At 47.9% G+C, this 72089-nt stretch overlaps 1 long non-coding RNA gene across 1 annotated transcript; it reads left to right on the top strand.

Annotated features, from left to right (window-relative positions):
- The first annotated feature begins 19017 nt into the window (after positions 1-19017).
- Positions 19018-57741, top strand: LOC135900214 (uncharacterized). Its single transcript, XR_010563831.2, has 3 exons — positions 19018-19118; positions 22323-22417; positions 57635-57741. It is a non-coding gene; the product is annotated as an uncharacterized lncRNA (long non-coding RNA).
- The last annotated feature ends 14348 nt before the right edge of the window (positions 57742-72089 follow it).

Here is a 72089-nt window from a genome sequence, read left to right as displayed (position 1 = left end):
GGAATATGAAAATTCCTGTAGCCTCAAAGCCCATCGACCAAGCCGGCCTGTAGGATCTTTTAGCGATGAGAGCCAGCAAAGAGCATGATGGTCAGTGACTACGGAAAAAGGGCGACCGTAAAGGTAAGGACGGAACTTTGCAACCGGCCAGACAACAGCAAGGCATTCGCGTTCCGTAATGGAATAGTTGCGCTCCGATGGTGCTAGGAGGCGGCTCGCATAAGCAATAACGCGATTCTTGCCACGCTGACGCTGGACTAAGACGGCACCTACGCCCTGACCACTGGCATCTGTACGTAATTCTGTAGGGGCATCAGGGTCGAAGTGGGCGAGAATGGGTGGTGAGGTTAGAACAGTGACAAGACGAGAGAAGGCGGCGGCTTCTGCAGTACTCCACGAGAATTGTACGCCTTTCTTCAAAAGACTAGTTAGGGGCCTAGCAATTGTCGCAAAATCTGGAACAAAACGACGAAAGTACGAGCACAGCCCTACAAAACTTCGAACCTCTGCGGCTGTCTTCGGAACCGGAAACTCTCGGACAGCGCGAGTTTTGTCAGGATCAGGCTGTACTCCGGAAGCGTCAACGAGGTGGCCCAGAACAGTAATTTGGCGGTGGCCGAAACGACATTTGGACGAGTTAAGTTGCAGCTTCGCCTTTCGAAATACATCAAGTATAGCTGTGAGACGCTCAAGGTGAGTGTCGAACATGGGTGAGAATACGATGACGTCGTCGAGGTAGCAGAGACCTGTGAACCATTTGAAACCTCGGAGCAAGGAGTCCATCATACGCTCAAAGGTGGCAGGGGCGTTGCATAATCCAAACAATATTACTTTAAATTGGTATAGGCCATCAGGTGTGATGAACGCGGTTTTTTCTTTGTCCATATCGTCAACAGCAATCTGCCATTATCCCGAACGAAGATCAATAGACGAGAAATATCTGGAACCGTGCAGGCAGTCAAGGGCGTCGTCTATATGTGGGAGCGGGTAGACGTCCTTTTTTGTAATGCGGTTCAGGTGACGGTAATCTACAAAGTAGCGCCACGTGCCGTCCTTCTTCTTCACCAACACCACAGGTGACACCCAGGGACTCGATGAAGGCTCAATGATGTTTGTATCGAGCATTTTGTTCACTTCGTCTTGAATTACTCGGCGTTCCGACACAGAAACTCGGTACGGTCGTCGGTGAATAGGCACAGCATCGCCAATAAGAATGCGATGCTTGACCGCGAGCGTCTGGCCTAAAGGGCGATCATCGAAGTCGAAAATATCGCGGTAGGACGATAATACTTCGCAAAGGTCTTCAGCCTGCGTAGAGGACAGGTCCGTCGCAACCATTTTCTTTATGTTGGGATCGACGCCCGAGGCTGGCGCGATGGGCATGCTAAGGTCGCGAGAACCATCGGTCGATAACGCTGCCACGTATTGGTCGCTGAGACAATCAGTGGTGGCAAGGCAAATACCTTGCGGTAGAAGTTGCTTTGGCAATCCAAAGTTACTGACAGGCATGCGAGTGTGGTTCGCAGTAATAGTAACTATACTGTGAGGCACGGTGACGTCATACTGTATTGGGATGTCGGGCAGAGGAGTGATGAGGTACTTGCCATCAGGAACTGGTGGGAAAGACAACAGTTCAATGTAGGCTATGGACTTTGGCGGCAGGCGAAGAAAGCCGGTGGAGCGTAAGCGGCAGTGGGGTGCGTCAGAAGGTTCTGCGAGCATCGGCAACTCGAGGCGAAGGGTACTGGAAGAGCAGTCAATAAGGGCAGAATGGGCGGAGAGAAAATCGAGGCCGATAATAAGGTCGTGGGGGCAATAAGCAATTACGGTGAAGAGGACAGGAGTGTGGTGGCCGGCGATGCTGACACGTGCCGTACACATGCCAATGATAGGCACAGTACCGCCATCCGCAACGCGGACGACGCGTGCTGACGCTGGGGTGAGGAGCTTGTTCAGTCGTCGTTGGAAGGCAGCACTCATAATAGAAAGATGTGCTCCTGAATCGATGAGTGCCGTGACAGGATAGCCATCAACGTCAACGTCAAGAAGGTTCCGGTTAGTAGGTAACGTGAGCAGAGGATTTGAGGGCAGGGTCGACAACGCAGCTTCACCTCGAGAAGCTGCAGTGCCTAGTTTTCCGGCTGGGTGCGGGAGGCGATAGGCGGCGAAGAAAAGCGGCGGGGTTGGGGCGAACGAGACTGGTGGTGCCGAGGTGAGGGCGAGCGGCTGTAGCGAAGGTTCGGAGCTGGGACATCAGCGGTAGTAGGTTCACGGCGGGTGGCATAGGGTACAGAAGGCCCAAAGGTGCGGGAATAAGTGGGGGCGTAAGTCCGAGGAGGTGGTGGCCATCGGTTGCGGCAGTGACGGGCAACGTGGCCGACGCGACAGCAGTAGGCCTGTCATCAGGTGTACGCCATTCGGACGGATTGCGGCGAGATTTGGCAGAAAAGGACTGCCGGGGACGAGGAGGGCCGCTAGATAACTGGGGAACGTTGGGTCGAGACGTGGCACACACGGTGTTCAGACCCATGTTTTCAAATTCCTGTCTGACGACAGCCTAAATCATCGCAATGGTGGTTGCTGGCGGATCCGGAGGCGGCGTGGAGAAGGCTGGCAAACAGGCGGCCTCTAGTTCGCGGCGAACAACACGGGTTACGTCGTCACAGGTGGTGGTTTGACGTGGTCGACCCTCACAAGTCGATGTAGCAGCAGTGTTGGGTAGGCGCGCAATGTGGTGTGAGATACGGCGGCTCTTGGCCTGTTCAAGGGGACGGCATTCTTTTATAATTGCGTCAATAGTCGACACGTTGCCGAAAACGAGCAAATTGAAAGCGTCGTCGGCGATGACTTTTAGCACATGTGCGACTTTATCTGCTTCGGACATATGATCGTCAGTTTTACGGCATAGAGCCAAAAGATCGAGGATGTAGGAAACGTATGGCTCTGTAGGTGACTGAACACAAGACGCAAGAGCCTTTCTCGCGGCAGCCTTGCGCCCAATGGGGTTGCCGAACAGTTCCCGTAGTTTTTCTTTGAAACTGTCCCGACTGGTTATTTCGTCATCATGTGTTTGGTGCCACACGGGTGGGGTGCCGCCGAGGTAAAAGATGACATTGGCGAGCATAATCGTAGGGTCCCACCTGTTATTAGCGCTGGCATGTTCATAGAGCTTGATCCAGTCGTCTACATCCTGTCCCTCCAGACCAGAGAACACACCTGGGTCACGATGTGGGGCAACCGTGACGATTGGAGCAGTCGGACAAGCCGAAGCCGTAGCGGAGGCGGGCTCGTCACCAGGAGGCATGGTGACAAGCTCGGTGTGCCTACCACTTCGGAGTTCCGTGGTGAGGACGCGGATCGCTGACCTCCACCAGAAATGTTACGTGGGGAAAGACACAGACGAGAGATGCTATTTACACGCTATTTACACTGGAGCCAGGCAGCCAGGCTGGCACTCGCTCGTGCCAAGGGCACCAACCAACTTCTTTGTCGTTCTCGCGGCGGCTCTTGAGCATCGCTCAATCATATCGTAATAATATCGAAAGTCACAACCTCCTATCGGTGTACATGTATGGTTTCCACAAACATCTGTCACCACAGCATGTTTTCCTTAGGCTAACAGACGAAGTAATAAACAACGTGGCGACTGGTGAAGAAAACATAGGGGTGGCGTTGGACCTAAAGAGCGCATTCGACACTGTGTCCCATAAGCTCATCATGGAGGGACTAGAAGAAATGGGATGCGGAAAGAGAATTTTTGACTATGTCAAATCCTTCTTAACTGGTAGGACTGCCAGGATAGGTTTAGAAGATATGCGATCACCCAAGCTCAATCTCCCCAACAAAGGAACTCCACAGGGAGCTATACTCTCATCATTATTGTTTAACATTGGCATGAACAATTTGGCAAGAAGGTTGCATCAAATCCATGATCTCAAATTCGCGCACTATGCGGATGGTATCATCTTATGGATGCACAAAGGATCGTTAGGCTACAAAGAAAGCACCCTACAAGAAGCCATCAACACCGTTCAACACTTCGTGGCAAAACACGGCATGGCCTGTGCACCAGAAAAGTCGGAATGGGTCAGAGTCCATGGACGAAACTACCATAACAGGCCAAACCTACACCTCCAACTAGAGAACCGTATGCTTCCAGAAAAGACCAAGGTTTGTGTCTTGGACCTTTGGATCCAAAGCAACAGGCGAGGGGATCACACTATCGCGACCCTGAAAGCGACAACGAAGCAAGTAGCAAGACTAATAGGAAGAATCACAAAGAAAGGGAGAGGCCTATACGAAAACGAAACGATACAACTCGTTCAAGCTTTTGTCATCAGCCGGATAACACATGCTCTTCCCTATCAAAACTTAAATCGCACAGAAATCAAGATGGTGTACTAGATCATTCGGTGCGCGTACAAGGTGGCGCTAGGATTACCGGTGAACTCCGGAAATGAAAGACTACACGACACAGGAGTTTACAACACCTTTGAAGAGCTCAAGGAAGCGGTTATGATAGATCACACAGTGTGCCTGCGTCTCACACAAGCCGGACAACAACTAGTGACTGAACTAAGATATTCGGTGAAACCGCAATATTGCAGTGACAAAATCCACCAGATACCAGGCCACATCAGGAAGCAAATACAAGCCACACTGATAGCAAAGAACATGACTCCCGAATACCACAAAGGCTGAAGACAAGCCCGAGCCAAGCAACTTATCAAAAGCTTTGGGAATAATCAAGAAGTGCAATACATGGACGCCGCTCGGACTGCTAGAGGACACGTCATTGTAGCAGTTCACAACACGCAGCGGAAAAGAGCAGAAATAACGGCTTCAATAAACACAACATGCACAGCCACTGCTGAAGCTTCACCAATCGCGATGGCAATCAAACACAGCGACAGACCATGGGCACTAGGCATTGGTTATTTCCGACTCTCAAGCAGCATGCAGAATGTATGTGCAAGGCAGATTGCCATGAATCGCACTGAGAATCTTAGGCGACGCGCTCCAAGAAGAACATGCAATCATATGGTGTCCAGGACACGAGGGCATCCCAGGCAATGAGAGGGCACACTCCCTAGCTCGAGAACTCACAAACCGAGCGGGGAACCACCGCCCTTTCCAAGATAGTCCACGTACAGCCCGAGACATCCTCGAACACCAACGTCGCACGAGAGAGTGCCTTGCCCCCCCGCATCGGTAACTGGGGGTACAAGAAGCCCACGCATACAGAAGAATACAGACACACACCTGTCCCCACTTGGGAAGAGTACACCACATGAATCCCACACTACATGCCAGCGCTTGTCCATGGTGCGGTGCGTGGCCGTCGCTGCCACATGTACACAAAGACCACGAGAAGTGAACTCGCCTGAGATGCTTGCCTACAATAGGGAACCGTGGGAGATGCTCCTCGCGCGGCCGGGGCTGGGGGCCCAAAGGGGCCTCTTGAACCAGGCGGAGAGAGTAGCCAGGATCACTAGTGTCCTGGACTAGGGACCCACCCAACCACTTCCCTCCCACCCTACCCTTTTCCTTACTCCCCTCTTCCCTCTCAATAATTAATAAAGTTTTTCCACCACCACCACCATATGCGCAGCCGGCCTCGCTTGCTTTGGTGGCATGCCTGGCGAATGACGCATGCGTATTGCGCGTCTAGCGTGCCACTAGCTTGTTGCTAGGTGACGCAAGAAAAATAAGTCGCGAAGTATAAGTTCATTTATACGCAAAAATTTTTACTTTTAGCGGGAAAGAAGTAAAAAAACTAAGACATTGTCTGCAAGTTCATTTCACATTCTTTTTTTCCCATGCTCGCGTCAACTAACGCATAGAGTTGACACTAGCAGGGACGTGTTACCTGTTGCCAGTTTTTGCCGAGTGTCCCCTCTTGTTGAATTTCTTTCTCTTCCGCGTGCATTTTTAAGCGCGCGACTTTGCGTGCGCTTATTTCCGCAAGTGCGGCCATACTTTTATTGTCCGGGTAGGGGCCCAGTGACCCAAGTTGTCTATCAGGCCAGATGAGTGCTGGGCAGTATCGAAGATACATGTAGCTTAGTTACCACCTCCGATACTCTTTGTTTATCTTGCATGTGTGTCTTGATACGTCTGGCAAGACATGTATCAGTATCTGGATTTCCGATATATCAAAAATTTATCATGTACTTTAGGATACAAGATACTGCTATCGCAACATCAGCGCACGAAACTTTAAACTTTGGCTGAACACCGCTTCTCAAGTTGATACTGCTGCCACCAAGCCACCTGATTTAAACTAGAAGCAGCGACATTTTTTCATCGTTCCGCCAGTGCCCTCCGGCGAGGGGAAGCGATGAGGCCTGCGCCTCCTTATTGGTGGAGCAGAGTGACCCGGTGGCGGTCATCTCGACAAAAACAAGCGCGCGAACGTCTGTGTGCAGCCGTCCTTTTGTTTTATTGTTTTCTTGGTTACAGTTCCATCGGTGCCAGGAAACTTGCGCATAGCCGCCGTACTGTGCTGCGTACGCCGGCGCGTTCGGCGTCCATTGCGAAAATTCTGATGCTGCTATAGTGTCGTTACCAAAGTTTCTCCTGTGTGGTGCTTTATCACAAAGTCTGAAAAATGCAATAATGGGGTAGCATTCCGTCCAGTGGCTTTCACACATCGTTATAGAATGAAAATATTGTTACGCTGAAGCTAGAACAAGGACGGAGGAAGGGGAGAACGAAGTGCGCTTGTCCTTGCAGCGCCTTGGTGTCGGGGCGGGCCTTTTTCATCAATTCATCATTAAGGACAAAACTGCTTTTGTGACCCCAGTGGGCTTGTTTCAATTCAACGTCATGCCGTTTGGTTTGTGCAACGCGCTTGCAACATTTGAAAGGTTTATGGACATGGTACAGCGCGACCTAAAATTGGAGGTTTGTTTTTGTTATCTATACGACGTCGTTATTTCTGGCCGCACTTTTGCAGAGCACAGATTGACTGGGCGTTGTTCTGACGTGCCTGGAACAAGCTTTCCTTTACCTCAACTCCAAGAAAGGTCACTGGTCAACAAGAGGCGCTAGCACTTCAACATCTCGTGGACAAGCAGGGGATGTGGCCAGACGCACAGAAGGTCGCTGCAGTTAGTGGCATTAAACAAACGCTGTCACAGCGCTAGCTGAGGAGCTTCTTGCGTCTTTGCTCGTACTTCCGACTTCTTGTGCTCAACTTTGCCGATAATGCCTACCCTTTGACTTCATTGCTGCGCAAGGACAACCCTTTGACCTGGACAGCAGATTGTGATTCCTCATTTCGTCAAGTGAAGTCCCTGCTCCCTTTCGGACCCATACTTCGCCATTTAGACCCCTATGCCACAACAGAATTGCACACCGACGCGAGTGGAATCTGCCTCGGCGTGATCCTGGTCCAGCGTTTTGGCGACGCCGAGCATGCCATTGCCTACGCCAGCCGTTCGTTGAGCAAGGCCGAACAGAATTACACTGTCACTGAGCAAAAGTGCCTCGCTGTCGTCTTTGCAGTCCAGAAGTTCCGCCTATATCTCTACGGATGCCGCTTCACGATCGTTACTGATCACCATTCACTATGTTGGTTGGTTGATTGATCTCCGCGACTCGTCTGGCCGCCTTGCTCAATGGGCGCTACGTTTGCAGGGATCTGACTTTGTAGTCCGTTACAAGAGTGGCCGACATTATGCGGACGCTGTCTGTCTTTCGAGGCTCCCTCTGCAAACAAGTGAATGTAACGCCGACAATTTTGATGAGTTTCTAGCCGCCATCGACGACTTTTTTTGTCCCGACCTGGCCACTTTCAGGGAAGAGCAGCGTGACGACCGCAGCCTGGATTCCCTCTTCACCTCAGCTGCTCAACCAACAGGTAACAATGGCTTTGTCATGATGGCCTGCTCTACAAGAAGAATTATGCGGCTGATGGTGCCCGCCTCCTCTTAGTGGTCCCTGATAATTTGAGAACCGACGTGCTCCGTGCTATGCACGACAACTCGACCACTGGGCACCTGGGTTTCACCAGCACATACCACCGCATTCAAGGCCGATTTTACTTGAGTAGTATGCGACGGGATATAGAAAAGTATGTGGCCAGTTGTAACAAGTGCCAGCAATTCAAGCGCCCTATAATACAGCTCCCGTCGGAGTCCTTCACCCTATGGTGCGACCATCATCTCTTTTTGAAATGGTTGGAGTTTATCTTGGCCCATTCCCGCGCTCAACAAACGACAACCGTTGTTGGATTGTAGTCTGTGTCGACCATCTGTCGGCTTATGCTGAAACCGCAGCGATGCCAACGGCCACGGCTCTTGATGTTGGAGCTTCCTCCTGTGCTCCGTTATACTGCGTCATGGACTTCCTCGTGTTATTTTGAGCGATCGTGGTCGCCAGTTCGTGGCCGACGTAGTCAAACAGCTGTTTCGTCTCTGTGCTGGCCAGTTTTGCCATGTGACCCCGTACCACCCGCAGACAAGTGGTCTCGTCGAGCGCACTAACAGAGATTCGACCAACATGTTTTCAATGTACGTCGATTCCATAGCAAAGCATGAAGCTAACAGCTACAGTTCTTTCTGTCGTCTTTATGTCAGACCACCCCGCAGCTTCCTTGACGACATTCTACCTTTTACTCCTCACGCGGACTCTTCTATTGCCCAGACGCTCTGCCGCGCAGCGGAAGCACGCCGCATAGCTCATCTCCGTACATTGGCATCCCAAGGCTGCTCCAAGATCAGCTATGATTCTCGACATAAGAATGTGTCGTACGACAAAGGGGACATAGTATGGCTTTGGACACTACTTCGCAAGGGCGGCCCATGCCAGAAGTTTCTGGCTCGTTACACAGGGCCTTTCGTCATTACAAATCGCCTAAATGATAAGACCTATTCGATTGATCGTCTCATTTCTAATGGCTACCAGTCTAAGAAGACGCAGCTTGTTCACGTCGCCCGCCTGAAGTGCTGCAATCCCCGTGACTCCGAGTGGACGTAACAGTTACTCGCCCAGCGGGCTTCGTCTTTGAATGGAGGAGTGTTACGCTAAAGGTACAGCAAGGACGAATGAAGAGGAGAACGAAGTGTGCTTGTCTTCGCTGCGGCCCCATTTTATCAATTGATCTTTAAATAAACGCACCCCATCGTAACAATATTGTACCTTGAACAAGAAAGACATATTTTGAAAGGAAGAGACGTTACATTCACATGAAACTAGGTCGGTCGGAGTTAAGAAATTTCCAAGCAGACATTTTTGCGCATACGCGTTTGTTGCTACATCATCATCATCGTCATCATCATCATCATTACAAGCCATGCTACCCCCACTGCAGGGCAAAGGCCTCTCCCATACTTCTCCATCTACCTCGGTCATGTGCTAAATCTGGCCATGTTGTCATTGCAAACTTCTTAATCTCACCTGCCCGCCTAACTTTCTGCCGCACCCTGCTATGCTTCCCTTCTCTTGGAATCTAGTCCGTAACTATTAATTAGCATCGGTTATCTTCCGTCCTAAAAACATGCCCTGCCCATGCCAAATTCTTTTTTTTTATTTTAACCAAGATATCATTAACTCGCGTTTGTTGCCTCACGCAATCTACTCTCTTCTTATCCGCCACCCTTAACGTTACACCCATCCTCCCTCTTTCCATATCTCGTTGCGCCGTCCTCAATTTAGGTAGAACCCTTTTCGTAAGCCTCCAGGTTTCTGCCTGTAGGTGAGTACTGGTAAGACACAGCAGTTATACAATTTGCTCTTGAGCGATAATGGCAACCAGCTGTTCATGATCTGAGAAAGCCTGCCAAACGCACCCCAGCCCATTCTTATTCTTCTGATTATTTCAGCCTCATGATCCGGATCGGCGGTCACTATCTGCCCTAAGGAGATGTATTCCGTTACCACTTCCAGTGCCTCGCTACCTATCGTAGACTGCGGTTCTCTTCCGAGACTGTTAAACATTACTTTGGTTTTCTGCAGAACAATTTTTACATCCACGCTTCTACGTTGCCTGTCCAGGTCAGTGAACATGAATTGCAGTTGGTCCCCTGAATTACTAAGCAAGGCAATATGATAAGTGAATCGCAAGTTACTAAGGTATTCTTCATTAACTCTTATCCCCAATTCTTCCCAATTCAAGTGTATGAATACCTCCTGTAAATACGCTGTGAATAGCATTGAACTGATCGTATCTCCCTGCCTGACGCTCTTCTTTATTGAGCTTTTGTTGCTTTCTTTGTGGAGGACTACGATGGCTCTGTAGCTGCTATAGACAGCTTTTAGTATTTTTACAAACGGCTCGTGTACACCCTGATTCCGTAATTCCTGCATGACTGCTGAGCTTTCGACTGAATCAAATGCTACATTATATATATACATAGTAAGAAATTCATGAATGTATCGTAGTATCTTAAGATACAAATGGCCAGTATCGTATCGCATACAATAATTGCAGAAGTATCTTGTATCGTATCAAGATGCTATTGCAAGGTATCTTTGCTGCTTAGCCCAGGGTCAGGCAGCAGCAACCAAATCTCCAGTGGCTCAAGTTATATATGTTTATATATCTGTGGGGACTGAGGAATGCGCCGGTGGTTTCGCGCGGAAATTCACCTGCTCTGCCGTACCTACGCCTCTGCCCGTTCCACACGCAATCAATTTCAGCGGTGGCGCTCCACTCGCGACGGTTTGTTGTGGGGGCGGGGAGCTTACGTCGCGGCGCTCTTACTGTCGGCTGCTCGTGGCAGGAGCGTGGGACTCTTGCCTCCGGGACAGCACCGCCTACGTACATGCTTCCTCTCTTCCGCCGACACCTCTGTGCCTAGGACTTGAGCTCGCACACTCTGCCCTTGCCCGTGTAGTGAGCGCGTATTTTGGGTTGATCCTTTCCGGGCGCTAAGCCGAAAAACGTGTGCCTAGTGCACGCGCGAGGTCTTACCCCGCCGAGCCTCACTTACCGGAGGCCCAAGCCGAAGGAGATCGCCTGAGCTCTCGCGAGTTGGCCCATTGGTTATCGCGAGGGCAAGTGGCATATCCATCGGGCAATTTCTTAGCGCCGTGTCCCAGCTTGAGCCGGTGCTCCCGCAGCGACGTGCTGCGGGAGCGACGTGCTGTATTTTGCCCTTGGTTCGCCTCCCCTTTGGTTTCAGCGCCGCCCCGGGAACGAGAGTTTGTGCACTGTGCGCGAAGCGATGTGCTAGAGGCGACGACTGACGCGGCCCTGTGACTCGCTAAGCTCGAGCCTGCGGCGCCGGTCGGTACTCCTGTGAGACCCAAAAACTCCTCTCTCTCTCTCTCTCTCTCTCTCTCTCTCTCTCTCTCTCTATATATATATATATATATATATATATATATATATATATATATATATATATATATATATATATATATATATATATATATATACACATATATATATATATATATATATATATATATACATATATATATATATATATATATATATATATATATATATATATATATATATATATATATATATATATATATATATATATATATATATATATATATATATATATATATATATATATATATATATATATGTGATAAGAAAACGACGCCGATCGCCAAAGCTCGAGGCGCTGGCAAAGAAAGTTTCACTGCACTTTCTGAGTATGAGGCACGCCGTAGTGGGGGACTCGGGAAATTAGGCCACCTGGGGATCTTTAACGTGCACCTAAATCTAAGTACACTGGTGTTTTCGCATAGCGCCCCCATCGAACTGCGGCCGACATGGTCAGGATTTTATTCCGCGACCTCGTGCTTAGCAGCCCAGCACCATAACCACTAAGCAACCACGGCGGTTGCTTTGTGGCTATACTAAGCGATACTAAGCCCGTAAACCAGTATACATCTTCCAGCATGTCTGATCTGATAAAAGGGAAATTAAAGTCGATTAGAAAATAAAGGTCACATACCTGCCGCGATCGCAGGCTCAAGCCTCAAACTGCAGAGAACAAGTCTAGACACAAGCCCCGATTTTCCATCCCAACAGAGCTTTCGGGTTAAAGAGGCCAACTTCACAGTAAACTAAGCATCAAAGTGACACGCGCAACAGAAAAGCCGTAAGCTGTCGCTCATGTTTTTGGCCGCAGCAGATGCGGTGGCGAATACATAAAGCTTGTCGTAAGTGACCAGCCGCCTTAGTTAAAATATCCAGCTTTAGGGTTGGCTGCAATTTGCCGTGATGAACAATTTTAGCGTCTTTCTATATTGTCATTAGAGGTGCAGATGCTTAAGCTTAGTTCTATCGCTCTAAATGCAAAAACAAAAGAACGCAGACTTGTGCAGCTTTGTGGAATTCCAACCAAATCTTGAAGCGAAATTATTGCTTTCGGGCTGTTTTAATCACAAATTCCGTTGCCTCCAATTAACAGAAATCAGGAACTGAGATCGGGAGATCGTATCTGAGTACATGGCAATATAGAAATAATTTCTCGCGGCAACTATTGCATCAAACATGATGAGGTTTGTGGCATTTGAAAGAGTGTAGGCTAAAATGTAGGGAAATTCTTATTTAGACAACGGAACTTTGTTCTTCGAAAGCTGTTGAAAATTGCAAAATTTTAAACAGCGATACTGTCAACTTTACGTCTTTGTTGCTCAGCAACAAAAAAATCACATAGCACCTCTCTGAACTGCACCTGATATAACATCTGAAGCGGAAGAAATGGATAGCTTAAACATTCCGTTCATTTCTGAGTAGTACTTTAGCACAGCCCTTGTTTATATTGTAACAAATTCGCATAAGTAGTAAACCAGTTATCAAATGAGTCCGTTATAGAAGCTCTAACCAGTGCAGTGTATTGGACTAGATATCTGATTTTGATACAGAGTTCAAGACTTGTAACCTTCGGGCTTCTATTCCTTGAAACTTGCAAATTTGCGAAATTCTAAAATAGAAGAATGCAAGTATGAAAACTGAATTTGCCTTCTAAAAGTCACTAAATTATCACTTTCTCTCTCGAATTAACGAATTTCATTCAATTCAGTCCAGTGGTTGCTTCAAAAGATTTGTGCGTTTTGCATGTATTTGAACAGGGAAATTGGTTGGTTTCACATGTTTTAAAGCTTTGCCTGAATGTGACTAATTCCATATTGTCATCGCAGAAACAATCAATCACTGTCATTTTTAATATGTATATACTCGTATTTTACGCACTTTAGAGCGAATAAATTTTAGGCCCTTTTACAGCCACATTGCACTACATGTATATTTTGAACTCTTTAGCGAATATTTTTAGGCCACTACACAGCCGTGTTTCATATACTCCCCGCAATTAACACTCATATATCATAGAGGAGCACGGATCATCGACTTGGCGCTCTTTGGCCCCATCTGGCCCTTGCGCCAATAAACTCCACAAATCAATCAATCATCCTGGCCAGTATATAATGCTTTCAAAAACTTGTAAATTTTTTTCAGCAAAGCAAGTAGTTTATTGGCACACATTTCACACCGCGACTACATTGGTCATCATATGTTAGTCAACGCGACTACAATGGACTTCTATCGAGGCTATAGAATCTGTTCATAATCGCTCCGTTCAATTCATTATTTCGAATTACTCTCGCACAGATAGTGTTTCTTTAGTGAAATCAGAACTTGGTCTAACTAATCTTGCAGTTCGTATAAAAATTTCACGCCTTAGTCTTTTCCACAGGCATTTTCTTTCATAACCAGACACTAAAGCAATAATTTTTTTCTTTAATCACATCATATATATCATAACATGTTCATCCCCTGCACAACGTTGCCTTCCCTAGCTGCAAGACGAATGTGCTTTTTAATTATTTCTTACCTAATACTAGCGCAGAGTGGAACCACTTCCGCCTCCTATTTCCTGCATCGGAGACACGCCATCCTTCTAGAAAGCCATCACCAAGCATATCATTGAACAGGTATCTGCATCACGATTTTTGTTTTTTTGCTTGGACTTTTAGATCGAAGCTGTATACCTCTACCGTCCAAGGAAATTTTCGTGTCAATGTAAGGAAAAAACTCTGCATACGTGGACCAATCCCGGAGATAGTGCAATGCCGGGCCGACCCGCGGTGGAGGTGCAGTTCGCCATTAAGGGGCCCACATACACAGCTTCGCTGGTCATCCTTATTCAGAGAGTGGAACGGCACTGAGGTTTTTGTTTGTTTGTTTTGTTTTTCTACCCACCCCCTCTGTAACGCCCCTGTTGGCGCTGAGGGTATTGTAATAAGTAAATAAATAAATAAATAAATAAATAAATAAATAAATAAATAAATAAATATACAATATTCTGACAATGTTTACTAAATTTATTCTTGGTGGAAATTATAGTTCTCCTAGGGCAGCGGGCAAATAATTCCCCGTCCGCATGACACAGTTATGACACTCCGAAGCTCTTCGAAAACTTGACTCATTGCAGCAGCCGCAATAAACCCACATACTTTGAACTATTTGTGCACATAATCCGTAACCTGCCCCTTATTTTTACGAAGCATATACAAGGTACACATATACAAGTGCACCTCGCACACAGGAAACATCGACTACGATCCTCGTACAATGCATTAAAAGCAGGGAAAAAAAGGAAAGCACAGTATTTGCTTGCAAATCTGCCATTTAGGCCAGAACCATAGAAGTCTCTCTCTCACAGACACACAGACACACACACACACAGGCACACACACTTCTTTATTTATTTCCAATAGCTTACATGCCTTTTGAAGGACATTGAGAAATTGGGGCTACATTCTCATAGCAGAGCAAGAACATTTGCATCAAAGAAAACGGTGACAAATGAAATGACAAAAATTTGACGCTAAGTTTCAGTACAGTGAAACTTCATTATATAATATTAGCATAAAATCGTATTCAGGATACCGCGAAATGTTTCGTGGTTACATGTTGATGCTGTGGGTTGCGGGAGGCCATTGTCAATGTGCGATAGCGCGAAGCAAAGCTGATGAGTCAAATGCATCTATTCGACCAACCATGCGCATGAAACTGAGCGCAATGTGAAGACGCGTTGTGAAAGCAATAAATGTACCGTATAATCTCGAGTCAGGGCCATACCAGTTTATGGGCCGAGCCCCTTACTTGGCGATTCATGCATATATAATGTGTATTATTTTTTATTCAGAAATACGGTTAACCCTCTCTTGAGGTTGATTACAGCGAAGGAGAACATTCTGCATACAGAAGCGTACACATACGCAGACACTTATATACGTATATGTATAAAATAAGTAATACGACCAAACAGCAAGGCCATAGCATAAGCTCATGATCAGAATTAATGACATAAATACACATCAATTAAACGCATGACTTCAGAAACATCATTTGTATTGACCACATCTTTCGGAAGGCCGTTCCATGCCTCAATTGCATCAGGAAAAAAAGAAAACCGAAACACTTTCGTTCGAGCGAAATAAGGCTGGAGCACTCGCGTATGACTCGCCCTCTCACTTAGCTTCCCAGGCAATAGTAGGTAGTCGTTTTTGTTAATCCTAAAATCCCCTTCCATCAATTGAAAAAGAAACGTAATCCTACGTATGAACCTGCGCTTGTTTAGCTATTCTAAATCACACAATCTTAACATCCCTAAAACTGAGCCATCCTTAGTGTACTTTGAACATATAAAACGGGTCGCGCAAGACGTTATTTTCTTTCTAACGCATTTTCAATATTTTCTTATGAAGACACCAGACAACACTGGCATATTCAAGTGTCGGTCGTATAAACGTCTTAAAAGCAATAAGCTTCACAACCCCCTTTCGCCTGGCAATTTTTTTAGAAAGTACTGCATCCGTGATGCTTTGGAGGATACATTATTAATGTGTGTATGTCACTTTAATTTATGCACAAGTGTAACACCAGGCACTTGAAAGTATCTACTGTCAGCAAGGCGCGATTGCCGATGTGATCTTCAAATGAACTTATCTTTTTCTTTTGGAAATGTGAATAATTGCTGACTTTGAGTCGTTTATTTCGATTCCATAAGTTTGACACCGCAAGTGTAACTCCTGTAGACAGTGGTTAAGTTTTATCTTATCATCCCCACTAGCTATTTGTGCGTAAATTAAACAATCACCTGAAAACAGTTTGAGCTTTACAGAGGCTTTGCTATGTCTGCAATATCATTAATATATATGAAAATAATAACGGCCCGAGACCTGAGCCCTGCGGGACTACCGAAAATACTTCTAGTGAACCAGACACACACATTGTGTTTTCACGTATTGTTTCCTATGTTTCAGCTGAGCTTCCATCCAACACAGCACAGATCTCCTATCTTTCAGTTAAGCTTCCATCCAACACATCACAGATTGACTAAATCCGGCAAGACGGAGTTTAATCATCAATCTATCGTGTGTCACCTTATCGAACGCTTTAGCAAAATCTACACATATGACATCAAGTTGTCGTTGCATATCCAAAGCAGTCGCAAAGTCATGAATAGTTTCCATAAGCTGCGTTGTAGTTTAAGCACAGCTCCTGAAAACATGCTGATAAGAATAAAAATAATTCTTGCTTTCCGAAAACACGGTAATGTGCTAGGCTATGACGTGTTCTAATGTTTTCAAGCAAACGGATGTAAGTGAAGCCGGTCGGTAATTGTTTGCAGAGAATCGATCACCACTTTTAAACACAGGAATAATGAAAGCTTTTCTCCAGTCACATGGTACCGAGTTAGTACAAAGAGATTTGTGGAAAATAATTTTCAAATAGTGTGATAGCCACTCCGCATAACGCTTCGAAAAAAGGTATGTGTGTTTCACCGGGCCCACTCGCCTTTTTTGAATCAGGAGACATAAGTTGTTAAATATTCCTTCTTTGCTGATAATGTTGTCTCCAATCGGTTCAGACAAGTGGCATGCCGTACTCACGTCTCCCCGGTTGCTTTTGCGTTGCGTGTAAACTGACTGAAAAAACGCACTGCAGGCTGTCTGCAATATCGCCCTCTTGGGTCAAAATTTCATTACCACATTTTAGTTCTTTAATTTTGTATCGTCTATCAGCCATATGAAGCCAGAACTTTCTATGCGAATGTTTAGGAAATGTACAGAGCTTGTGATTAAAAAAAATAATACTTAGATTCTAACAGCGCATCCATCAGTTGTCATCGTGCACGTGCTATTTCCGTTGAGTGATGTTGTCTTTTACGCAGTCTGTTTAATTTCCACTTCTTATGAACACTATCTCGCATTATCCAGGGATTACGCTTCTTATTTTCTTCACTCTGCTAGGCATGAATTCGTGAAGACAATGTTTGATTATACCTTTAAAATTCTGCTATAATTATTCTACAGTTTCCTGCGAGTATATGTGTTGAAATTGGCTAAATAAATACTCTATAGTGTGTAGAGAATAAAAGTGTCACCTGCCACTCGCGTAATCCTTCACCGTACAGTCTTATAAGATCTAATTCGCGACACACTTAATGTAATTGAAACAGAAACCATGTTGTGATCAGCAACAGTATTATCAACACATATCTCATAATCACCTATTGTATTTGATAGGTACACCAAGCCCAATATCGACCTAGACGATGACGTTACTCTTGTATAGTCACTGACTATTTGCTTTAAGTTCAGAGCAAACGATACTTCCGACTTTTCTCCACTGGCAGTGTCACAGGACTAGGCAAGGAAGCATCCCAATTAATACATGGTTGTTAAAGTCTCCGGCGGCCACTATAAGCCTGGAATATATATATATATATATATATATATATATATATATATATATATATATATATATATATATATATATATATATATATATATATATATTGGTAAGCTGGTGAAGCGCGCGCGTAGCAGCGAATTTTCGCGCGCAGCATACTTTTAAGCGCCGCTACTAGATGGCGAGCTGCGCTTTGACCTCTGGCGGCCAGGACGCGCCCACGACCGGCTCCTCCGTGTCCCTCCGCGGCAGTGCGCAAGTCGCCGGCGTCATCTGTGGGCGGCCAGGTTTCGCAGGCAGCTCCTATGGCTAATTTTTCAACTGCCGGGAGTGCGCATGACGTCGTACGAGGCTGCATTTTTAAGCTCACGTTTGTCGGTCACGCCGAGGAACACGGAAAACGGGCTGCAGGCTGCAACTTCGACGCCGACGACAAGTGCGGACGGCGATAGCTGAAGCAGAACAGTGGTTCGTTGCAACAAACAAAGAAAGTGTGCAAAGAAAATTCGACCAAACGGCCCGGTCCGGTGTAAGGATCTCAAGTCGTCAAACCTGATTTTAAAAAATAATGAGCCATTCCACTCCGTGAAGGTGGACCACCAGCGAAGCTGTGGAGCACACCACAAAGTGGTACACAGAATTTTGAAGAAAGGGACGAACCCATTTATTTTCATTATGGGCGGTCGTCGTGACGAAACGTACGCACACACATTTGTTTTTATGCATCAGCGCTCATTCGTGTTATACATTCGTTACATACAGTCGTGCTTTCATTTCGCAATATATTCAGGCAAAGATTTTGAGACCGAAATCACCGCACCAACTGGCAGTGGGACAGTAATGGCAGCACCTTCACGGAGGGAGGGGCGGTGTGGGAATGCTGGCCTGATGTGCCGCAACGGAGCCAGCTGTGCAAGATGACAACGACGAAGAACGCGCGAGGAGAACCACGAGCGCGTTTGCGCGGTAATGTCGAGAGGCACCGAGCCAGCTGTGGGTAGAAAACAATGACGAACGCGCGAGGAGTGGCAAGAACCATTGCTGATGATGGTAGTTTTTGCTCATATAGATTTGTTGACAGGCACGAGAAATGCACGGAATCGAAGGAACAAATAGCTTCGCTGTAAAATGTGCGTTTGTCAGACTAGTTTACATGGCAGTTAGTTCGTTTTGCCAATAATGAGAGGAACCGAGAGTTGCAGGAATGCTTAGCAGGACCTTGGTAGGATGGCCAATTTTTTTGCCCGGCAACCTTTTCTGAAAAGCTGTTCCACAGAACGCTCCCAAGAGCGCGTGGCGGCAACTGGCAAACGTGCCACGTTTTACAAGTTTAGAATGTGCAGAAGAAATAGAAGTAAGGTCTTTCTTTGAGCGAGGTGCGGAGCTCGGGCCGATGTCACCAGTCTTAAAAACAATTTCCGTGTCTAATAGATCTCAGTAAAAGGTGAGTAACGGTCTGTTCCATGCCACCGCTACAGTTCTGTGAATTCGCTGTTACATTGGATAAACGAGTATATCCATCAACGACCACCTCCTTGAACATGCGGCTATACTTTTGTCAGGGATGAGGCTGTCCGCGATGATCTCCGACAAGTGATAAACATTTAAAAGGCACTGCACACAGCGTGCGCGAGAAATTTTCGAAACATTTAGCGTTGGGCCGCATGCGCCAGCTCTCTGTTTCTCTGCCAATAGACCTAAGAAATAACCACATCAATCCTGCTGATGCATTTTTTTCCTTCTTTGGGTAAGCTTCCCTATTGCTTTATATGCTAGATTTATAAACTAAGCGTTAGGATGTTAGCGCTCTTTCTTTGCTGTGTCTCTTTCGCTTCTCCTGTGCTGCGCCGTTGAAATTCCTGCTGTTCAACACACACGCACCTTAGCATACAAATTGAAAGTAGCGTTCCACGTATACTCGCTAGATTTAACCTCAGTGGCCTTTACAATTCTCTCATAGCAGCGGGGTAAACTGTTCGCCAATCGTAAAACACATATATAATGCCCCGGACAATTTGCATACGAAATTTACTGGAAACGCTGCGGCTAACCCACGCCCTTTGGACTTCGACCATTGGGGGCGATCTCCACCACTCGAAAAGCTGGCGATGACATCAGCGTGACTTGATATGAGGGATCACGTGCACACAGCGGCCGCGTCGGCTGCTTCGGAAGCGCCGAAGCAAGTTGAAAACGAGAGCTTAAAGTCCCACCTGTGCTGTGGTTATGATTAAGCGGCGAGGGTAACCCGCTCCAGGTGTCTGCTTCACAATTAACACTTGAAAGTACTACTATAGATAGTGGCTGCCTTCGAAGACGTCCAACATGGCAGGTTGGTGCTCGATGCCGTAGTGTCGGACGTACGCGACGGAGCGCGGTGTGAGCCTTCACCTATAGCCGCGGGACAAGAAGCTGCGCGAAGCTTGGATCGCGAAACTTACAACAAGCAAGCAGCCATCGGATGCAACTCGGGTGTGCAGCAAGCACCTACCCGAGGAAGATTTCTGCTACGGCGTCGGGGCTGCGATGTTCAGTGAGTAGCAGAAATCGCGCACTGAGACGCTCGTCTACGCGTGCTTCCCGGCTAATGTCACAGAACTTTGATCAGTGAACATGTTGGTGCTAGATACTGGCAAGTTCACAGCAATGGAAACGCAACGGTAACAAACACATGGAAGAACGGCATGACATGTGCTCATGTTTATCTTAGCGCCAAACAATGAATGTACTGCATTAAGCAAAATAAGCAGCGGGAAATTGCTCGGTGAGAAGACCAATAAACATTCAGTGCGATGGAATTTGAAAAATAATGATATATAAACGCCCATGAATTTAAAACAAAAGAAAAAGATTGAATTGTCGCGATGGCATATCACAGGTAGCCGTAGGCGCCGAAGTCCCTAGATATAACGAAATTAATTTTGAACCGCTCTAATTGCACCCAAGCTATATTGGTTGCTTGTGTACTGTCAAATGCTCATATGGTGCGGCCTGAAACTCGCGACGTGGTGCGAATTCGCGCACGCAGCGAAAGCGAAACATTGTACGCGGACATGCATGCAGACGCGCAGTCGGTCGCTGCGAACCCGTGCAATCGCTGCATTGAGGCTTCATTCCGTTGTGCTCCATTTGGTTATACAGAAAGCTCACTATAGGAGCGTATTTCACATAGTTTCCTCTCAGGGACTGCGTGCCTTTGTTGACGTGTGGTGTTTAATGACGCAAGGGCCAGGTATGGGGTGCTATAACGTAAAACTATTCCAAACTTTTCTATTCCAATTCTGCTATCAGCCATCCACGATTGGTCAAAAACTTTTTTCAACCACCCCCACTTCACCTGTCTGTCACGCGACGTCACGAAAACCGCGATACCTCCCCATGTGATATGATGTGTACACACTGATTATGCATGATTTGACAGAAAAAAGAAAAACAGTTATTTCTGATTCGACCCCTTTTCGCCATTAGCCCTCGGCTATTGGTAAGAAGTCTTCGGGCTGCACCCTCTTCACCTGCCTGTCACGCGACGTCACAAAACCGCAAGAAGTCACCGCGTCAAAATGACGTGTACGTGATAAAGATGCATTAATATGCCGAACAAAATTCAGTTTTCTTCGGAATAGCCACAGGCTGCACCGTTCCGAAAGGAATAAAAGATAGCTGCCACCGAGCGCTCAGACACTGGCTACTCGCACCTGCCGGAGAGCATGGGTATATTTGCGTATAATAAACCTTCTTGTGTGGCCGTGTAACGTTTTCGAGCACTTTCGGCACGTTTACCCCCTCATTCTGCCAACTCTTCTTTGCTGAGGGTCCGTTTTAGGGTCATTCTTGAGCTTCCGTTGCATGCCGCCACGATTTTCGACCAGCCACCGCAAGCTAAGTAAGGGAAAGCCGACCAATCCTACACGCCGGCTCCACCCTCTTCATCCGGTTATCGACTTTCAGTGCAGTGGCTCGGCCCCATCGAATCCCTCTCCACCTGAGCGTTCTCCTCGCCTCTTGTCAGCCAATTAGATACGACAAGCCCCTCAGATTAGGCAATGTTATTCGTTCTTCAAGCAAACAAAAGTGACCTCCTATGAACGAGGAGAGCGTTTGATTGGTCTGTTCAGACAGCCCTGCGGGTGACCGCCCGGTGCTTGCGTTGGTGGTTACGCAAATTTGACGTCAGAAGATTGGAATAGAAACATATTGGAATAGTTTTACGTTATAGGGCCCATGGACAAAGAGTGCCATTTCAAATGGTAATTTTAGCAATGTATTGTGGATGGCTTGGGCAATGAATTTATCATGCTGAATGTGATATGGCTGTAAAAAGGCCTAAAAAACTAGCTGTAAATGGCGTAAAATATATACGTATTAAAATGATGGCGATGGCAATTGGGTTTCGTTAAATAGATGATGGAACAAAACGATACATAACAGTCACACCAGAACTTCAAGAGAGCCCTTGAGTCGAAAGGGTGTTAGTCGTGTGCTAAAAATTACCTGTCCAAATGATTTTTAAAGTATATGTTTCCGCTAAAAACTCTAAGACTAATTTCAGATTAAGAAACGGTTCATCGCTAAGAAAAAATAGGGTGAAGAGGTATATTTTCACTATATGCGGAAGGGAAATACTTCTTCCTCTGCGTTTCTATTGCAGGGCATTGAATAAGAACATGCAGCAGTGTCAGACTATTGCCGCACTTGCAATCGGAGGATTGGAGTCGGAAGAGCGCCCCCACTCCAGAGATAAGAGTGAGTACCGTATGTGTAGCCTATCCTTATGCGGCAAAGAAGTACTTCCTTATACCGTGCTCTTTTCCCACTTATCCAGTTCCCCAGTTTTGGTGCTATTATGTGAAGCTTATTCATTGCTTGTGTATCCCACTCGCCTTGCCAATGATTCCTCAGTTTACGGCGTAGGAAAGGCTTTATTTCTGTGGCAGGGATGGGAATATTTCCATCTGTGTCGCTAAAAATTACTGACGTAGCGCTTTCGTCAGCTGCTTCGTTCCCTTTTATACCTTTGTGACCAGGTACCCAGCATGTGACAATCACTTGATTGCACATATATAGGGAGCACAATAGGTTATACAGCTCATTCAAAACGGAATTCCTGTTTTCGTAAAATAGTTAGTGCTCTCACAACACTTAATGAGTCTGTGAAGAGAACAGCCTTAGCGACATTTGTCAGTCTTATGTGTTTAATAGCCAAGAGTATAGCGTATGCTTCCGCTGTAAAGATGCTTGTGTGTGGGTTGAGTGCCCCAGATGTTGAAAATGAGGGTCCAAAAGCTGCGTAAGCAACACCACCAGCAGACTTCGAAGAATCTGTGTAAAATTTAGCACAGGAATACTTCTCTTTAAGTTCAACAAAATCTGATTGTATGTGAGCATCAGGCGCTCGTTTCGATATTTTTAAGAGATGTCGTATTCGATAGTTTGCCACTCCCAAGGCGGACGAAGCCGAGTAGGAGCCATTAGGACATTCTCTAAACAAGGGATGCCTGTTTCTGCTGACAGTGCTTCCAATCGGAGGGACAGAGGAGGCCTGGTGGCTGGGCGGTTGCGGAATAGCCTGGCAGTGGACAAGCCGCTAATTGTAAAATGACATGGATGCTGAATATCTGATTTAAGTTTCAGGGCGTAAGAGAAAGCTAAGTATGCTCTTTGTAGATGTAGAGACCATTCGTTGGATTCAACGTACAGGCGTTCTACAGGACTAGTCCTGAAAGCACCTGTAGCAAGACGGATACCCAAGTGTTGAATCGAATCTAGCATCTTCAAGGCACTAGGCATAGGATAGTTATATACCATAGCACCATAGTCAAGGCGTGACCATATCAGACCTTTATACAAGCTCAAAAGGCACTTTCTGTCCCTTCCCCAGTACGTCCTGTTACGTCCAAGTACTGCTGAAGAATAATAGGTCAAAGGTGCTATTAAAAGGTGGGTAGATAACACAGTCGTTGGCTAACAGACGCAATTCACAGTAAATTCATGCTCGGAGGTCATTTATAAATACTAACATGAGAAGTGGCCCCAGGATGGTGTCTTGTGGGACAACGGAAAGTACACGAAAGAAGAGAAGTGGTTATTCGCAAGCAAAAATTGCTGTCGATTAGTTAAAAAGTTGCAAATCCAGTTATAAGCTAGCGGATCAAGAATTAAACGCGCAACATTTATAAGCAGCATGTTATGGGGGACCTTGTTAGAGGCTTCCTCTATATTTAATAACAACACGTCAACAGGTATGTTAAAGTTAATATTGGTGCTGACTTCGTTAACAAAAATGGCATGTTTAGTGTCGCAAAAGAGTGATTTTGGAAGTCCATGCTGAGAGGAAGTGAAAAAGAAAAGCGTTAGCCTTCAGGAACACCATGATATGAGAGATAAGAATGTTCTTCATTAGCCTAGTGGGAGAAGTAGTTCTGCAGATGCGGCAAGTTGCGGCAAGAAAACAGTTTTTTTAAAACTGGAGCGATATTGCCTATTTTCCAGTCCAGCGGCACCACTCTAGAAGACAGTGATTCTTTAAATATGGCCTTGAAAATGACGCTTGCAACCACTTTGGTGTTTTTAAGAACTTTGGCGTTACTTCCATCTATTTCAGTGGAAGATGTGGGCTTAACGAAGGCAAATAATTTCTTGATGCTGTCAAGTTCAAGAATCACATTTTGTATATACAGTGTAGCGGAAGCCCAGAAAATATGGGCGTTCACTGTCAGACTCTTGCGAATACAGAACAAACGACAGATGAAGTTGTGAAGGGGCATCCTCGTCTGGAATAGGTTCGCTATCTTGATCAAGCAATGACAATAGTTTCTGTAGTTTTGGTTTTAGCGGGGGCTGTTCGAAGCATCAATGGGAGTGCGATAATACACAATGCACGTTTAGTCTTGTCAGCGAGTGATCGGAAGGATTTATCAAGGAGTTTGTACTTTTCCCAAACAAGCGAGGTGTTAGTTTGCTTAGCCATCTCAAAAACTCTTTCCTTTGTTTTTCTTTGGGCACATTGTCGTAATGACTGTGATCTGTAATATGATATAATAAACTTGCTTACTCATTTACTTGATTTTTCTTGCTGAGGCTGTCTAGCGTGCGGTTAAACCAGGAAGGAGATAGACGTTGCACCACAGATATAACCGGAACACGTATTTATTAGTTGCAGGATTTCATTTTTAAATAAAGGTTGAGCGTACTAGAAGTTACAGCTTGAGTGATAGTGTGGACAAATATTTGGAAATACTGGTAAGCAGTATTTTTGTGACTTTCGTGGGCCGGGAACTAGCATATGTAATGTGGTCCTGTACAAAGGGCTGGAGGCCAGAGACCACATTTTCATGAGTTTTGATTGATTGTCCTGATGATCTCATTGTGTTCTCGCAACTTGACTGGATGTTCTCATTTGAGTGCCGGGATAACGGCTCTGGCTTTTGGCTCAACGTCACTTGAAGATCGCCGACAACGGGAGCTAAAACAGTTCATGCTTAAAACATTTCGGGCCGAACCATTCATATGGAGACGTATTAGCCAGCGAAGCTGTCGAAAATTGACCGAGCAACTATGGCCAAAATCCGCTTCCAGAACATTCTCTAGAATTTGGAATTCGTCCCGGTGAAACTCGAAGGAGGTGGCGACTCGTGCTTCTGCCGCTTGGACGCAGATTCGAAAAACGTCGCTTGAGGCTTACCAGCGGCCCCCCAGTGCGCGATCTTCATCGGTACCTTGCGCTTGACGCCGACGATTAGACTGTCTCGCATCTGCTCTCGCTGATGCGTTCTTGTGAGGTAAGGTCACTGGGCGCATTCTCCGCTTTCGCACAGGTCGTTGTCGTTGGTTATATTGCGTCTCTGCGGTCGACGCCTCTCCTCGTACTCTGCTTGTTCTTCGGCCGTGTGCGCCATGCTTGGTCTTTTCACGTTTTGCATTTTTGTTGGAGTGACAACTGTTGCAATAGCCTAGCTCTGCAATGAATGATCCGGTTCTTGTACACCGCTATGGCTACCGCGGAGCACATCCCCATGCTTCGCGCCACAAATGCCGCGTCGTTGTATTGGGGGCAGACGACAGCTGACGCAGCCGGCAGTCACGGCGGCCAGCGCGGGTGCATTCCGCCATTGCGTCGGTGCAGCGCGTGATGAAATCACGCGTCCTTTGTTTCTTCTGCGCCACACTATCGTTCGTTATCTTTTTGTTCACTTTACGGACGTTAGCCAGCCCAGGTACACCACTCACCCCCTACGAGACCACGCATACGGCTCATTCATACAGGTCCGCAGGTAAACAGCTTCGCTGTAAAGGTACCAGCTGTCCTGAACTGATTGCCTAGATATCTTGTACAACATGGTAGCGGCAAAATTTGGTAATCCTTCTGTTAATGTGCCATAGTTCCCGTTGTTCTAAAGCGTGATTGTCTTTCTTACTTTGTTGTGATGTCTAAGTCCTAATTTGTACGAACCATGGAATATAGCCTTATACCTGAGTGACGGTAGGAAAGTGAGGGCCTATAGGTTATCTGTATAACAAGCCAACTCGTGATGGAGAATGCCAAAAACGTGCTGGGATATGGCACGGCAATGAAGTGGACCAACGCAATCCCCACAACTGCAATGTGATTTCCAAGTCAGCCGCACCTTATAAAGCCAGATTCTTCCCAGCAGCAAAGGTAATACGCGTCCACGTTCTTTGACAACAACAATCAGCACAACAGCTCTCTAAGCTTTCTAACTCGTGGTTACATTGCACTGTCCCACGACATGCCATTTTCAATGCTACCAGGCTTAGGCTTGGACATGTCAAGGTGGTCTGCCGAAACTTGCTGCTATATCCTCAGTGCGCTGAACCTCACGCGAAGTACACTTGCCGGGCTACACGCCCCAAGGCAGATCATTAAGTAATTTCAATGCTTTGACCCCTCACAAATGCCATTCCAGTGATTTTGTCGGAACTTGGAACCACGCCAGCTCCAAGTGTGCTGAAAGTACCCGACGCCTTAAGCCCAGTGCTTGAATCGTTCGAACGGAGACATGGCCAACCATCATCCGCTTTCATGAAGTCAAGGAAGCGTCAGTCATCCAATGGAATGCAAGAGGGCTAAAGTGGCGTGTTTCAGACTTTCGTCAGTTTATGTACGCTAGTATGATCCTAATCGTTGCGATATGGGAGCTTAACGTATTGAAACCAGTCAGAAAATCGGGATACGAAGCTATCAGTCCACAACAGCAAATCCCCATTTTTATTCGTCGTGAATATGTGGGAGGCGGTTGGAAGAGGTATACTTGCCGCGGCTACGGTTACCACTGGGTGTCAGGAGCGGCCGATACCACGGCCACTCCGGTCGAGCGCACTAGCGTATTCCATTCTCGCGCTACATGCACCTGGGTAGTCTTGTTTTTCATCGGCTCTGGAGGCGATAGTCGCGCCCCTACAAGGCCCCGCTTCAACTGCGAAGCGCGATTGAAATTATTGCTTGCACGTGCATACGCGTCAAACCGGCTAAATGGTTTAATCGGAGGGAAGTGAATCCGGTCTCCAAAATCGGTTGTTCGGTTATCCGGATTTTGAGAAACGGATGTTGTGGATATCCGGTTTAAATGACCGGTTAGCGGGATATTCCAGTATTCCATTCTACTAGATTTTCCCGCTCAAATTATTCCGCCACTGAATTTAATTCAAGTGCCACACATTTATTCTCAACGCCAAATAATTTATCTACGTACCATATACTTTAATCCTAACACCAGTGAATTTATTCCAATGACGGATGTTCAAAATAATGACGAAATGTTATAATTTTGTGCCGGTCAAACATAACTGAACAACTTTCTTGATGAGCATTGTCATGTTACAAAAATGCCTTTCCCAGCGATACATGATCTAAAAAATGCACTCGTATGTACATTACTGCCATGAACAGGTCATGTAAAACGTAGTTATTTGATGGCTTTGCCACCATGCATTGAAACAAAGGGGCATTCAGCACCAAACCTTAATTTCTAAAGCTGACAAAAACAGGCTGAAAAGAGCTTCACGTGACCTCTCATCATTTTCTTTTCTACAAGGCTCGGTGACATGCATATAAATGAACGATCTTCGAACAATCTCTCCGATTATAACCAGGTAACGCATTTGAGATCACGTGGAAGAGGGTGTTACGGGATTTCACTTTACATTCGCCAGCATATTAGTAATTCACAACCATATTGACGTGGATATCAAACCATCGGCCTTCGAAGCAGCTCTGTGATAGTAACCACGAAGGGTACGGTAGTGCGCTAGACCATGTGGTAAAGAATGTCACTTGACCTGATGACTTTCAGGGGAAATGTTTGCAACCATCGCGGAAGCACTGCGTGCTAATAAAATATTATTTTTCTGTAAAGAAATTTCGAAAAAGTTGTCAAGCGAAAGCGCAGCGATGCTGGCGAGAAGATTACCTGACTTGTATCCTTTTGATGTTCATAGTGTCCTATAATATGGCACATTCTAGGTATTTGAGCACCTCAGTGCGCCGCGAAGCGCGCATATAGATAAAAATGGCGAACGGAAATATTAGAAGAAAATTAGGAAAGGGAGATTACAACGCTACACGAGTTCAAGCATTGCGTTGTTTGAAATAGAGAAATAATACCTGGATAATTCTGACCGATTTTCTCCTGTTCAAATATTCAGTTCTGTCGAGTGGCGAATTCCTGTGAAAGCTAGCACGCAACTTGTTTCAGCCGAAGTCACATGGCGAATATTTCAACAAAAATAGAAATGACCGTTGTTCACTATTACGCTTAGTCATGCTTCTGCTCACCTAGGGTTCGGAAAGGCACGTACCTCTTTTCACATAATAAAGAATTTCGTGCAGTGATAACTTACAATGTAGCTCAGCGTTTCCAGCAACAAGACCATATCAATAATTCGACAGCATCGTTAATGTGTGAAGAGCAACTACCAAAGCAAAAATTTGCAAGTATTTCAGGCTTCCTTTGTGTGTGCGAGGAAGCGAAAAAATGTCAAGCTTTACTAATTCATTTCTTCTATCAGTACCACATAACTTTCAAGGTAAATTCCTCTCGCTGTAAAATCTACGTCAATCAGTACAGCAGTCAGTCACCGTCAATGAATAGTTGCGTGAAGTCCCGTGATGCGCCTTTCACATGTGCTTCCGTGGTGTTGCGTGGCAAAAGACGCCCTGACTTTGATTTCCGTGCATTTAGTACGCATGTTGTTACGGTTCACAATGTGCGGCGATGAATGGAACGGATGGCAAGTACCTGATACGACGTGCGTGATCGTCACGCTCCTCGACATGAAATGACTTCTCCGTTGGGGGTGTGCGGCGGAATCATGCACCAGTGTAAATCCTACTCTCCTTTATCCTACGTTCTCCCCTCTATATCAGGGAGTGGTATTGCTCCGAATTCCTCTGTGAGGATTGGCCAGCGGGTTGACCAGTGTGTTGACGCGACGTTACCTACGCGCCCTACCACTACACCAGTGAGTGTTATTTCTCCGTATTACTCTGTGTGGGCTGACCAAGGTGTCGACGGGGCCCTCTACCGACGAGCAAAAGAGAATGAGATTGCCCAGATGTGCTGCATATACGGCAGTAAGCGAGACGCCACGAACACATATTCTCTGCCCGTGCGTGCAAGAGCACTCACGCTCAACGTTCACTCACCCCTAATGATGCATTACACTTCTGTTATTCTCTTTTATATTATATCGTCTTTCTTGTCGGACCCTCTCCGGTGCTCAACCTGGTTCGAATTCCAAGCAGACGCTGTTGAAGGTAACCGAAACTCTGTCCACCTGACGTCTTTATGTTTGTGAATCACCGAATGACTGGAGAAAGTCCCCTGAGGGCACGTGACAATCTTTATTACGTGGTTTGAAGGGCTCTTCGTGGGTACCATTGCACAGCTTCTTCGAAGACATTTAGTACAATATTCATGCCCAAATAGGTGAAAATAAATAAACGGTATTGTTACAGGGTTAAAAGTAGTGAGAAGTATATTTACAGAATATTTACAATAATTGTGGCAGCTGACAAGGCGTTAGAAAACGCGCGAAGTGCAGAGCGTCGTCTTCTTGCAACCAAGCTTAAAACGTCGTCTTCGTCAGCGTGTTACAAGAACCCCGGTGGCTGAAGCACCCACTCGGTGCTGGTTAGGAGGCGGGCGAGTGATACGACTTAAGACGCGCGACGTGGACCACGTCAGAGCCATGCTGAGCCACGCTTGGCTCTAGAGGGTAGATTTCGTACGTGACGTGAGTTACCTGACGCAAGACACGGTATGGGCCAGAGTAGCCAGATAGTAAGTTCGCCGAGACGCCGACGCGTCGCGACGGTGACCAAAGGAGAATCAGGGCGCCCGGTGTGTAATGGATGTCACGATGGCGGGCGTCGTATAAGCGCCGCTGATTGTCCTGCGACTTCACAAGTCGACGTCGGGCAATATGGCGCGCTTCTTGTGCTTCGAGTATGGCTTCACGAGCATACTCAGATATGAAATTTAAACTAGAAGGCAGAACGGTGTAGAAATGTAGCGTAGGGTCGCGGCCAAACAAGATGAAGAACGAAGAGAAGCCTGTGGTGTCATGGTGAGACGAATTATAGGCAAAAGTTACGAATGGAAACGCAATGTTCCAGTCATGATGGTCAGCGGATACATACATGGTCAGCATGTCAGTAAGGGTCTGGTTAAGACGCTCGGTTAGACCGTTCGTTTGTGGGTGATAAGCAGTAGCAAGTTTTTGTTTAGTCGCACACGAGTGTGGAATGTCATTGACACCTTTAGTAAGAAAGTAGCGGCCTCGGTCGTTGAGGAGCTATCGAGGGGCGCTGTTTTGAAGGATGACATTCTCAAGGAGGAAGTCAGCGACATCGGTTGCGGAGCTTGTCATAAGAGCCCGTGTGATTGCATATCGGGTAGCGTAGTCTGTTGCTACTGCAATCCACTTGTTTCCCGAAGCAGACGTAGGAAAAGGGCCTAAACGATCGACACCTACATGGAAGAATGGTTCGGATGGTATGTCAAGTGGTTCAAGGCGGCAGCAGGGACTGTGGTCGGCTTCTTGCGTCGTCGACAAAGGTCACAAGTAATGGCAGACGTCGCGGTATAGACCAGGGTAAAATAAGCGCCGACGAACGCGGTCATAAGGCCATGACACGTCAAAGTGACCAGCAGTCAGTACATCATGAAGCTGGGCTAGAACAGTCTGACGCATATGCTCAGGCAGAACGAAAAATCGGTTAGGGCCATTCGGGCGCATGTGGGAGTGGTACAGTACGCCGTCGTGAAGTTGAAACATGCCAAGGGAAGGATCGGGCGTCGTTGAAGTGAACCATTGAACAAAGTATTGTAAGGAGGCGCCCCGGCGTTGTTCCGCTCCAATATTGCGAAAAGCAGCCAGAAAGAGAATGGTAATAGGGTCGCAGAAACATCAGGTGGGGCGACAGGATGGCGCGACAAGCAATCGGCATCTTGGTGTAACCGGCCGTTCTTGTATGCAACTGAATAATAGTATTCTTGAAAGCACAGAGCCCAGTGGCCAAGGCACGCTGAAGAATTTTTCAGGGACGAAAGGCAACACAGAGTGTGGGGATCAGTGATGACTGTGACTTGCCGACCGTACAAGTAGGGGTGGTATTTTCCCACTGCCCAAACGAGAGCCAGACAGTCGCGTTCGGTGATAGAATACTTGCGCTCAGCAGGGGTAGAAGGCGTCTGGAGTAGGCAATAACACATCCTCGCCCTTCTTGTTTCTGTGCCAAGATAGCTCCAATGCCGTGGCCACTGGCGCCGGTACGGACTTCTGTTAGAGCTGACGCATCAAAGTGATCGAGAATGGGCGGGGAGGTAACAAGCCCAATCAACTTCGTGGCCCAAAATGAAGGCGGTGTCTTTCTTGAGGAGCTGATAAAGCTACGCGCAATGTCCGCAAAATTTCGGACAAATCAACGGAAGCAGGAGCAAAGGCCTAAGAAGCTGCGAACGTCCTTGGCATATTTTGGCACGTAAACGTCCTTCAATGCCCGTATTTTATTGTGACCAGGGCGCACATCAGAAGAATGGACGAGATGCCCGAGCACAGAAATTTCACGACGACCGAAGTGCCGAAGTGGCACTTTGACGAATTTAGTTGTAGCCCCGCTTGACGGAAAACAGATAGGATGGTCGATAGGCATTCGAGGTGCGTCGCAAAAGTCGGGCAAAAACGATCACGTCGTCCAGGTAGCAGAGGCAGATGCGCCACTTGAAACCGTAGAGGAGGGTGTCCATCATTCGTTCAAATGGGGCCGGGGCATTACATAGACCGAGCGGCATTACTTTGAACTGATAAAGGCCATCGGGAGTAATAAAAGCCGTCATCTCGTGGTCATGTCATTGACTGCAATTTGCCAGTAGCCGCAGGAAGAACACGAAGTGCTTCTCTTGCGGAACACATCTCGCCCATCTCTGTGTTTTTCTGGACTTCTTACTGTACATGTGGGGTCTACCGCCCCCTCCATCGCGGTGATGGATGTACAACACCCCGAGGATCCTCCCGGTTCCCGTTCACCCGCGGACATCGGTTCGAGGTAGCGAGGAAATACGTCGAGTGGTAGCGAGGACACAGAGCTGTACTGCGCATCAGGTGACGAGTCCTCGGAAGACAGCTTTCGACTTGTCCAGTACCGCAAGGCCAAACGAAGAATTATCAACTCATCTTCGGCGTCCAGCTCGAACACTGTGAAAACAGCTCCTCAGCGATGGCCTCACTCCATCCTGTTTGTGCCACAGAACGCTACCGACAACCTGCGCGTCCTCAACAGGCAAGCACTCTCTAGGTATCTAGAAAATACTGTGCCAAATGAGATCAAGGATGTTAGGATAAATACTAGGCGAAACATCCTGGCAATCGATGTGATGAACCCGAGTGCACTGACCATACTACAACATGTAACGCAGCTGGGAAACATCAAGGTCCGATCCATCGTGCCAACGAATGGTGCCACAATAACACGAGTCATATATGACATTGACAATGAAATATCTAATGCAGACCTCCCAATTCTCATAAAACCAGCAAGCGAACACAACGTGATTGTGCATGTTGGTCGCCTCGGCAACACACGTTGTGTGAGGATAACCTTCAAAGGCGACTGCCTTCCACCCTAAGTGAAGGTCGGCCACTTTCACCACCAGGTTCGACCATTTATTCCAAGACCAATGCAATGCTTCAATTGTCAGAAGATTGGACATGTGAAGGGTGTTTGCAGAAATTCGGCCGTGTGCCCTCGATGTGCCGAACCCCACTCAGAAGACAACTGCAGCGCAACCACGTTCAAGTGTCCTAACTGTCAAGGTGATCACTGCGCCTCTTCCAAAGGCTGTCCCCAGATCAAGAAAGAGATCACCATTCTTAAACAAATGGTGAGAGACAACTCTACCCACAAAGAGGCCGCTGTGAAAGTACGGCGAAGACGACGTCACAGACGAAGGTCTTCATGGCGGAAAACATCAAGCTTTCAGGAAAAGTCCCCTCGTCAAGCGTCATCATCAGCGGACGTTTCCAGCACTCCGAACACCAATGTTGGAAGGGAACTAACTGCCTGATCTCTCTCCACAAAGGAATGGCCGCCACTTCCGCGTACACGACCGCCAGAAGAGCCGCAGAAGAAGCCGCCCCCAGTACAGCAAGGTGCTGTATCCGAGGAGTCGCGGAAAACAGATGAGCAAGTGATAGCACTTATTAGGCCTTTAATGAATGCCATTCGCTTGCTGCTAAGCAACATGCACACACCGTCTGCCAGAAGCGTGCTTCAAGTACTGGACGCTATGAGTCCGGTGCTTGCAACCCTTGAGTAGATCATGGCTCCACAGCCACGGGCTTTTAGGGAAGAGGTACGACAAGCAGCTATTTTTCAGTGGAATGCCCGCGGACTCAGAGCGCGCCTTTCGGATTTCCGTCGCTTCGTGTTCGCCAATATGTTTCCCATTATCGTCATTTGCAAGCCGAACTTATCGAACAAAATCAGGCTTTCTGGATATGAATCATTCATGTCGTCAGGTGTTAATGAAAACAGTAAGGTTTTGGTGTTTATTCGCCGTGACCTCACCTACACTCATCAGCCTGTACCACCTAATGACAGTAATCAATATATATGCCTAAACGTAAGGAAAAAGAATCTGGCCTTCACTTTCGTAGACGCCTACCTATCTCCATCAAGTCGATTTGATTAGAAAAGACTACGAGACATCCTTTCCTCAACTTCCAATCCCTGGGTCATCACTGGAGATTTCAACGCCCATCATACACTCTGGGGAAGTCCGATCATCAACGCAAGAGGCAGAGCTCTGGTATCTTTCGCCTACAGTAATGAACTTTGGCTGCTGAATGATGGAAGTCCTACGTTCTTACGTGGCTCCACGCACAGCAGCTGTCTTGACTTGGCCTTCGTCTCACGAAGCCTAGTCAGATGTGCAGGGTTGTTTGCGGACATAGAGACGCATGGAAGCGACCGTATCCCCACGTACATTAAGATCAGAGGATTGACCGCTTCCAAAATACGGGATACGATCCAAAGAGTGGACTGGCCTAAATTTCAGTCTATTATGGAAGAACACTGTGACGCAAATCCATCTTTCGACTTGGAAGAGGCAATCAAGAGCGTGGTGCAAGACACTATGCGTACTCTAACATGCTCCTCGAAACTTAATGATTTTGATGTGGAACTAGAACGACTTCGAGCAATCCGACGACGTGCAGAACGAAGATACCGACGTACGAAAACAATGGATGATCTACGGACCGCCAGGCGCACGCAAAAGAAGATACAGCGCCGGTTAGACAAGCTCGAATCGCAACGTTGGGCTGCCTTCTGTGAGTCGCTAGATCCACGCAAGCCTTTATCGCAACTATGGAGAATGGTGCGTGGACTGCGGACACTTCCCGTACAGCGATTCCCATTCAAGGCACTTGCCCTTTCTCAAAAGAGATCGGAGATTGACGTGGCAGAGGATTTCTGCGCCAGATTATCCGGCCAACTCACAGCTACCAACATTCCATCGCCTTCGAGCAGCTGTCCGCCACCACGTGATCACCGGTTGGATCTACCATTCTCGATCCACGAACTTTAAGGCAGCATTAGCTTTGTGTAGCCGCGCATCAGCGCCAGGACCTGACGGAATTTCCTACCGAGCTCTGTGTCACCTGGGGGAGCGAGCGAGAGGTGTTCTTCTTGAGGTGTACAATGAATCTTGGAGAAATGGCACGCTACCAACAACCTGGAAGACAAGTCGCCTTGTTCCACTGCTGAAGCCTGGCAAGTCGCCGTTGGATCTCTCATCATATCGCCCGATCGCTCTGGTGAGCTGTGTGGGCAAAGTAATGGAGAGGATGATCCTAGGACGCCTGGAATGGTACTGGGAGTACCACAACACCTACCCAGATGCCATGGCGGGCTTCCGACGCGGTCGATCATCGATCGATAACGTCGTCGACCTGGTGACCTACATTCAACATGAGAAACGCCGTAAGCGTCTCTTGTTACGACTTTGCACCGCTGCACCACTATTACGACTTTGTGGTCCCGTAGCGCTCGTCACCCGTTTTGTGACAGAGCGTTGGTAGCGAAGACTCCGAGCCAGGCGTCGATGAGAATAACGAAAGGGATTTTATACATTATATACAGGTCATTGTACAGGACAAGATCGGATCGGCACTGGGCCGAGAGCTCACACAAACGCGACTGTTCCCGCACGGCGACGTCCGGCGAAAACGCGTGACACATCTCACCCCAGTCGGGAGCGACACTGTCTCCCGGTGGGTCGGCGGATCCTGTTTTCGAGGCGGCCTCCTCGCCGCTTTATAATCCCCGAGAACCATTGTCACTCAAACGGCCCAATACAAAGTCAGCACACAACGGTCGTCCGAGAGGTCCAACCAGCGACCGCGCTGGCCACCCAGTTCAAAGTTCGCGCGCGCGGTCACCCCCAGGAAGAGGAAGGTGCGGCGCCGGGCTGTCTGGCACACGCTGACACGTCTGAACACGTCGCCTGTCGATGCTTCTCCCGCAGGACACCGCTGCCTGACGGATCAGCATCTTGACTTGTGAAGGGAGAATTTGGGCGCTCGCAGGATAAATTCCGCATCTTGCAGATTCGGAATCCGGGCTTGTGGTAATGGCACAACAGCATCCCCGTCCTCAGATAAGGCGCCGGGAAGACGAGCTGCCTCCACGTGGCTCGGATGCCAGGCGCGCACGTTCGTCAGGCTCGTCCAAGTTCACGTCCAGTGTCGGGACGCCAGGTAACTTCACGTGCCCAGGTCCGACTCGCCAGGACAGGAGCTCTGCTTACCGCGTTGTCGCCAAGGCACCTTGACAAGCTCCGCTCGGGTCATTCCTAAGCCCTTGCTTCTCACCACTGGTCCCGGTTGGTCGTTCTGCAGCTTGCAAAACCGACCGGAAAAAGGCAACACCCAACACGAACAAGTGCCCTCTGTCTCCCGTCAAACACCAGACAAGGCCATAATTCAAATCAACCTAACTAAATTGCTATCCCTCTTTTTGCTCCCGCTGCAACAAGAGGCAGGTGTACGATCTAGTACACAAGGATCAAACAACCAGTTTTCAAATCAACAACACACAAAAATATCAGGACAATTAATAATCAACAATAATAATGACAAATAGAATGGTCCCCTTGAAATCACTTGGACCGAAAACATACTACTGAGGAAGCAAATGAGGTCATTCATTTTTACCCCGATCTCCCTGTGAACAGGACAGGTCGTCGCGAAGTAAGAGAAGGTAAGTAACGAGTAGGAACGAGTAGGCCACTGAAAGAAGCGAGGCCTAGAATGCACGACTTAGAGCATCAGCGTTCGCGTTCAACCTTCCCTTCTTATAACGGACAACGAGGCTGTGCTGCTGTAGGGTCATGCTCCATCTCAGCAAACGGCCGCTTTTAGAGGACATGCTACTTAACCAAGTTAGAGGGCAATGGTCTGTTTCCACAATAAACTTAGAACCGGAGACATAACAAGCCAGCTTCTGAACGGCCCACACAGCGCAGGCGCACTCTTTCTCAGAGGTGCTGTATGCCTCTTCTCTACAACTTAGTTTGCGACTTAAATACAAAATTGGTCGTTCATGACCACTAGCATCTTCCTGGCATAGTACCGCTCCCATGCCGCGATCACTCGCGTCGCATTGAATGATGAAACCTTTCGAAAAGTCTGGTGCCGTCAGAACCGGCTTATGGCTTAATGCTCGCTTCAGCATTTGGAACGCAGTTTCTTTCTTTGAGTCCCACGTCACCTTAACGGGCTCCGACTTCCGAAGTGCGTCGGTTAGCGGGCTGGCAAGGTCAGAGTAGTCTCTCACATAGTGTTGGTAATATCCAGCTAAACCTAAAAAGGCCCGTATATCCGTCTTCGTGGTTGGCCGGGGATAGTTCAAAATAGCAGCTACTTTGATGTCGGACGGTCTACGCCGGCCGCGCCCCACCACATGGCCCAAATAAGTCACTTCACCGCAACCTAGGTGACATTTAGCTGGTTTCACAGTAAGACCTGTCTCTTTCAACCGGCTCAACACGACTCGCAAGTGCTCCAGATGTGATTCCCAAGTGTCCGAAAATATGGCAACATCATCGAGGTACGGCAATGCGAACTCGCCTAAACCATGAAGCACTCTGTCCATCAGGCTCGAGAAACAATACGGCGCGTTTTTGAGGCCGAAGCTCAACATGAGTGGCCGGAATGTTCCAAGCGGGGAAACGAAGGCGGCATAGCGGCTAGCCCGTTCCGTAAGGGGTACTTGCCAATAGCCTCGCACGAGATCCAGGGTAGAGATATAATTTGCCTTCGACACTGTCTCTACCCTTTCTTCCAGGTTCGGTATAGGATAGGTCTGATCTCGGGTTATCGCGTTCAGACGCCGATAATCGACACATGGCCTCGGATCTTTTCCTAGAGCCTGGACTAGTATCAAGGGCGACGTGTAGTCGCTCTCACTTGGTACTATAACCCCCAAGTCACGCATGCGCTGAATCTCCTCAGCCATGATTTTTTTCTGCACGGGCGAACAACGGTACGGTTTACTGCGGATCGGTTGATCAGAGGTTAACTCGATGTCATGCTCTAGGACCGTTGTTCTTCCGGGACGGCTCGAAAAAACCTCCCTAAACTCTGAAACGATTCTTTAAATCCTCCTTTTGGGCGGCACTTAGACGCGCTTCCAACGTCAGCTGTTCCACCATTAGCTCTAAACCACATCCCTTCATATCAGCCGTCGTCAGGATTTCGGCCCCTTCCTCATCGTCAGCATTTATCGTCATGCTTATAATCGCGCGACGCTGAATGTAGGGTTTCATCAAGTTACTGTGGTAAATTTTGTTGGGCCGTTTCCCTAATTTAACTTCGTAGTTGGTATCGGAAAGCTTAGTTACAACCTTCGCGGGCCCCTCCCAATGAACCTCGAGCTTGTTTTTTTTTCGACGGTCGCAGCAACATCACTTGGCTACCTTCTTCGAAGGTGCGTTTTTTTGCTGACTTGTCGTAGTATTCCTTTGACAAGGTTTTCGCCGCCTTCATGTGGCTCTCTACAAGATCTTTGGTTTTCCCGAGCCTCTGGAGGAGGTCGAGGACGTACGAGACAACATTTGGGTCGTCGTCACTGCCTTCCCAAGACTCTCGCAGCATGCGCAACGGAGTTCTTATGCTCCGGCCATATACAAGCGCCGCGGGGCTAAAGCCGGTGCTCTCATGGGGAGCCGATCTCAAGGCGAACATAGCGGCGGGAATGCAGGCCTCCCAGTCACAGTGACGCTCAAAGCACAGGGCTCTCAATATTCGCTTCAGCACCGAGTGCATCCGCTCTACTGGGTTAGATTGCGGGTGATAGATAGAACTGTGCACTACTTTAATGCCGCATCTTTCCAAAAAAGTAGAAGTTAGGCAGCTGGTAAAGACGCTGCCATTGTCGCACTGAATCTCGGAAGGGAACCCGACGCGTGCGAACATTGAGAGCAGAGCGTCCACGACCTGGGAGGAATTTAGCTCCTTAAGAGGTACTGCCTCGGGGAACTTGGTCGCGACACACAGGGCGGTCAGAACATACCTACAACCATTCGTTGATTTTGGCAGAGGGCCTACAATATCGATTACTAGTCGCCGAAAAGGTTCGGATATGACTGGCACCAACTTCATCGGTGTCTTCCACTTGTCAGTGGATTTGCCGATTCTCTGGCAGGTGTCGCAAGAGCGCACGAATTGTTCGACATCCTTCCAACAATACGGCCAATAAAACTCCTGAGCCATTCTAGCCTTGGTCTTTTTCAAGCCAAGATGCCCTGTCCACGCATTTTCGTGCGCAAGTTCCAGTAACTGTCGGCGATATTTCCGAGGAATCAGAAGCTGTTCATATTTGCGACCCTGCTTATCTGTGTAGCGGCGGTACAATAAGCCAGATTCCTCGTAAAATGAAACCCTCTTTTTTTTTTCACTCCCAGTTTGACGCTCTTCGTCAGATCGGCTATTGAACAGTCTTCCTTTTGCTCGCGAATCAGAGTTTCTCTTTCAACTGCAGCCAGCTCCTGCCAGCTGGCGGAAACCGGAGCGAGTAGGGAGCCTGCGTCGCCCAACTGCGGCGTCGTGTCCTTATCGCGGCTAGCACGGGACGCGTCACTCCCAGTCACTTTCAGGACACGCTCGACCAGGCCAGCCTCCGAGCTCTGCCTCTCCCGTGCCTGCTCGCCACTCAAGTTACCCTGATCAGCCCGTGTGCCGCACCGCTGTTCGCTCACCGACTCAAAGTCAAGTTCCCTCGACAGCTGGCGCGCTTTGGATCGCGTGAGGGCCATGTACGCCACGTCGGCAAAGAATGATCTGCCCTGATCCTTCAGCAGCTGCTCCGAGCTATTTGAGAAGAGGTAGGGAAAGTGCTCCGGGAGGGCGGCAGACACAGCGGCTTCTGTGTTAAGTTTCCCAAACTCTCCTTCAATGGTAACCGCTGCGATCGGTAAACAGACACTCTCCTCCTCGGCCACTTGCCGTATCCAAGCGCACTCTCCCGTAAAATCACTAGAGGAGACGAAAGACGGGTGGACAACGTCCATAGTTGCTGCAGAGTCTCGAAGTGCTCGGCACTTCTTGCCGTTTACCTTAATCTCCCGCATATATGGCTCCAATAGTCGTATGTTTTTGTTAGTTTCCCGTATTGTCGCAAAAGCAATTTTCTCTGGGCAGCTCGCTGCGATGTGCCCTTGCTTTTTGCAATTGTAGCAAGTTAACGGCTTCCGTTTTTCAAAAGAACGCGTCGTATCGTTTCGCTGCTTGGGACCCTCGTTAGCATTCTGAGATGCATTCTGTCCTTCCCTTACAGTTTCTTTGGTAAGGGACTCATCTTTCCGAAACTCGCGACGCGTGATTTGCTTCCGTTCGTCGGACTTCCCGGAAAACCCATCTCTTCTATCAGCTTTTTCTACGCGCACTGCCTTGCTGTGCAAGCTGCGGCGGGTGTAATACTCTTCCGCTAACTCTGCTGCCTTGTTTAGCTTAACCTCCTTTAGCCTATCTTGCAGCCAGAGCCGGACATCCTCATCAATGCAACGGTAGAACTGCTCCAACGCGATGCATTCGACAATTTTGTCGCGGTCGTCGTAAACCTCTTCGCCCTTCAGCCATTCCACCAAGTCGGCTTTTAGACGAAACGCGAAGTCAACATTCGACTCCTTGCCCTTTTTTGCATACCGGAACCTCTGCCGGAAAGCTTCGGGCGACAATTTGTACTTCCGCAGTAGCGCTTCCTTCACATCACTGTAGCTCTCAAACGCCTCTTTCGATAAGCAAGTTATTACGTCTGATGCCTCCCCAGGAAGCAAGGCTAACAGATTCTGTGCCCAAAGGGATCGCTCAATGCTATTCCGTTCACACACGTGCTCAAATTTCACGAGGTATTTGGCCATATCCTCTCCGACGACAAAGGGTGGAAGTTGATCGCGTATTCTTGGAACGTTAGAAGTGAGACTAGGCGCCGGCGAGTTATTTCGGATATCCAACTCTTTCATTTTAAGCTCGTGCTCACGTCGCTCCCTCTCTCTCCTTTCCTCCTTTTCCTCCTCGCGAAGTTCCTTTTCTCTCCTTTCCTGCTCGCAACGTTCCTTCTCCTCCCTTTCCCGACGTTCATTTTCTTTCCTTTCCTGCTGCAACGTTCCTTCTCCTCCCTTTCCCGACGTTCATTGATATCCGCCCAGGCCTCAGCGGCTTCCTCAGCCGTTACGTCCCCAGTCCTCATGACCTCAAGGATCGCATTCTTTCTTTTGGTTGAGCCCAACTCAATGCCCAACTCCTCACAAATTTCGAGAAGTTCCTTCACCTTGTACTTCTCCATCGTTCACACTGTCCTCCTGCTGTTTACCCTTTTTGAATATACCTGCCGTACGCTACTATAACACTACTAGTAAGACATATGCAAGTATTTCACACACTGCCCTGTTTACCCCCTCAGCATCCCCTGGTTTTCAAAACACTCTTACTAGGCTTGAAACACACAAGGTTATCACAATGCAACACCAAATCCTTCCCTAAGCTACTATAACCTGTGTCAGAGAAAGTCTGGTGTTTGAGGTAAACTTCAGGCACTCACCGCGCCGAGGTAGCTGATGCCGGTCAATCCCGTAGCTGCCATCCACTGTTACGACTTTGCACCACTGCACCACTATTACGACTTTGTGGTCCCGTAGCGCTCGTCACCCGTTTTGTGACAGAGCGTTGGTAGCGAAGACTCCGAGCCAGGCGTCGATGAGAATAACGAAAGGGATTTTATACATTATATACAGGTCATTGTACAGGACAAGATCGGATCGGCACTGGGGCCGAGAGCTCACACAAACGCGACTGTTCCCGCACGGCGACGTCCGGCGAAAACGCGTGACACATCTCACCCCAGTCGGGAGCGACACTGTCTCCCGGTGGGTCGGCGGATCCTGTTTTCGAGGCGGCCTCCTCGCCGCTTTATAATCCCCGAGAACCATTGTCACTGAAACGGCCCAATGCGAAGTCAGCACACAACGGTCGTCCGAGAGGTCCAACCAGCGACCGCGCTGGCCACCCGGTTCAAAGTTCGCGCGCGCGGTGACCCCCAGGAAAAGGGAGGTGCGGCGCCGGGCTGTCTGGCACACGCTGACACGTCTGAACACGTCGCCTGTCGATGCTTCTCTCGCAGGACACCGCTGCCTGACGGATCAGCATCTTGACTTGTGAAGAGAGAATTTGGGCGCTCGCAGGATAAATTCCGCATCTTGCAGATTCGGAATCCGGGCTTGTGGTAATGGCACAACACTCTGCGCATCCTTATTCCTCGACGTTAAAGGGGCGTATGACAACGTTACGCATGAAGCCATCCTCTCTGCTCTCGCAGAGGTAGGAGTGGGTGGTCGGATGTTTAAATGGATACGGAGCTATCTATCCATGCGATCCTTCTTTGTAAGCACCGAGGAAGGCCATACTTCTCTACATTATAGCTACCGCGGCGTCCCCCAGGGCGGTGTACTTAGCCCCGTGTTATTTAATCTAACACTAATTGCTCTCCTTGAGCACGTGCCAACCACAGTCAGGCTATCAATGTACGCGTATGACATCTGCATATGGGCATGTGCAGTAACACGCCTACAGCTTCGAGCGACAATTCAGAAAGCCGTGACACAAACTGCTATTTACCTCCGTAATCGAGGCCTGGAAATTTCCTCCGAGAAATGCGCACTAGCGCCATTTACGCGCAAACCCATGGCAAACTACAGTGTAACGAGAAATGGCCAAATAATACGACGGGTCTGATCGTACAAGTTTCTAGGCGTCGTAATCGACAGGGACTTGTCATGGAGCCCGCACATATCTTACGTGAAAAAACGGTTGACAGGCATCTGCCCCCTGTTCAAGTTTTTCGCTGGCAAGACCTGGGGAATGTCGCCTAGTGCCATGTTACAAATGTACAGGGTGCTTTTTCTAGGATTTCTGCGATACAGCTTGCCAGCAATAAAGAACACAGGCAAAACGAATCTACGCACAATACAAAGTCTTCAGGGTCAAGTGCTCCGGATCTGTCTAGGCCTGCCTCAGAGTGCTTCAACAGTGGCTACGATAGCAATCGCTAGAGACCACCTTGTCAAGACCCACATTGAAATTGAAGTACTCAAGACCCATATAAGGCATCTAGCCAGGACTCCTCGTCACCATTTAGCCTCTCTACCAGCGGACAGGCCACATACATCTTTCAGCCAAACGATAACTGCATATGCTGAATCATTGCCAGCTTGTTTCACTCCGGCTGCGAGACCTTCGATCCCTGCATCGTGCCTCGCTCAGCCAAAAATCAACCTCGCAATACCTGGTATCTCGAAAAAAGCTGATCTGTCATCACCAGCCCTTAGACAACTCACGCTACTATATTTGTACGAGAACTGCCGTGACTCTACGCATATTTACACTGATGGATCTGTCCTTCCAAGCAGCTCCGCGGCGGCAATCGTCATACCAGCGAAAGCTACAACAATAAAATTTAAGACGACCCACACGACAACATCGACGGCAGCAGAGCTCGCAGCACTCTTTACTGCTCTTCATCACATTGGTGATGAACCGCCACACAAATGGACAATATTCTGCGATTCGAAGGCGGCACTGCAGTCTCTACTGTCACCTTTACGACGCGGACCGCACGAACAACTAATATTCCATATTACAGAGACCATACAAGTGATGCAAGCCACGAAATACCCTTTCAGTGGCTTTCAAGTCACTGCAGGATTATCGGCAATGAACGGGCGGATCACGCTGCCCGCTCAGGCCATACTGAGGAGCGCCACGTGCCACTTCCTCTTTCTAGAACTGACGCGGCACGGAAGCTCCGCCTACTTGCTCGGAAGTGCACTGCGTCGCAATGGAATGAGCCACATTTAAGAAATCCGCTACTGTACTCACTTGATCCAACATTAAGTCTTCGAGCGCCATCACAGCTTCGCCGTAGAGACACCATGCTTTTATATCGACTTTGGTTGGGCGTTGCCTTTACTAAAGCCTATGCCTTCCGCATAGGGATGACCGACACCCCAACCTGTGACCACTGCGGCCATGAAGAATCAATTGGCCATATTTTGTGCACCTGCCCGCAGTACAGTCCACAGAGGGCATGCCTGAGCCACGAACTTGACCAACTGGACGACCAAGCGCTATCCGAAAAAAGAATTCTGCAACATCGAAAGGACCTACCGTCACAGAAGAAGGCCGTGCAAGCGCATTTGCGCTTCTTGCGATCTACCGACCTGTGTGAACGACTTTAACTGCAACGCCTTTTGTGTGTGTGTCTCCATGTGTGCGCGTTCGTTTTGTTTTTGCGTTTTCCTCTCTGTCATCTTTCTAACCCCTATCCACGATCCCCAGTGTGGGGTAGCAAACCGGAGACTCATATCTGGTTAACATCCCTGCCTTTCCTCTTCATTCTCTCTCTCTCTCTTGCCAGTAGCCGGAGCAAAGGTCGACGGACGAACAATATTGTGCTCCACGCTGGCAATCCATGATATCGTCAATGCGTGGTAGCGGATAGACGCCCCTCTTTGTTACGTTGTTGAGGTGTCGATAATCCATGGAAAATCGCCAACTGTTGTCCTTCTTTTTAACTAGTACAAGTGGGGATGCCTATGAGCTGCAAGAAGGTTCAATGATGTTACGAGAAAGCATCTTGTCAACTTCATGGTGGATGATGTGGCGCTCAGTAAACGAGACGCGGCAGGGTCGCCGATGGATCTGGCACGCATCACCCGTGTTTATTCGATGTTTGACAACAGATGTTTGTCGTAGAGGGCGCTCTCCAAGGTCGGTTATGTCCCACTACGAGGCAAGGAGGCAACGTAGTTCTTGAGAGTGCTGGGGCGGAAGGCTGAGAGCAATAATTTTGTTAGGGCATTCAAATCTTAAGGGGCAGAAGGTGAACCACGAGGAGCTGTCACAATGTAAAGCCGAAATGTGGTATTCGCCGGCCGGCTTGATCTGCGTCAGGGATATTCCATACGGGAGTAATTGTGTACAAAGTTCAAAGTTCACAAGTGGCAGGCAGGAAATGTTGTGCGAAAAGATAATGACGGTGTGAGGAAAGGCGACGTTATGCTAGAGCAGGGCTTTCGAATTAGGAAATACAATGTTGTCACCGTTTGGTGCATGTGGAACGGGTACGGGAACGGGTTGAAGGGCAAATATGGTCTGGGGAGCATTGCCGTATCGTAGCACTATCGGGAGAGTCAATAGCAGCAGGTAGAGCGAATTGCACAACATCAGCAGAACACTCTATCAAAGCAGCATGTGTTAGCAGAAAGTCAAGTCCCAGGATTAGGTCGTGAGGGCCAGTGCTGCACAACATAAAATAAAACAGAAGTATGATGTCTGGCGGCACACACGTGAGCCGGACACATGCCAACGGCTGGCGTTCCACTGTCGGTGACTCGGACATCAGGCGACGGGGCAAGTGTGAGGACTTTCTTGAGACGATTTCGAAGCTTAGCATGAATCACAGATCCGTGCGCGCCAGTGTCACTCAGTGCTGTAACAGGTACACCATCCACGTTCACTTTGATGAGGTTCCGATGTGTGGGCAAGGTCAGAACAGGATTTTTGCATCGGGTTGGTTTGGCAGCATCACCTCCAGGTGCTGCACTCGTTAGTTTTCTGGAAGGGTGCGCCGGAAGGAGCTAGGGGACGGGGATCGACGAGATGGGGCGATCGGAAGAAGCGGCGACGTGGCGAAGGAGAGCGTCTAGAGCGGGGAGGCAGAGAAGTGTCGACAGAATTTACTGGCGGCGTTTGCGGAGGGAAGCCAGGAGCAGCATGAGGGCAGTGGGATGGGAGGTAGGGCCAGGAGGTCAAATTCAACGAAGAGTGGAAATGACGTGAATTATGGCCTATGGGGCCACAAGTGAATCATATAGGTCTGTGCGGAGTGCGCCATTCGGCCGGGTTGCGATGCCGCGATGCCATTCAGGCTGCGGTTGCGTATGACAGTGCTGGACGAAGCGCAGTCAGGCCGATTAAGTAAGCAAACGTTGGTCAAACCAACATTGACCGATTCCTAGCACACGACGGACTGGATCAATGAGACTATCGCCTAGAAGTTGTCGCGGCCATGAATTGGGGTCATGACAGGAGAGGCGGCTTCTATTTCACGTTGGATGGCAAGTACGATGTCATCGGAGCGATTGCGCGTGGGTGGACTACGGAGTTCTTCGCAGGTGGACGCAGCAGCCGTGTTGAAAAGGCGGGGAAATGGCTGAGCAACGCGGCGACCCTTGGCTTCCTTAAAGCGCCGGCATTCGGTAATAATGGCTTGCACATTGGAAGAACTCTTAACCACAAAGAGGTGGAAGTCATCATCTGCTATGCCCTTAATGACATGTGCAACTTTATCAGGTTCGGACATCTTCGGATCCACCTTGTGGCACAGAGCGAGCACGTCCTAGATTTACGTGAGGTCGGATTCAGTGCACGTCTGGACACGCGAAGCGAGGTCTTTTTTTCCGACGCGCTGACGTCCAACAGGCTTGCCAAAGAAATCCTTGAGCTTCTGTTTACAAATGTCCCAGCTAGTAAGTTCCACCTCGTGGGTCTGAAACCGGATGCGTGCCGTGCCCGCGAGGTGAAATATCAAATTAGTGCACATGATGGTCTGGTACCAGTGAGGACTGGTGCTCACCCGCTCAAATAGTTGAAGCCAGTCTTCAACATCAGTGTCGTCGGTGCCAGAAAAAATTTCTTGGGTCACGGGTTTGTGCTAGAATGACGGTGGGCGTGGGTGCCGACGTGCCCGAGGCATCCTCATCTTGAGCTGGCATTGTAGATGGAGCCAAGGCGCTACCGCTGCGTAAATCCGTCTTGATAATGAATCCGCATCGCCCACCAAAATTTTACGGGGTTAAAAGTCGTCAGAAGTAAAGTTACAGGATATTTAAAGTAATTGTAGCAGCTGACAAGATGGTAGACAGTGCGCGAAGTCCAGGGCGTCGTCTTCTTCTGACCAAGCTTAAAACGTCGTCTTCGTCAGCATGTCACATTGTAATTGGGAAGCACCCATAGGCCCGCGAAAGTTATGTGGGGTCAAGCGATGCCCTTCGCCACCGGCTCGTAAGTACGTGACGTGCGTACCGTCGCATAGCTTTTTCGAATCCGGTTGGTTCGATATCGGTGCCAGTATGGTTAGGAATGCCCATGAGCCTGGTGGAAGATACGTAAGGTCACGGTGACACCCTCTCTCATCTGATTTGACGTTCGCAGCGTGTGTACCGTCATATAGCTTTTGCGATCCTCATTCGTTGGATACCCATGTCGGTGTGCTTGTGTATCACATGTAGGCTTTCGAAAAGTACGCTTGGTAACGCGACACTCTTTACCACTGGGTCTGGCGTGTGATGCGTGGGTGCCATCACACAGCTTAATTGAAGACCGTTCCTTTGATATCCATGTAAGGATAGTTCACAAAGACCAATAAACCTGGCGAAAGTTACGTAATGTCACATTATCATCATGATTAGCCTATCTGATGCCCACTGCAGGACGAAGGCCTCTCCTTGTGATCTCCAATTACCCGTGTCCTGCGCCAACCGATTCTAACTAGCACCTGCAAATTTCAAATTTTTTTTACACCACCTAGTCTTCTGGCGTCCTCTTCGGCGCTTCCCTTCACTTGGTACCCATTCTGTCACCCTAATCGTCCAACGGTTATCTAATCTGTGCATTACATGAACTGCCCAGCGCCATTTTTTATCCTAATGTCTATTAGACTATCGTCTATACCCGTTTGCTCTCTGATCCAAACAGCTCTCCTTTTGTGTCTTAAAGCTATGCCTAGCATTCTTCGTTCCATTGCTCTTTGCGTGGTCGTTAACTTGTTCTCAAGCTTCTTCGTCAGTTTCCAAGTCTCTGCCCCATATGTCAGCACCGGTAAAATGCACTGATTGTATACTTTCCTTTTCAATGATAACGGTAAGCTCGCCGTCAGGAGCTCACAACGTCTGCCGTATGCAATCCAACCCATATTTATTCTTCTGTGAAATTTCTTCTCATGGTCAGGGTTCCCTGTAAATAGTTAATCAAGGTAAACATACTCCTTCACAGACTCTAGAGGCTGACTGGTGATCCTGAACTCTTGTTCCCTCGCCCGGTCATTTATCATTATCTTTGTCTTTTGCATAATAATCTTCAACGCCACTCTAACACTCTCCCTCCTAAGGTCCTCATCATTTGCGGTAACTCGTCCACAGCGTCGCTGAAAAAAACAATGTCATCGGCAAACCGAAGGTTGCTGAGGTATTCGCCGCCGATCCTTACTCATTAACTTTCCCAGTTTATTAGCTTGAATGCAATTAAGAACGCAGTGAATAGCATTGGAGATAGTGTCTTCTTGTCTGACAACGTTCTTCATTGGTATCTTACTACTTTTCTTCTGTAGAATTAGGGTGGTTGTGTAATCTCTCTAGATATGTTCCAGGGTATTTACGTCACCCGCCGTGGTTGCTCACAGTGGCTATGGTGTTAGGCTGCTGAGCACGTGGTCGCAGGATCGAATCCCGGCCACGGCGGCCGCATTTCGATGGGGGCGAAATGCGAAAACACCCGTGTACTTAGATTTAGGTGCACATTAAAGAACCCCAGGTGGTCGAAATTTCTGGAGTCCTCCACTATGGCGTGCCTCATAATCAGAAAGTGGTTTTGGCTCGTAAAACCCCATAATTTAATTTTATTCACGTTAGCGGTCTGTACTCCTTGACCACGTAATGCCTCTATGACTGCTGGTATCTCTACTGAATCAAATGCATTTCGTAATCTACGAAAGCCGTATAGAGAGGCTTATTGGGTTTTCTGATTTCTGAATAACCTGATTAATGGCATGAATGTGATCCATTGTAAGGTATCCCAACTTGAAGCCAGCCTGTTTCCTTGGTTCTGTGAAGTGCAGTGTTGCCCTTATTTTATTGGAGAATATTTTGATAAATATTTTATATGATACTGCGAGTAAGCGAATGGGCCTACAATTTTTCAGTTCTTTAACGTCTCTCTTTTTGTGGATCAGTGTAACGTTTGCATTCTTCCAGTTTTCTGGGACCCTTGCAGACGATATACACTTCGTATAGAGAGCCGTCAGTTTTCCTAGCATCATGTCTCCTCACTCAACCCTGCTCTCCATCTTTGAATAAATCGACTGTTATTCCATCCTCTCCTGCTGCTTTTCCCCATTTCTTGCCGGCGCTTCTGACCTCATCTGTAGTTATAGGAGGAGTTTCTGTATACTGTTCATTATTGTTTCGAACAGAGTACTGCTGAGTCCTCTGGGTACTGTGCAGGCCTGTATAGAATTATCCCGCTGCTCTTATTATACCTTCGAGATTGCTGACGATATTACCCTGCTTATCTTTCAGTGCATACCTCTCGCTTTGTCCTATGCCAAGTTTTTTTCTCCCTGATTTCAGGCTGCGTCCATCTTTTACGGCTTGTTCAGTCTTTCTCACATTAGCATTTAGAATATCACTTAATTTCGCTTTCTTGATTAGTTTTGACAGTACCGCGAGTTCTATCTGATCTCTTTAGTTGGGTACTTTTATTCTTTGTCGTTTCTTTATTAGGTCTTTTGTTACTTGGGAAAGCTTGCCTCCTGGTTAGCTTGGTGCCTTGCCTTCCACTTCAATTGCGGCCTCTGAAGCCAGCCTCGTTACAGTTTCATTCATTACCTCTATGCCATCATCATCATCATCTTTCTGTTCTAAGGCTGCATATTTGTTTGCAGGTACCAGCCTAAATTTGTCTGCTTTTGCCCATACTGCCTCCAAGTTTCTTGGCCAATTTTACCCTTTCACTGTTCACATTGAGGTGAATCCTAGCCCTCACTAACCTATGATCACTGCACTTTACCCTACGTATCACTTCTACATCCTGCACTATACGGGGATCGGCAGAAATTATGACATCAATTTCATTTCTTGTTTCAACACTAGGGCTTTCCTAGGTTCACTCTCTTTTGCTACGTTTCCTGAAAAACATGTTCATTATTTTCAGCTTATTCCTTTCTGCGAATTGTACCAGTATCTCTCCTCTAGCGTTTCTAGTATCAACGCCGTAGTTGCCAATTGCTTGTTAACCCGCCTGCTTTTCCCCCATCATTACTGTTGTATTCATATAGGAGGTTATGGCCGAGTACTGCACCGGGGTGGCCAATCCTGCTCTAGTAGGGAGTGCGTTACCGGTTCAGGTTACCGGTATCAGGCCACACTCCAGGCCTGTTTATGCGGTTTTAAGAACACGCGGATTTTTTTTTCAATCCTGTGGAAAACTGTGCTGCACCGGGATTCGAACCACGGTTCTCTTACACACGATGTGGATGCTCTACCTCTACGCCTTAGTTTTGAAGCAATGATCGACAATATTATGGGCATCGTTAAGGAATGTGCAGTAGAAGGCGGTGGTAACCTTGTTAGACAGGATACGGGTAAGCTATCGGAGGAGACTAAAGAGCTGATTAAGAAACGCCAACGTATGAAAACCTCTAACCCTACAGCTAGAATAGAACTGGCAAAACTTTCCAATGTAATCAACAAGATTAAGATCGCTGACATAACGAAGTATAACATGGAAAAAATTGAGCATACTCTCAGGAACGGAGGAAGCCTAAAGGCAGTGAAGGAGAAACTCAATACTAATATAGATATATAGATATAAGATATAATAGATAGATATCATTACTAATATAGATAATATAGTTCAAGTGGCTGAGCAATTCTATAGAGTTTTATACAGTACCAGTGGCACCCTGACGATAATGTAATCGGGGTAGTCTCGAGGAATTTGACATCCCACAAGTAATGTCGGAAGAAGTAAAGAAAGCCTTGGGAGCTATGCAAAGGGGGGAGGCAGCTGGGGACGACCAGGTTACAGCAGAATTGCAGAAGGATGGTGCGCAGATTGTTCTAGAAAAACTGGCCACACTGTATACGCAATGCGTCATGACCTCGAGCGTACCGGAATCTTGGAAGAGCGCCAACATAATCCTAATCCATGAGAGACGGGACGCCAGAGAGTTGAAAAATTATAGGCCGATCAGCTTACTGTGCGTTGCTTACAAAGTATTTATTAAGGTAATCGCAAATAGAAACAGGAACACCTTAGACTTCTGTCAACCAAGGGATCCGGCAGGATTTCGTAAAGGCTTCTCAACAATAGACCATGTTCACACTATCCATCAGACGATGGAGAAATGTGCGGAATATAACCAACCCTTATATATAGCTTTCATAGACTATGAGCAAGGGTTTGAATCAGTCGAAATCTCAGCCGGCATTACGGAATCAGGGTGTAGACGAGCCATATGTAAAAATACTGAAAAATATCTATAGCGGCTCCACAGCCACCGTAGTCTTATATAAAGAAAGCAACAAAATCCCAATAAAGAAAGGCATCAGGCAAGGAGATACGATCTCTCCATTGCTATTCACAGCGTGTTTACAGGAGGTAAACACGCTGTGAACAGTTAAAAAAAGAAAAACGCATGTTTACACTTGTAGGGTTTTATATATTGCCTTGAATTCATTTTGTTGTTGTTGTTGTTAAAAACTTTATTCAAAGAAAGGTGTTCAGGGTGGGCAGGCCCCTGGGCCCCCACACGACCGTACTCCACTCAAGTGTTCCGTAGGTCCATAACACTGGCAGCCCCTCTCGTCGCGATGGTGTGCGTTGCCGGGTCCTCGGAGCGGAGCACGGTCTCCCAGTCCTCCCGCGATGTTAGGTGCTCCAGACCTCGTGGGAGAGGGTCCGCTGGGAAAAGCGAGAGGATGTGGATGGCGGATGCGAACGGTTCGGGACAGAGGGCGCAGGCGGGGGTGGGGAAAGAGGGATGGTAATGGGATAGGGTGACAGGGAAGGGGAGTGTGTGGGTCTGGAGTCGTCTCCAAAGTGTCGCATGCAAGTTGTCTAGGGATGGGTGAGAGGGGGGGGTAGATCTGACGTGCGGCTCTGTAAGGCTGCGTCAGATCGCTGAAAGAGTGTACGCGCTCCTTTGTGAATCCCGGATTGAGGCCACCTGAACCCGGTTAATAGAACCTTCGGCTAAAAGGTGGGCAGCCTCGTTTCCGGGATTCCCGGAGTGCGCAGGCACCCATATCAGCTCCACATGGCGGGGTGGAGGTGCAACGGGCGAGTCCAGTATGCAAAAAGCAGGAACATGGACTCGGCCTCGTGCAAAATTTATTAAAGCTGTTTTTGAATCTGTTATTATGTACCGGGCTTCCGTATGGCTGATGGCAATGGCAATCGCAACTTCCCCTGCAGCTTCTGGGCAAGTGTGTGGGGGGAGGGGTAGTGTGATGAGTGGGGAGGGGGAGGAGTCCACCACGGCGGCAACCGCTTGCTCTCCCATGCATGCGGCGTCCATCCATACGGCGTCCGGTTCGGAGCCGCAATAGCGATGGAGCGCCTTAGCTCGAGCTCGGCGGCCCTCCTCGTGATGTTGCGAGTGCATGTTCCTCGGGAGCGTCCTAATAAGCAGTTCCCGGGGGATGTGGCGTGGGAAGGCGAGTAGTGTAGGGTCGTTGGCCGGTATCTGCATTTTGATTCTAAAAGATTAACAAACATATTGACGGTGCGTCGTCTTCCATGGGTAATCGTCGGAGATTTCAATGCGAGCTTATGGCATGCGGAAGCTCAAGGACAAATGCAAGAGGACACACGATGGCGTTCCGCTCCTGAATGATGCCGCAAAACTGTCCTCCGAGGCGTGAATAATGGCACTTGACTGAACGTTCGTATCCAGCTCGTTCAAAAAATGTGTTAAATGGTTCTTAGAGCTTGAGACCCGCGGGAGTGATCACTTTCCCGTGTAATTTATCATCAAACAGATATCCAGGTCCTTCCCACGGAACACTATTCGAATAACTGAGTCGACTACTTTTAACACTGCCACAGAAGATGCTTACCGAGAGGTCTTGTTCCCTGGAAAAGAGGAAAGAATCAAGTGTGCGATGCGAAACATCGCGTGGGTGCTCATTGTTTCGCCTGAAAACACGGATTTGGACTCAGTCAGATTTGTGGACTCAGGATTTGTGCACTCAGTCGCCATTCGGAGCGGCGATATCGGCGTATAAAATGCATCCATGACCTTCGGACAGCCCGACAATTACAAAAAAAATCCAACGTCGCATGAATAGATTAGCATCTCGACGTTGGACATTGTTTTACCTATCACTAGACCCACGGAAGCCACTTTCCCACATATGGAAAACCACACGTGGTCTGCGTTCCCTCCCTGAACGGCGCTTCCTATTCAAAGCGTTGGCGCACTTCCAGAGGCGGCTAGATGTTGATGTTGCAGAAGACTTTTGTGCAAGAATCGCAGGCCAAGCAAGCGGTTCAGGCTCTCTTGACCCCAGTGACATCCCTGCTTTCTGCGAATGCCATATGGATCGTGCTTCACAATAGAGGAACTTGAGGCGGCTGTTGCTCTATGCAGGCGTTCTTCATACCCGGGACCAGATGAAATATCCTACCACGCCTTGTGGAACCTAAGTGATTGTGCATGGAGAGAACTGCTGGATTTCTGCAATGTAGCTTGTCAAAAAAGCATAGTTCCCGAAGAATGGAAGACAAGCCGCTTAGTCCCTCTCCTGAAGTACGGCAAGTCTCCTCTTGAACTCATCTCATACCGCCCAGTGGCGCTGGCCAGCTGTGTAAGAAAGGTAATGGAAAAACATTCTTGCCCAATTGGAGCTTACCTTTTGTCGGTTTTCGTCGAGATCGCTGGTCAATATACAGAAGTTGTTCCCCTCGCGACGTATGACGAGCATCAAAAGTAAAGTAAAAAATTATCTGCACCTTTTTTCTTCGATGCCAAAGGGTATGCTTAATAAGTTAAGCTCATTTTTGCGTTCTTATTTACGACATCAGCTGTATTTTCATACTGTTCACTCACCACTACACTACTGCCTGCTTGTATGGGGCACCACAACTAGGTATAGCATGGAAAGCCCCCATCGATTACAGAAAAAAAATTGTGCACGTTTTTGATTACCTACCACAATGTGAATCAACATCACTATATTTTACGCAGAATCGCATCTTGAACATTCAATCACTATATAAACTGCGATTAACAGAGTTTGCATTTTCAGATTTCAAAATTGATCCAGAACTCTTCTTTTTGAGGTATACCAAAGATGAATCCCATTACGAATTTAGGTGAACCAATTTCATCAAGTTTAAATGTCGGACGAATTACGGAATACAGCTATTAGGTTGGCAAATTCCTAATTTGTTAAACCTTTATCCTTATCTGATTGATATCATGAAAACCTGTTCCTCTTTGCCTGCTTTCCGAAAACAGGCAAAGTGTTTTTTTCTTGAATGGTGCATGCGCCAGTTAGGATTTATTTCTTTGTTTTGAACATGTTTGTCAAGTGAAAATTTTTTATTGTTGTATAGATGCAGTTAGGATTCCTTGCTTTGTTCTTTTGTTATTTTGTCAATTGAACATGTTTGTAGTTATTCTCAATTTTTAATTAGATTGATTGGAATTAACCGTGTGCTTTTCATATCTATATTGCTGTATGTGAATTCTTGTAGTCTTCCTGTAAGAATTCGTACTTCATCCCTCACCATGTCGAAACTGTGCCTATATGAATGCAGGGTGTCTAGAGTCTAGTCAGGTTACCATGTGTGTCGCCTTTAGCCCTCTTCACCTGCACAATTGTATATTCTCTAAATTTCAATAAGACGTATCTCCTGAGGCTGTTCTCGATGCTATCAAGATCGTTGGTCTTGGAAATCGACTTCTTCTATAGATTTCACATTACCTGTTTAGGAGACTGTTCATAGTGTGTACCGGCGGTGGCCAAACCGCTCGACACTACACCTACCGAGGCGTTCTCCAAGGCGGCTAAGCTTCGCCCTATTCAACCTCACACTCATTGGTCTCGTTTCTCGCGGAACATCTGCCAGTAGCGATCAAGGTGTCAATGGACGCACGCGACATATGCGTATGGAATTCAGGTGTCATACGTCCTCAGATGTGTGCAAGACTTCATAAAAAACCTACTCTGACAGCTCCGCAACCAATGTCTTGAGATCTCATCAGAGAATTGTGCACTGGTAGCATTCACTTGGATATCAATGACACGCTACGCCATCTTTATAAATGGTCAGATCACTTCTTATGAGAAGACTGACAGATTTCTTGGTATAATCGTTGAAAGAGATGTCTCATCGAGCTCGCACGTCACCTACTTGAAACGGCACCGGACAGCGACCTATCAAATTTTCAAGCTTCCGCGTGGAAAGATTGGGGAATGTCAGTGCATGTCATGTTCGAATTCTGCAGGGCTCCTCTTCTGGGGCTTTTTGAAATACAGTTTGCCCGTACTGACTGTGATGTGTGTAGTGCGCGAGGCAGTGCCGTGGTAGGAAGTGAAAAGAAGAGGACGACAAAGAAGGCGTGGGCGGAGGTGAATCCCGGCTAGGTGAAAGACGACAACATAGAAGAGTATGTGGCACGAGAGCGCATGGCGCAAGAAGATGAAATGAAAGGAAATGAATTCAGTCGGTATAACCCATGTACTTTCCAGGGAATATTCGCCGATAAACACCACCAATCAGGTAAATGCAAAACAGCCAGAGTGGCAGGAAAGCTAGGCGCACTGTCAGAAGAGGAGGAGAGTTCGATGAAGTGACGCTGGCGTGAAAATCTTCCACCGGACTTGGAGCTGAAGGCAGCCGTCGAGTTTCAGACCCGAGCCTTCAAGACTTAGCCGACAGGGGCCTACTGCCCACCCGTTCACAGGCGTCGCAACTCTACCAGATCACGCACCACTGCCCGAGGCCCGTGAACTCCCCAATCTCCCCTAACGACCTTCATTATATTCTGAACAGAATTCAAACAAAGTTTCCTGGTCGGCCTATTTTTATTTTTGGCGACTTCAATTTCCCGAATATTATCTGGTATAGCCCTGCAGTAGACGGTGACGGATCTTCCCAGTCGGCTAGTTTTTCAGCTCTGTGCTCCTTCTTCTCGCTAACAGTAATGGTTACCCTGCCGACAAGGACGACAGCTACCAGCTTTCACGTATTAGACCTTTTCCTAACGAGCGCCCCTGATTTTGTTTCCGAGGTAAAATACTTGCCCGGCTTCAGTGATCATTGTTTTCTGCACATCACGATGAATTTACCGTCGAATAAAACACCAAATAAAATGAAAACCATTTACAATTATGCTAGAGCAAATTTTTTCTTCAAATAATGATGTCGTCCAGCTTTTTCTCAACGACTTTGTCCTGGCTTGTGCCGAACGATCTGTTAACGACAACTGGTGCATGTGTATGTTTAAAAAGAAAACTGCACGAATTAATGGAATTGCACGTCCCTCGTAAAATTATCTAGACTATTCGTAGGTCCCCATGGGCGACTCGTTCATTAAAATGCCTCGGGAACAGAAAAATGCGAATATATGTCAGGGAGGGGTCGTCCGGAAAATCGGAGCATTGGTCAGCTCTAAGAGCCGCGGTTAGCACTTATAAAAATTGTTAAAAGATGCTAAACAACATTTCTGTAATATCACACTGCCATCCTTTCTTTTAACTGATACAAAAAAAATTCTGGAACGTTGTTAATGGGTAAGATCAGCCATCAATCTCTCTCCAGGATTCTGAAATCCCATACCTAACAGTGACAGTGCTAAACTACTTAATGAGATGGTTGCTAATCCATTTTCTCTCCCTTTTAGCGCATCACTACCAGACTCTACTTCCCATATCATATTTCCATCTTCCGTAACTATGATCGTTTGTCCAGCGTCACAGAAATGAAAAACACATTGTCACCAACCCCTCTCCAAATGCGCAGGAAAATATCACGCCTGTGTCTGTTTTTTAAACTCACCCCATGAATTCCACCCTTAAAGATACATTACTCACGCCGCCAACATATGTTTCCTCCCGCTTAGATCATTCATGCAATTCCACCCTTAAGGATACATTACTCACGCTGCCAACATATGTTTCATCCCGCTTAGATCATCCATGCAAAGTTGGTGTTCCACAGTGCCGTGCAACATCCTGCAGGAATTCATCCATTCCAAAAACATCGTTGGACTGGAACGAGCTACCACGGGATATTGCACTTACGAAAGACTCTGACGAATTTAAGAAGAAATTATCAACACATTATTGCTTGCCATAGCTTTGGTTCCACTTCCATTTGCCTCATAATCATGCGCATTCTTATGTATTTGTTCCTATATATATATATATATATATATATATATATATATATATAGTCATATCATAAGAAGCCAACAAACAGTGACACCAAGGACAACATAGGGGAAATTACTTGTGCTTAATAAATGAAATGAAATGAAATGAAATGAAATGAAAAATTAAAGTGTTTATTGACCAGTTGCCTTCACCCAAAAAGATCACGTTCTCGTGACGCCTGCGGCAAAAATGTCGTTCCACGTTCGCCGCCAAGGTCTGTGAGTGGTGGCGCTGGCTAACACTCCCAGGGTTCTACTAGGACACATAAACACCCAAGAAAGTGGATGGGAAAATGCTGCTGCGGTAGCTCAATTGGTAGAGCATCGCACGCGAAATGCGGCGGTTGTGGGTTCGGTTCCCACATGCGGCAAGTTGTTTTTTCATCCACTTTAATTTCCATGAACTTAGCGTTTCTACATTTCATTTATGCACAAGTAATTTCCCCTATGTTGTCCTTGGTGTCAGTGTTTGTTGGCTTCTTACGATATGACTAATAAAAATGGAGCCTCTCGGTTAACCCCATTTCTTCTCGTTTATATATATTATATGCGTTGCCTCCTTTTGTACAAATTTATTGAAATGTGTGTACCACCCCCCTCAATAATGCCCTGTGGGCCATGAGGGTATCTGAAATTAATAAATCAATGAACTCGGCGTGAAGCCCGAGTTTGCGCCCAGCTGCCTGGCCAGCACGCCGCCTCCATCTGCACGTGCTTCGAGGCCACCTGCGTCCTATCTACAACAGGAAGCTGCCGCGGTCTGGTCGCCCGTTCGTCGGTCAACCACACCGACATTTTGGTGAGGCAAACGCAGCTTCTTTCGTCGCCTTGTCGCCGCCCCTGCGCGTCGAACTCTCGCGCGCGATCACACTCTAATCTGCCATAACTCGCATGGTGTAGATACCATTCTAGCTTTAAGTGTATTGGTTTCATGCTGTAAATATTTCGTTTAGTATTTGCTTCATATGTTTCTTTTTTGCGCTAGTTCTATTGAAAGTTTTTTGTGTGTTTTCCAACAAACAGCTTTATCCTTAATTGGGTTATCGGAAGCTCCACTTCAGGGAACACTCTCAAACATTGCCGAAAGAAAATAACCTGCATCACACCGACGAACACTTGCAGGAAAAATCTTCGGGCCGTTATCAAGGACAGATGCCGCTCGAAAACTTGGTATGCCCACCTGGGGTATCATGTTCTCCATGTGGAACACACAAAGTTTTCAAAGCAACTGGCTGCACCGCGTAGACTCTTCTCTCCACCTTCGTGTCCCAGTTGGGTTCTGCCGACGCAAAGCTACCCTGGTTTGTGGAGTATGGCTAACGGTGGCTTTTACGAACTCTTTAATTCCGAATCGGCAAGGCCGGTAACGCCTCGTCTGCTGACTGTGGTAGCGAGGAGACTCTTCAACACCTTCCCTGTGACTGCTGTCCCTACGATTTACAGAGACGATCGCACGCAATCGAGATAGCGTGCTTTAACCAAATACATTTATCTGAGGAAATTATTTTACATTTCCGACATCACAATACGTCGCAGGGTAGGGAAACGATAGGAATGCTCCAGTTTTAAGGAAAATAGACTTGGACAAGCGGCGGTAGCTTGAAGTGATCGTTACAGGGCTCAAATGAAACTGAGCTGTGCGGTGATAGTATGCGGGCGACAGTGATTGACTGATTGTTTATTTTTGCTGACTTTCTCTCTCTCTCTAATTTTCTGCCACTTTACCTGCGCCTCCCCTCTCTGCCCAGTGTAGGGTAGCAAACGGGATCTTCCTTTGTGGTAAACCTCCCTGTGTTGCCTCTTTCTTATGTCTGTTTCTCCAGCTAAGTAATTCAACTCAAGCATGTTGTCTTCGACACATTTGTGGTGGAAGTACACTCTCCGGCTGAAGTTTCGCTTTTCGGTGGTTATAGGCGTCTTCGGGTTGTATAATGGCTTTGCAAGAGCTCTTTTGCATCATCGAAGGTTGTGCGTGCTGGCGGCAACGGACCGAACAAATCCTTGATAATTTCATACGATTTTGCACCAGTTGATGTGAAGGAAACTCACACTTTCTTCTCTTCAGCCATCTCGTTTGTCCTGACAGATTGCCCAAGGCGTTCGGCATAGGATTTGAAGTTCTTGACCTTGGGGTCATACTGGTCAATTATGCCGAGGCAGGACATGGCTTTAGCAGAACGCAACGTGTTACCTTTATTTTTTATTTATTCGTTTATCTTACTTATCGTTGGACTTTTCGGTCTGCTGCTGGCCTATGGTATCGACATATAAAAAACAGTGTAGCAACCTTGCACACCACACCTTTCTGTCAGACTGCCCGCCGCGTTGGCGTAGTGGCCTTGACATCGAGCTTTTGCGCCAGAGTGCATGGGAGCAAATCCCTGCCGTAGCGGTCGCAGATCGATAGGGGCGAAATGCATAAACGCCTGTGTCCCAGGCATTGGGTGCATGTTATGTACTCCAAGAGGGCAAAACTTATCCGGAGTTCTACACTGAGGCATGCCTAAAATTCGTATCGTTGTTTTGGCAGGTAAAACCCCCGATTTTATTAATTTTTTTACAGTAGAGCTGCTAAAACCAAGCTGGGTTTTTCTAGACGTCTGCTGCGTCGACGAGGTAAGGGAGAAAGAGGTGAGTGAGAGTGAAAGCAGGGCATGGCGACGAGGGGGGGGGGGGCGAAGCATAGCGGGCGAGAAGGAGTGGCGCGGCGCCCACGTGTTCGTCGTCCTCTCCTTCCACAGCTGGCTTGGCCGGCGGCGTCCTTTCAAGTTACCCCGCGATGTCGAACGCGCGAAGGCCGCGCATGGGGAGAGAGCCCAGCGAGAGGAAAGCGGAGTATAAAAATAGCATCGCGCAGCATAGGGGTGCGGCGAGGGTGGGCGGAGCCTAGCGGGGGACAAGGAGGGGTGCGATGGGGGACACGGGTGATGTGACGTCAGTGCTCTCGGTTAAAAACCCGCGCGCTCGCTTAGGCGGTGCTCTTTCTCGCAGTTGAAGAAAGTTACGCGTGGCTCTATCGCAGACACCAGAGACTAGCGGAGCTGGGGGAAGCCCAGCGAAAGTTAGATAAGTGTGTGGTTTAGCACTACCAGAGACCAGCTCCGCCGGTCTCTGGTGTTTGCGATAGCAGAAGCACGCACATTTTTTTCTCTAGATGGTGTCCAGCAGGCCATGTCAAGCGGGTCCACTTTCCCTCCCCTCGCCATGTGAACTAACGTAGATGAGCAGCAATGGCCCGGTAGTGAAGCCAACGGCAGTGAAGCCGTTGACGTCACATAGTGCGGCGCGCAGTTGAAGTATCAGCATATCTCTCGATCATAGGACAGCTCACACAGAAAAGGTTGTGTCACAACAATATTAGGAATATAAAAGTTTAGTGATTAAACGGCAATAATCACAAGATTTCATTCATTGCCCGCCTAATATTTATTTGACATGGGCTCCATTTCAAGCAACTTTAGGTTCAATACCACAGTTAATTCGTCGCGAACATTGAGAAAACGCTTATGCGAGACATCTGAGCGGAGCAAGAAGTAATTTACTGAAAATGGTGCCATTGCCCTCCATCCTTAGAACCTTGCTTGAAATAATACATTGGGTGCCCCCATTTTCACCAAAGATGAGGTAGTCGCCCCTGTCAGTTCCCAAACAACAATGGTAACCATTGCGTATAAGGGTTGTGGAACTTTTTGGAGCATCTACGCAGCTGAATTATTGGAAACACCGTAATTACTCCACACACAGTAAGCTTTGCGTGAACGTCGGCCTTTACGTGCATCGCATTTTGCTCTAAATTGAACTCTGTGCCAGTTGCCGTTTGCCAGGACAGTGGGAAAACCTTCCACACGGTCCGTTAAACACAATTACAATGACCTCTCATGACCTAGCTCATGCAGAATGGAATCGAAATTCCAGACAAGACGTAGACAAAATTTTGAAAGATGAAAACGCAAATCTACCCGCCGTGGTTGCTTAGTGGCTTTGGCGTTGCGTCGCTAAGCTCGAGGACGGGGGATCAAGTCTCGGCCACGGCGACATCCTTTCAATGGGGGAAATGCAAAAATGCCCGTGTACCATGCTGTGGGTGCACGTTAAAGAACCTCAGGTGGTCGAACTCATACCGAAGTTCCCCGCTACCACGTACCTGATAATCACATCGTGCTTATGAAAACCCAGAATTTAAAATATCATTAAACATAAGCGAACCACAACAGCAGCTACGAAGTGAGTGTGCATCTATATCGTCATGTATTCAGCGGTTTCCTGGGTTTCGTTAAGAAGCTGGTACGCGATTGGTCGAGCAGCCATTGGGAGAAAGTCTGCTTTAAATATTCCTCACTAAAACAAGTCAGCGCCCCGAATCATGACGAAAACTGCACTTCGTTACCTGTTTCTTCGTAGAGTTTTGACAATGAAAATACGCACATCGAACGTACATGTTGGCATTCGCATGAAGCGAAGCTAAAGTAAAGTGGTTAATTCAATGATGTGCAGCCGACAGTGATGCGTCCAATTTTTTGATGACATGTGTATGCGCTGAAAGAATACGACACCTATCAAGCAACATTTGGACATTGTGTACTTCTTGTGCCACAATGGGACATAACCATTACGAAAGATTGGCCAAGAGCGGGCACACCTCTAGTGACACATACCGAATGGCTAAATTAACAAAAGTAAAGTACATCCAAGAATTTCTGAAATTCAATACACCATCTTATTAGCAGATTGATTTACTTTAGCGATATATGTGGGCCAACACATTATACTGACGTTATATGAAAGAAATTTACACAATGGTACATGCCCACTCAAGAGGGTTGGCCAAGCACTTAGCGGCATATACTGAGTGGCGAAAACAAAGAAAATAAAGTAACTAGCAGAGTCCGTGAAATGTAGTGCACTATTATATCAACAGATCGGTTTGCTTTATAGCCGACATTATACAGTACGTGTAGGCTTTATTTATGAAGTTAGATTTTGTTGTGCAAAACCGAGCTTTGTCACAGTACAAGGCTTATATCAGCCACCCTCTTGTAAAATTTGGTTATGTGTTCACAAATGTATCTGTAAAGACAGCAGCAGTAGTAGTGCTCACCGACCGGCGTCCGTGGTCAGTAAAATCCTGGAGGGTTCGCAAACAGAGCTGCGCTTTAAAATTGAGCCCCTCGGCTCTTTTCATTCCCCTAGCTCCGGGCACCTTACGGGCACATGTATAGGCAATGCGGATTTAGAACCATCGGGAACCAAATAAGCGTAGGGCCAATGGAATATAACAGGAAAGAATTGTTTCGTTCTTAACAGCTTCGCGTTTTTGCTCTTTCCGAAAATATCGATTTTTGGTTTTGCGAAATTTTGATTCCTTTTCTACCCATCTGCATGTGAGAGGCATGTGAGAGGTGGGACGAAACTTGATCGGGGCATTAATCCAGCGCTGCCAACGGCATGGAGCTTTTGAAAACTCCAGCGTAGTGCCACACCATGCTAGCGCGGCAGCGATCGAATGGTTGCGGATTGTGCGTTCGGTCGAGGATACAAAGTGGAGGGTGAGGGACACTGCTGGAAGCACTGCATTCGCGTACCTTCCCCGGTCGCTCTCACCCACAGTCGCGGATTCGGAGCGCGGGAAAGCCCGCTCGTTTCAGTGCACCTTTGGAATTCCTGGCTGCGTGCACGAGAGGGCGAAGGCGCGAAATTGTAGCCGCGCTGCGCGAACGACTGTTTCGAAACCCCGACGAGCGCCTATCCGGCATTGATTTTTTTTTACTGCTTTGCGGTTCACGCGTTCGCTCCCGCCTCTCGCCCAGGTCGCGCTAGCGGGCGAGAGCGGTTGTTCACGCCGGCACTTTTATTACGCGACGGCGTGCCCGATTATACAAACACACCTGTAATACGAGCATTGGGCGGAGGCCCCGATAATGCCCGGACTGCCACCGCTGCGTGAGAGATCAGCCGAAGAGAGGCGACTCTGGCGGAGCCGAGGCTGCTAACCCCTCGACGTAAATGACAAAACCCGGGCGCAATCGAGCACGACCGACCGAACAGCGCTGGTATACTGAAAAAAGTCGTTTGCATATCGGCCGGTTTGCAGTGACGCCCGAGAGGGTAGACGTCTATGTTTTCTTCCGGCCGACCGCGATGGTTGAATCTGCTGCGGCGGTGGTCGTGGCGAAACGGAAAATGGCGTCTTTTTATTGTTCTCGTCTCGATCGCGCTGTCTGCATCCCTCGGCGCATTCGACCTCCGCAGGTGCGCATGCAAACGAGGTAGTAAACGGATGGAGCTTGGCTTGGCCTCTGCAACGCTTGCCCAAACCCTCTAAACAGCCAGAAAAGCGAGCGTGATTTATTCCAAAAGAAAATAGCAAGGAAACATAGTGCTTGTCAGGTTGATACGCTATCCACTACAAAGTCATTTTTCTGTGGTTACTACTACAGATTACGATTACATATTTTAAGGGAGCTATGAGACGCAATGACTGTTTTCACAGCCCGAGAATCATAGCAGCCACGGAAAGCAATATTTTAGGGAAAACGTGCAAGAAGAACACTTAGGAACAATACTTCACTAAACACCTCTCATAGCAAATACCTTAGTAGCATGTTCTAATTGACCGGCTGATATCAAACAGTACTCAAGCATGAACTTTTCCTAGAATTCCTGTATCTTGCACCAATTTCGAGAAGTACTCAAGATCTGCCAAGAAGCTAATTGTTGTTCTTTTTAATGTTCTTTTATCCTGCGTTTATTTCAGTGTAACAAAAATTACGAATTGAGGACAATAAAACAGGTTGGTTGGTGCCTGTTTATTCGTTTTCCTTTAGTATATGCAAAGCAGCGCCAGTTCCTCGCCCCATTTGTTGATGTGTGCCTTCACTGTTACCACGCTGCACGTAGGGAAAAATGAGGAATAGGCCCTGAGAATTCTAGGACAATAGTTGTCGCTAAGGGCTCATTCCCACCGGCGACTTGAGGAGGTCGCGCGACCATTTGCGACTCGCGATCAAAAAGCGACCAAAGGCGACTGATGTTCACACCGGCAAGCCCGGCTGAGCGCGACCCGCAAGTCACAATCCCGTAGATTATTGTTCTCAGCGAGAACTCTCGGAATGTACGCGGAATTTGCCGCGACGTGGGAGGAGGATGTAGACATACGAAAGATCACTTCCGGTGCGCCGCTGATTGGTTTATCAGTTTTGCGACCATGGTCGCGCGACTGAAAAATCGCGAAGAGAGCAACTGGCCCGAAATGGTCGCTTTTCTAGAAAAGCGACTGGTTGCTTTGCGACCAACTTGGTCGCGCGACCACTGCCAATCGCCGGTGTGAATGAGCCTTAAGTGGTCTAGCGAAACAGTTAACGAGCTCTAGCTTGTTAGATATGGGCTGGTAGAGTGCGCCAAAACTTAATAGGACTGTGTAGTCAAGAGTTGCACGAAATGCCGTCGGGTCATGCAAAATCAGGCATGAACGAAACAGGTAACGGATGTTAGTAAAACAGAAATTGACGTTTTCGACTCATTGGCCACACTGGTTCTCTAGATCACAGTGGATCCAGCCATTGTGAACAAGTGAGCCGTAGGTATCTGGAAATATTTCATTTTGTTTTCAGCTTCATTTTACTTAGGTTAGTAAGTAATTGATAATGGAATATGCAAGAGGAAGTCCCACAGTGTAAAGCTCTATGGTGATCTCCGGTCCGGAATACAAGGGTGTAGTACATATAAAAATCAGCAAAGAGCAAAATACGAACTTTGAGTAGAGATTAACATTGGAAGTGTCTGTAGTTACAATAATCTGAGTCATACAATACATACTATACGGGTAGTGTAACATGCATCGAAAGGAGGATACAAGAAATTGGAAGTGTACAGGAAATATGTCCTAAGAGTAATAAAAATAAAAAATAAAAAATACACTGAAGGAGGAATGTAACAAACATATAATAATTAAGTTTTCAATGGGCTTTCAGTTATTTCTCACTTCACTCTTCAGGAAAGAAGGTGAAACCGGTTTTTTATCCAAAAATCGAGTTAATCCAAAACCGATTTTAATCCACCGTCGGCTTATTACGGGCAGGTATTTAACAGCTCAGAAGCCTTGTGATTAACCCTTTGACACTCGTAAGTTGTACTAAACATATTTCTAACGTATTCTGCATCTCTTAAGGCATACACAAAATCTGGACGGCGAAAAGACGGGAGAAATGCTGCCCATTTAATTTATTACCATCGTATATAAGGCTTACAAGATTTTGGAGAAATATAGTCAGAATGAATAGACGACCAAACTTTTGGAAAAAAGGTAATGTGTGCTCGTAAGTAGAAAAATTTCCAATAAACCGTATCGCCTTCTTCTGTAGAACGCGCAGCCTGCATAAGTTACCCATGTTTGAAACACCCCAAACTGCTATGCAATAGTGTTGCTTAGAGAACATCAGTGCATAATATAACTGATGCTTAAACCAGGTTGGCAGAACATTGTCATCGTACTATTCCTCTAGGGGAGCGTGACGAAGAAGATGCTTTTGATCTGGCGCGCATTCTCGGCGACCGGTCAGCCGTAAATTCCCAAGGAGCACCTCAGCTGTTCGAAGGGCCGCGTCTTCGACTATCTGCTGCTCCTACATTCGGTGTGGTTCGGTTTGGCCCCAGGTATGTTTTGCTTGGCTGCATTCATCAGACTTCTCGTCGACCTACATCATTTCACTGGAGATGCCCGTTCCTGGTTTCTTGGTGAATTCTCTCAGGGGTATGGCAGGTACGGAGGACTGAACGGGGGCCTTAGGTACCGAGGTATGGTATGTACGCAATACGGGGGCCTGAACCTTCGTCAAGTCAATTAGTTTTCACTTTTTATTCATGCCTTCCCCCATTTCTATACGGAAAAATGAAGTTGATTTCATTTGATATCGGGTGGTGATTGAGTTATAGGCACACCAAAATGATCTATGTTTCTTCTCCCAGCCAGGAAAACACTGCCTAATCGGCGTGTCTTGCACCTAATGCTTATCCAATTCAACTCTTGTGCAGCGGCCTGACCAACGTTCCTGTGGGCCTGGTACTTACCAATAGAGAGTCCATTCGAATGAAAAACCCCAAATTCATCCAGGAAGAGCTTCATAAGGCGACACCTCACTATCAATTCATTAACGAAGTACCCCAGTTTGTTAGCGGGGGCATTCTTTGCTGTTCGCAAGACCAGGCCAGTATCACTGACCTGCTGAAATCGAGAGCATTTACCTCATATCCGGTGAGCTGCGTCCTTGCTGCTCACTTAGCTTTTGTTAATGGACTAGTTAATGGAGTCGACTTGAGCCCTAGCCCTTCAGAAATTTTAGAAATGCCGGAGTCACGTCGTCCGTATTTCGTTGCTTGGGTTTCTGAGAGCAAGAAGATCCCCACAGCGACATCACTACTCTCGCTTGAACAACTAGTCCGACAGAGGTCATATTTTGGCCAATCACTTACCGGGTTAAATCACTATTTACTCGCGCCCTTCAGTGTTTCCATGAGTTGAGTTGCAGCCTGGCCTCACGAAAACCGTCAAGTATGGCAGAGAGACGTTAAACGTGAGTGTTGAATGTTGGAGAAGATACAGCAACATCTTCAAGGTAGCACAGGGAAGGGGACTATTTGAAAACCTGAAGCAGCCAGCAAGGAGTCCATCATACGCCCAAAAGTGGCCAGCGCGTTACATAATGCAAAAGGTATCATTTTAACTCGAAACGACCATGGGTGCTATAAATGAGGTCTTTTCTCTGTCGATACTGTTGACGGCGATTTGCCAGTATCAAGGTCGAAGGTCATTAGAAGAGAACTGGAGAACTGGCACCGTAGAGACCGAGCGTTGTCGATTTACGGCACCAGGTACACGTCATTCTTAGTCACTTTGTTCAGATGGCGGTATGCCACACAGAAGCGCCATAAACCATCCTTTCTTTTAACCGATACTGCGGGTGACACCTACGGACTCGAAGAAGGCTCAATGATGTCATCGTGCGTCTTGTTAACCTCAGTTTGAATTTCCTGGCGTTCCGATAGCGATATTCTATATGGACGACATTGAATAGGAGCAGCACCGTGAGCATCATTACGACGCTTGGCAGCAAGCGTCTGGCCTAAGAGGCGATTGTCAAAGTCGAAAACGTCCCTGTAGAAAGACAAAACACGGTAGAGGTCTTCGGCTCATGTTAATAAAAGGTCCGTCACGATCATTATGTGAATCTTGGCATCACTACATGAAGAAGACCTTGAAAACCTGGTAGGCTCAGGTGAAGCGTTAGCCGATACTAATTCCTTGACGTACAATTTACTTGGTTCGACCAAAGCTGGTGACAGGGATGCAAGTCCGGTTGGCTGTAATAGTCAAAACCATGTGAGGTACGGTGACGTTATACTGCAGAGGGAAGTCGGGAAACGGAGTGATGAGATACTTTTCATCAGGGAATGAGCGGGGAAGACGACAGTTCGATATATGATAGCGATTAGGGTGGCAGTCGAACGAAGTTGGTGGGACTTAAGCAGCTGGGGTTTCTATAAGTACCCGAAAGAATAGGCAATTCTAGGTAGAGGATGCTGGCGAAGCAGTCATAAGAGCTGAATGCGATCAAAGAAAATCGATGCCGAGAATGAGGTCGTGTGGGCAATGGGCCATCACGTCAAAAAGGACAGCAATGTGGCAGTCGGTGATGCTTACGGGTGCTTTACATTGTTACGTTTCGCCTACGACGCGCGATATGGCCGGCGCGGATGCAACGGACGTCGGGGCTTCGTTTAAAGCGTCGGACATTTTGGCCCGTTCGGAGCGGCCGCGACGCATCCCCGCCGAGCGCGTCCCGGCATGTTTAGTGCCACGTGTCTTTGTGTGTGCGTGTGTGTGTGTGTGCCCACGCTTGTCAAAGCGCGGCGGCCGGGGAGAGGAGCTCCCCCAGTGTGAAGCGAGGAGGTCTGACCGGCGCCGGCCCGGCTGATGCGTCACCTCCTTGTCCCAACGTGTCTCTCAGTCGGTCCGTCGCCGCTGTCACGTGGTGTCGTCCCGTGACCTTCCTTCTTACCCGCGACGCCAAGAGTATAAGAGCAGCTGCCCCCGGACGCCAGGAGAGAGGCTCCGATTTCTTCTGTTGAATAACGTGCCCTCCCGTCTCTCTACTTCGGTCGACCTGACCGCCCGCTCTTTGCGATGCTAGAATAAACAAGTTGTTCTGTTAGCAGTCGCCTCATGCTTTGCTGGGACCTTCGGATGTTCCAGTGTGCCCCAGGCCGCCAGGCCAACGCTACCCTTGGGGCTTGCGACCCATTTGCAACAACGGGCGCCAACGGTCCGGTTGCAATAACGGGCGTCAGCACTGAGGTTCCAACAGCTGGTGGCAGCGCTGAGATTCCAACAGCCGGTGCCATCGGTGCGGATCAAATATCTGGTGGCAGCGGTGAGATCGCGACAACGGAGGCCAGCAGCGAAGATATGCGGTTGACTGTATGCTGAGCAGCCCAACGACTATCCGGGAGCAGTGCAACGAGCCCTGTGTGATGACTGGTTGCCTGCAGCGGAACGACTGCGCTGAATTCTTGGCTGCGAGGTTTGGTGAGTGCGGGACTTTCTTCTTCTGAGTTTTGCCAGGCTTTTGTTAGTGTCAGAAACAGAGCTGGTAATTGTGGTTGTCGTTGCTGCCGGGTTAGTTGCGGCAAGACAATAGTAGGCAGTAGAGAAAGCAGCATTCAGGGCAGCCATGGATTTGAAGTCGTTGCGCAAACCGAAATTGTTGGAGCTTGCAAGAGAGTTGGGTCTGGATGTCTCAGACAAACTCAGAAAACCAGAACTGCTAAGGGCTATTCTTGAGTTAGGAGCTGAGGATGACGAGCTGTCGGAATGCCTTGAGACCATTGAGGAAAGGGCAAAAAGACAGGAGCGCGAACTTAAAAAACAGAAAGAGCGAGACCAACAAGAGAAAGAGCGAGAGCAACAAGAGAAAGAAAAAGAGCGAGAGCAACAAGAGAAAAAAGAAGAGCGTGACCGTCAACACGCTTTGGAAATGAAGCGTCTCGAGTTAGAGATGGAACGCGCTCGTAATGGAAGTCAGGCACACGGTGCAGGAGAACGGGTATTGTTCAAAATGACTGACCTAATGCGGCCGTTTAAGCTTGGAGAGGACATTGGTTTGTTCCTGGTTAACTTTGAGCGAACGTGCGAGAAGCAGGGGTTCTCTCGGGAAACGTGGCCACAGCGCTTGCTCACTTTGTTACCCGGCGAGGCGGCCGACGTAGTCGCTCGCTTGGAGAGAGAGGAGGCAGAGGATTTCGACAAAGTGAAATCGAGTCTGCTAAAAAAGTACAGGCTGTCAGCGGAGGCGTTCCGTTGGAAGTTTCGAGAAAATGAGAAAGGCAAAAGTGAGTCGTATACAGAGTTTGCCTACAGGCTTATGTCAAACATGCAGGAGTGGCTCAAAGAAGAGAAAGCGTTTGGTGACCACGAGAAAGTTCTGCAGTGTTTCGGGCTAGAACAGTTTTATAGTCGGTTACCTGAGAACGTGCGCTACTGGGTCTTGGATAGGCCAGATGTTAGTCCGGTGGCTAGAGCCGCTGAGCTAGCCGAAGAGTTTGTGACGCGTCGGGCTCGCGGAGCTAAGGACGGTCAAAAGGGTGAATTTGGCTCCAAGTTTCAGAGGCCGAAGTTCACGCCCATGAGAGCAAAGGGGGACACACGTAGTGCGGACGCGAGTGAAAGCACTCCGACCGAACGTAAGGAGACGGCGGCAGCCGAAGCCGAACGCAGAAAGCGGTTCGAGGCGAGGCAAGCGCGCGTGTGTTTTACGTGCCAGAAGCCGGGTCACTTTTCGGCGCAGTGTCCGGAAACAAAAACAAAAGTAGTGTTTTTGTCATTATGCAGCACTGACGAGAACATGAAGCTTCTCGAGCCTTACATGCGAGACCTCCTCGTGAACGGGAAGGAGTGCCGAGTGCTTCGCGATTCCGCAGCTATGATGGATGTAGTTCACCCCTCGTATACGTAGAACCCGATATGTTCACGGGCGAGTGCGCATGGATCAAGCAAGCCGTGGAAGCTCATAGCGTGTGTCTGCCCGTAGCAAAAGTGCTTATTGAAGGACCTTTCAGAGCACTTGAGACGGAGGCGGCAGTGTCATCTATGCTGCCCCCCCAGTACCCGTACCTATTTTCGAACAGGCCCGATCACCTCCTGCGCGAGAAGGGGCTTTTGTTTGGTGAGGCTAGCGTTCAGGCCTTAACCAGATCGAAGGTTCGGGAGCTCGCTGCAAAGGCGGTAGTTGCGGGGCCGACGTTGTCGAACGATGAGAAAGGGTCAGAGGCGCAGCAAGCTGATATTCAGAGCATGCCCGAACTGAATAAAATTGAGCCTGTAGCGTTAAAGGCACCAGATACTGGAGAGGAAATGCCCGATGCGGGAAAGCTAGAAGAGCTATCTGCTGATTTGCTCATAGCGCCTACGTCAGACGGACTTAATAGGTTGCTAAAAGTCAGCCGGTCGGCTTTGATAGCCGAGCAAAAGAAGGATGGCAGCCTAGAAAACATACGCTGCATTGTCAAAGAAGGTATCGCCAAGAAAAATGCTCGCTTTGTGGAAAGAGGTGGGGTCCTGTACCGGAAGTATGTAGACCGCAGGGGAGTGGAGTTCGATCAGCTGATCGTGCCTCAGTGCTATCGTCAGGATCTGTTGCGCTTGTCGCATGGGGGTTCGTGGTCCGGACACCTAGGAGTTAAGAAAACTAAGGACCGTCTCTTGCAAGAGTACTATTGGCCAGGGTGTTTTCGGGACGCAGACCACTTTGTGAAGACATGCGACACCTGTCAGCGGGTGGGCAAACCAGGGGACAAATCGAGGGCGCCGTTGAAGTTGGTACCTATCATTACGGAGCCTTTTAGACGGCTCGTTATTGATACAGTGGGACCTCTGCCGGTAACAGCTACGGGGTACAGACACATTTTGACTGTGATCTGCCCAGCGACAAAGTTCCCTGAAGCAGTGCCGCTTAAAGAACTCAGCTCAGTTGAGATAGTCAATGCACTACTGTCCATATTTGCGCGAGTTGGTTTTCCTGCGGAAATCCAATCAGATCAGGGCACAGTGTTTACTAGCGCTTTGACGACAGCCTTTCTCGAAAGGTGCGGGGTAAAGCTGTTACACAGCTCAGTGTACCACCCACAGTCGCATCCCGTAGAAAAGCTCCACTCCGTCATGAAGCGCGTGTTGAGAGCCTTGTGGTTTGAACAACCAACTTACTGGGAGCTGTTTCTGCCTAGGGTGATGTTTGCATTGAGGAGCGCGCCGCATGCGGCTACGGGGTTTTCGCCAGCTGAGCTCGTGTACGGTCGCTCGCTGCGATCTCCGCTTCGCATGCTTCGAAACGGATCACTGCCCTCTCCAATGGCTGCAGACTATCTCTTTCACAAATGGCCGCCTCCTGCGCTGGAGCCTCGCTTTGCAACAGTATTCCTTTGAGGTGCGTTACAAAAAGGGGAGTCTCAACGGTAACGCCGATGGCTTAAGTCGAAGCCCCTAACGTGGGAATCAGCCTCAAAATTGTTTGTTATTGATGTTTTTCTTCCTGAGGCAGGATTTTTAACATATTGCTTTTGTGTAGTGTTTCAAAGTGATGATGTGCGTTCTAGTGCAATTTTCCGATTTGTGGACGCGTTCTGACTGCTGCTATAGACTACTGTCAGGAACTAGGCAGTAGTATAAAAGGGGAAAGAGCCTGGCATGGCTTAGTGAGGGTTGTGCCGTGCTTGCTGACTGAGCGGCTGAGTTTCGGCGCAGTTCTAACGCTTGCTGGGAAAGAGAACAAAAATGGCAACTCTCCTGAAGTCACTTTGCAGTGTCCTGTGTGAACCTGAACGTGAGAACGCGGCCTTCTCGGTGCGCTGCGCTCAAGAAACGCCGAGGGACGACCGACTTCGGTTATGAGCATCATCGAGCGACATCCCTCCGGACAGCGGATGCAGTCCCCTGACCATCGGGATCTCCCTCCCCCGGCGGGGCGGTCTGTTACGTTTCGCCTACGACGCGCGATATGGCCGGCGCGGATGCAACGGACGTCGGGGCTTCGTTTAAAGCGTCGGACATTTTGGCCCGTTCGGAGCGGC

Source organism: Dermacentor albipictus, chromosome 4, assembly GCF_038994185.2.
Source record: "Dermacentor albipictus isolate Rhodes 1998 colony chromosome 4, USDA_Dalb.pri_finalv2, whole genome shotgun sequence".
Taxonomy (NCBI): Eukaryota; Metazoa; Arthropoda; class Arachnida; order Ixodida; family Ixodidae; genus Dermacentor; species Dermacentor albipictus.
This window is presented reverse-complemented; position numbering and strand designations above follow the sequence as displayed.